General features: G+C 40.0%; 1 long non-coding RNA gene across 1 annotated transcript; it reads right to left on the reverse strand.

The window, feature by feature from the left end:
- Positions 1-23,131: 23,131 nt before the first annotated feature.
- LOC124282202 lies at positions 23,132-36,307 on the reverse strand. Its single transcript, XR_006900094.1, has 3 exons — positions 36,186-36,307; positions 35,697-35,870; positions 23,132-24,883 (listed from the first exon to the last, which is right to left on the reverse strand). It is a non-coding gene; the product is annotated as an uncharacterized LOC124282202 (long non-coding RNA).
- Between the last annotated feature and the right edge of the window lie 35,782 nt (positions 36,308-72,089).

A 72,089-nucleotide genomic window follows, 5' to 3' on the forward strand; every position in this document is an offset into this window, starting at 1 on the left:
AATTTCCAACTGTGATATAGATATGTCGTTGTCACAAACTAAACTCAATGTCTTGTTTTATTGATACCTGTGTGTCTGCCTGCCTGTCTGCTAATGACAATATTCAATACACAGCTGCTATCACCGACCACATGCAATTTGAACTTAACACCAATCAGGCTATACACCATAAACAAAACGCATTGATTTATGGCCCGAGTTCGGTCTTTGTCAGATTATGTAATTACACAGACAGGCAGGTGTGATGCTTGAACACATGACATGTTATGATGTCTGTTGATTGCAAAATGTTATACACAAAAAATGAGCATGTATTTACAAAACCCAACATTTCTATATATACACACACAATGAGCCACGAGGGCATCTGCAAATGAATCAGCCGTTGCACTTGAGTGCACACCCACCCGCTTTATTTTTTTTAAAAATTTACTTTATTGGGTTTCTATATTCGACAATATACAAGGAAATTATTTTATTCTCCATAGTATTTTTACATAAATGGTCACATGTGTAATAAACGTCTTCAATATCTTCACTCACTCACTCACGGGATATATGGTGATTACCTGGTTCTCTGTTCTGATGACAGAGGTCAGAATCTTTGATGTAAACGGAACAGTGACACAAGATGCACGCATCTAGGAACCGTTCCAGTATTCCCTTAAACCGCCCATCGTTGTTTCATGTACACAGTCAAATCATAACTAGTTATTTGCGCTCTCTCCTAGATCAATTAAGAAAGATCAATAAGTGGTTTTCTTTAAAAACCCAATTCCCTAATCACAGATTATCAACAACGGAATGGACAGTTTGAAGGAAAGGTCAAATCTTCTTGAATAAGACATAATGAATATAACCTAAAATTACCATTATGAAAACAAGTTTGAAGAATAAAATTATTCCTTAAAATTTCGAAAATAGACTATGAGGTCGATTAAAATATCTCTATATACAAGGAAATTATATGTGTTTCGGTTTTGTGACAAAAATGGATTTCGATGAAAAATATTACATATTGCGTTATTTTTAACTATTGTCTTGATTTTATATTGGGGTTGTTTTGAGTAAGAAATGGTCTGGCGTGCTGAGGAAGTGATCCTAAAGATGCTGGCGGACAGCGTGTCATTTTTGACGGTATTGAATGCTGTTAGTGACCTGATACCATACCTGCTGTCTTAACATAAATATTTGAATTTCCCTCCGTACAGTCTGGACAACTTGCAATCGTCCCACGTTCCTCTGACGTAGCATGGCAGTTGTATTAAAACAAAAATGATTTCAGGCAAGCTTGGGATCCGCTTTCATTGGTAGGGTTGTGACGACATGCACGTGCACTTGCATTTTCACGAATGTCATACGGAACCTATTACCATGCCTATCTTTTTCGGTGCGTTTGGTCGATTTGCTTTTTCATCAGAAAACACTGATGTTGGTAACAACTGTCAATTTGAGTTGAAAAACAAGAAAACGGCACAATCATAATAAAAACCACTTTGCAAGAACAAAATCTTTTGGGATTTTGAACTCTGAGAATTACGACTTAGGATGTGTAGGGCCCGAAATGATACTTCTAAGTTTTAGGCGGCCTTGTCACATGCAACGTAAAACAACTTTGCAGATTCTGATACCTTTCGGTATGGACTTCAAACTGTGATATAGATATGTTATGATGTTTGTTGATTGTAAAATGTTATACACAAAAAATGACCATGTATTTACAAAACCTAACATCTCTATATATACACACACAATGAGCCATGAAGACATCTGAACCAGGCGTTACACTTGAGTGCACACCCACCCGCTCTGACTGGGTTCGGTATCCCGGCTGCTTCGTTTCTTGGGAAATAAACCCAAGTACAAAATATTGCACTTTTGATTTGCGATTGTACGCTTATAATTTTGTTTATATGTTTATTCATAACCAGCAATGTATATTATATGGCATTGTTATGTTTGATCTTTTGGTTGCATGTGTTTTGCTTAAAACCAACAGAACTGATATTGACAACCTTATGAAATACTGTGGATATTTTCTTCCATTTTACGACGGAGGCTTCTTGAACTTACATCTTTGAATTCAATTACATACTTTCTGTCAGCTGTTCAGCTGACTAGCATCATGAGTTTCATCTGAAAAACTGGTTTCGCAAGTAGTAAAGAAATTCATATTAATAGTTATGGACCGACCCGCTGTCACAACACTCTGATCTATGCATAAAGATTAAGTGCAATGTCCAACATACTTTTAATATCTTATTTGCTTAGAACACAAGACCCAGTTCGATAATATATGGTGCAAATTGGAAAAAGAAGCCGTGATTATCTATTATTACGACTTAGGATGTGAAGGGCCCGAAATGATACTTCTAAGCTTTAGGCAGCCTTTAAGTGTTTTGCTTCACGGTATCTCTTACACAGAGAACTGAACATCCTTCTCAAAACCTTTCTACAGAGCTCCAAATAACTGTGGGAATTTAAACAAATTTATGAGCACGTTTATGTAAGTTCAGTATGCACAAACATGGTATTTCTTAAAACCTACAGAGTATTTCATGGATAACTTAAGTAATTTTTTCTGGATTCGCTTTTTTGTCAGATTTGTGAGTGGCGCTGTGCGAGTGCATGGGCACCAGGTACACTTGACTCTATTGCAAGATCTCTGCTGAACATATAACAAGATACACGCGACTCTCTGGTTTCTTGCAGACATTGCGTTTACACATATGACACATATAACATTCTGGACATACTTGTTCGCATAACGCTCAGAGCGACAAAGGAGGATTTCATCACACACCCACACAAATAGATTTACTATATTCTGAAGATCTGATGATCTAAAATTATTAACAAACTGGATTACTAAAAATTCGTACACTGAACATTAAATCTATCATTTGTATATTGACTATTGTTGCTGATGTCGTTGCTACTGAATAAGTTGATGGTTCAGGAGAATCTAAAGTCGATGACATCAGAAATGTTAATGATTAAACTTAAAACCAACAGAACTGCCAACAAATACTGTGGATATTCTGTTCCATTTTACGATGGAGGCTTCTTGAACTTACATCTTTGAATTCAAGTACATACTTTCAGCTGACTAGCATCATGAGTTTCATCTGAAAAACTGGTTTCGCAAGTAGTAAAGAAATTCATATTAATAGTTATGGACCGACCCGCTGTCACAACACTCTAAAATTCATTAACGATCATCTTCTATGCATAAAGATTAAGTACAATGTCCAACATACCTTTAATATCTTATTTGCTTAGAACACAAGACCCAGTTCGATAATATATGGTGCAAATTGGAAAAAGAAGCCGTGATTGTCTATTATTACGACTTAGGATGTGAAGGGCCCGAAATGATACTTCTAAAGCTAAAGGCAGCCTTTAAGTGTTTTGCTTCACGGTATCTCTTACACAGAGAACTGAACATCCTTGTCTCGGGGGGAAAAGTTCAAAACCTTTCTACAGAGATCCAAATAACTGTGGGAATTTAAACAAATTTATGAGCACGTTTATGTAAGTTCAGTATGCACAAACATGGTATTTCTTAAAACCTACAGAGTATTACATGGACAACTTAAGTAATTTTTTCTGGATTCGCTTTTTTGTCAGATTTGTGAGTGGCGCTGTGCGAGTGCATGGGCACCAGGTACACTTGACTCTATTGCAAGATCTCTGCTGAACATATAACAAGATACACGCGACTCTCTGGTTTCTTGCAGACATTGCGTTTACACATATGACACATATAACATTCTGGACATACTTGTTCGCATAATGCTCAGAGCGACAAAGGAGGATTTCATCACACACCCACACAAATAGATTTACTATATTCTGAAGATCTGATGATCTAAAATTATTAACAACTGGATTACTAAAAATTCGTACACTGAACATTAAATCTATCATTTATATTGTAACGGTCGACGGGGTGGCTGGAGAGGTATTTACTACGACAATGTGGGTATGTGGATCACTCTCTTCCAGCCACGGCAACACAACAGTTTTAACTAGTAAATGATTTCACAAGTCATAAAAGTTACCAACAGCAAATTTATTATAAACAATAGCAAACTTCTAACAGTAAAGACAATATGCAATCACGCCGCCCAAAGCGTTACTCTACAAGTTATAAGGTACAGTACAATTATATATAGTTACAACAGTAGAAAGATTTTACATGCGCTTCTGCGAGTATAGTGCCTCCGGCAAGCCGGGTGTAAACTTACATGTTATTCAGGGTTTTCTTCCCTACGATCGAGATGCAACCATCCAACTCTCAGTGATTCGTCTGTCTCTCTCAACCGTTAATCGAAGAAATCTCTCATCCCCGTTATTTCTATTGTGACGTAAAATCCTAGATACGAAACCTTCTAAAACACCTCGCTATGACGTCACAACATGGCGGCGCCCATGCCGAGACGTAGCTTACCTGAGGCAGCACAAGTCAACACCAAAGTCGCTACATACATTACGCCACATCAGGTAGACTGATGGAACGAGGTGAAGAGATGGCTTGGATCTGTTTTACATACTAATTCCAACGGTATGAGCTCTCGTAATCTAAAGATCACGGTAAACTATATGTTGCAGTGCACTGGCACGGAACAACACTACATGGACAGTGTAACTGATACCGCGGGAATTAGTATACCCAAAATACGTCATAAGTAGTAAAGATATCTATATGGGGTAATTATTATCGATTACCCTGTACATTACAATATCCCCTCTTTTATTCTTAAATCGTCTCGATTTACTGACATAAGAGGATATACATATATACAACGGTATGGTAATTATGATATATACAGTACATTCATACAGATAATAATACTGGCATAATGTGGAATTCATATAGCATACAATCAATAAAACTTACCTACTTACCATTCCCAAGAATTGTTCACAATCATCACAAATATACATATATCTTCCACAGTTCCAGACTAAATACAGTTCAAAATAGTAAGGTCCACACAGTTGAGCAGATCCACAGATAGTTCCAGAGAGATCCACAGATAGTTCCAGAGAGATCCAGAGATAGTTCCAGAGAGATCCAGAGATAGTTCCAGAGTTACTAAGTATAACGGCAGCTTACTTGGTCATTATTCAGATGTAGGCATCAGCTTGTCTGCGCAAAGTTAACTGCTCGTTGAACCGTCTATCCTCTGCCTCGTGAAGGACAGCCATAGCTTCTCTGCCAGACCGGATGAAATCATCCAGTGTCGGTCTGGTCAGAGGAATGTCGAAAGTGGTAGGCCAGCTCGGAACTGACCTGGCTATCTGTCTCTCCAGCTGGGAGACCTGACATTTCAGCGCCTGTATCTCAAGCTGGGCCCGATCATAGGCCAGTTCCCATTGGTTCGGAATAACCTCACCAACGGAAACTGGTCTACTCTCTTTCTCAGTCGGCTCAGGAGCGGACTGGACATCTACTGGTTCTGCTGGTAACTCCTTCTGTGTTGATTGGGAAGGTGCCAGTGTAGCTTTGGCTGCCTTCTTTGACTTCCGAGCCGGGAAGGTCCATTTCCCTGGGTCCATGAACCCCTTGTTCGTTGCCACAGTTGTCCTAGCCTTCCTGCAAGCCTGTATCATGTTCTTTGGGTTGGCCCGCTTGCTGGTGTGATGCCTCATATAGTGCCGGGTCAAGTAGGACAGGACAATGGAAGATGGTCAACTGGGGCCTATGTCTCATTGTCCAGTGGCGCTGAAATGCCGGAAAGTGTGTGAATATGCTTCTCTCCGGACATGCCGGGCAATCCATTCCAGACTGGAAATGTATATCCTGCTCTGCTTCTGCCGGAAGGTCCATGTTTGTGTCGATGGTTGTGTTCTCATCCAGGATGAGCACCTCCTCCCCTGGGGAGGGTGAGGTGACAGATTTTTCGGTGAGCGACAAAGGAGGATTTCATCACACACCCACACAAATAGATTTACTATATTCTGAAGATCTGATGATCTAAAATTATTAACAAACTGGATTACTAAAAATTCGTACACTGAACATTAAATCTATCATTTATATATTGACTATTGTTGCTGATGTCGTTGCTACTGAATAAGTTGATGGTTCAGGAGAATCTAAAGTCTCATCTGATACCTGTGGTAAATGTACAATTTGTTGTACGATGACATCAGAAATGTTAATGATTAAACTTAAAACCAACAGAACTGCCAGCAAATACTGTGGATATTCTGTTCCATTTTACGATGGAGGCTTCTTGAAAACTTACATCTTTGAATTCAAGTACATACTTTCAGCTGACTAGCATCATGAGTTTCATCTGAAAAACTGGTTTCGCAAGTAGTAAAGAAATTCATATTAATAGTTATGGACCGACCCGCTGTCACAACACTCTGATCTTCTATGCATAAAGATTAAGTACAATGTCCAACATACCTTTAATATCTGATTTGCTTAGAACACAAGGCCCAGTTCGATAATATATGGTGCAAATTGGAAAAAGAAGCCGTGATTATCTATTATTACGACTTAGGATGTGTAGGGCCCGAAATGATACTTCTAAGCTAAAGGCAGCCTTTAAGTGTTTTGCTCCACGGTATCTCTTACACAGAGAACTGAACATCCTTGTCTCGGGGGGAAAAGTTCAAAACCTTTCTACAGAGATCCAAATAACTGTGGGAATTTAAACAAATTTATGAGCACGTTTATGTAAGTTCAGTATGCACAAACATGGTATTTCTTAAAACCTACAGAGTATTACATGGACAACTTAAGTAATTTTTTCTGGATTCGCTTTTTTGTCAGATTTGTGAGTGGCGCTGTGCGAGTGCATGGGCACCAGGTACACTTGACTCTATTGCAAGATCTCTGCTGAACATATAACAAGATACACGCGACTCTCTGGTTTCTTGCAGACATTGCGTTTACACATATGACACATATAACATTCTGGACATACTTGTTCGCATAACGCTCAGAGCGACAAAGGAGGATTTCATCACACACCCACACAAATAGATTTACTATATTCTGAAGATCTGATGATCTAAAATTATTAACCAACTGGATTACTAAAAATTCGTACACTGAACATTAAATCTATCATTTATATATGACTATTGTTGCTGATGTCGTTGCTACTGAATAAGTTGATGGTTCAGAAGAATCTAAAGTCTCATCTGATACCTGTGGTAAATGTACAATTTGTTGTACGATGACATCAAAATGTTAATGATTAAACTTAAAACCAACAGAACTGCCAACAAATACTGTGGATATTCTGTTCCATTTTACGATGGAGGCTTCTTGAACTTACATCTTTGAATTCAAGTACATACTTTCAGCTAACTAGCATCATGAGTTTCATCTGAAAAACTGGTTTCGCAAGAAATTCATATTAATAGTTATGGACCGACCCGCTGTCACAACACTCTAAAATTCCTTAACGATCATCTTCTATGCATAAAGATTAAGTTACAATGTCCAACATACCTTTAATATCTTATTTGTTTAGAACACAAGACCCAGTTCGATAATATATGGTGCAAATTGGAAAAAGAAGCCGTGATTATCTATTATTACGACTTAGGATGTGAAGGGCCCGAAATGATACTTCTAAAGCTAAAGGCAGCCTTTAAGTGTTTTGCTTCACGGTATCTCTTACACAGAGAACTGAACATCCTTGTCTCTCAGGGGAAAAAGTTCAAAACCTTTCTACAGAGATCCAAATAACTGTGGGAATTTAAACAAATTTATGAGCACGTTTATGTAAGTTCAGTATGCACAAACATGGTATTTCTTAAAACCTACAGAGTATTACATGGACAACTTAAGTAATTTTTTCTGGATTCGCTTTTTTGTCAGATTTGTGAGTGGCGCTGTGCGAGTGCATGGGCACCAGGTACACTTGACTCTATTGCAAGATCTCTGCTGAACATATAACAAGATACACGCGACTCTCTGGTTTCTTGCAGACATTGCGTTTACACATATGACACATATAACATTCTGACATACTTGTTCGCATAACGCTCCAGAGCGACAAAGGAGGATTTCATCACACACCCACACAAATAGATTTTACTATATTCTGAAGATCTGATGATCTAAAATTATTAACCAACTGGATTACTAAAAATTCGTACACTGAACATTAAATCTATCATTTGTATATTGACTATTGTTGCTGATGTCGTTGCTACTGAATAAGTTGATGGTTCAGAAGAATCTAAAGTCTCATCTGATACCTGTGGTAAATGTACAATTTGTTGTACGATGACATCAAAAATGTTAATGATTAAACTTAAAACCAACAGAACTGCCAACAAATACTGTGGATATTCTGTTCCATTTTACGATGGAGGCTTCTTGAACTTACATCTTTGAATTCAAGTACATACTTTCAGCTAACTAGCATCATGAGTTTCCATCTGAAAAACTGGTTTCGCAAGAAATTCATATTAATAGTTATGGACCGACCCGCTGTCACAACACTCTAAAATTCCTTAACGATCATCTTCTATGCATAAAGATTAAATACAATGTCCAACATACCTTTAATATCTTATTTGTTTAGAACACAAGACCCAGTTCGATAATATATGGTGCAAATTGGAAAAAGAAGCCGTGATTATCTATTATTACGACTTAGGATGTGAAGGGCCCGAAATGATACTTCTAAAGCTAAAGGCAGCCTTTAAGTGTTTTGCTTCCACGGTATCTCTTACACAGAGAACTGAACATCCTTGTCTCGGGGAAAAAGTTCAAAACCTTTCTTCAGAGATCCAAATAACTGTGGAATTTAAAACAAATTTATGAGCACGTTTATGTAAGTTCAGTATGCACAAACATGGTATTTCTTAAAACCTACAGAGTATTACATGGACAACTTAAGTAATTTTTTCTGGATTCGCTTTTTTGTCAGATTTGTGAGTGGCGCTGTGCGAGTGCATGGGCACCAGGTACACTTGACTCTATTGCAAGATCTCTGCTGAACATATAACAAGATACACGCGACTCTCTGGTTTCTTGCAGACATTGCGTTTACACATATGACACATATAACATTCTGGACATACTTGTTCGCATAACGCTCAGAGCGACAAAGGAGGATTTCATCACACACCCACACAAATAGATTTACTATATTCTGAAGATCTGATGATCTAAAATTATTAACAAACTGGATTACTAAAAATTCGTACACTGAACATTAAATCTATCATTTGTATATTGACTATTGTTGTGATGTCGTTGCTACTGAATAAGTTGATGGTTCAGGAGAATCTAAAGTCTCATCTGATACCTGTGGTAAATGTACAATTTGTTGTACGATGACATCAGAAATGTTAATGATTAAACTTAAAACCAACAGAACTGCCAGCAAATACTGTGGATATTCTGTTCCATTTTACGATGGAGGCTTCTTGAACTTACATCTTTGAATTCAAGTACATACTTTCAGCTGACTAGCATCATGAGTTTCATCTGAAAAACTGGTTTCGCAAGTAGTAAAGAAATTCATATTAATAGTTATGGACCGACCCGCTGTCACAACACTCTGATCTTCTATGCATAAAGATTAAATACAATGTCCAACATACCTTTAATATCTGATTTGCTTAGAACACAAGGCCCAGTTTGATAATATATGGAGCAAATAGGAAAAAGAAGCCGTGATTACCTATTATTACGACTTAGGATGTGTAGGGCCCGAAATGATACTTCTAAGCTAAAGGCAGCCTTTAAGTGTTTTGCTCCACGGTATCTCTTACACAGAGAACTGAACATCCTTGTCTCGGGGGAAAAATTCGAAACCTTTCTACAGAGCTCCAAATAACTGGGAATCTGAACAAATTCTGGATTCGCCTTTTTGTCAGATTTGTGAGTGGCGCTGTGCACTCTGCTGAACATATAACAAGATAAGTAGAGAGGCAAATCTAAACGCGACTCTCTTGTTTCTTGCAAAATTGCGTTTACACATATGACAAGTTATAGACATTCAGGACATACTGGAGTCCCGTTCAGTAATAATGTTCAATAACCTAAGCTGAGACAATGTTTCAGAAATGTGCAGAATGTGTTATAGGTCTCTCACATTGAAGTAATTGGGATGAGTTAACTCTCATCCTTGGCACACAGCCATCACCCAAGAGTTTACATCTAACGGGATGGCATACACACATGCAGTTTTCCTAAGGAATTATCTCAATGTATTGCCAGTTTCTATTTGAAATCAAGACAAACTTCTAAGTGGGACTACAATTCAGAAGGATGTATTTGGAATAAGAAGTGGCATTCTTTGCTGGTCCTGTTTTCAAATATATGTAAATATAAATTAGTCAGAATCTCAGCTGCTCGTTCCGCTCGCTCATGCTGCCTCAAGAGATTTCTTAGATCATGTTTCACCTATGAAGCTTGGTATTTTAAGTTTCAGCCGATGTTGGGCTGTTTGACAAAACAGCATGTTTGCTACAAACACGTGAGTTTAAAGCAATTGTAATGTTTGCAAAATTATGTATTTAACGAGTGTTCATAATATTCAAAAGTATCAGATAACTAAGAAACTTTTGAGTGGGCTTACGTGAAAGCCAGAAGCTTCCACACAGGGACTTCAATTCGTGTGTAAGCCGCGGTGGTTGAGTGGTTTAGGGGGTTGTACAACCCCAATATTTAAAATCAAGACAATATGTAAAAATTAACGCAATATGTAAGAAACAACTTAACGCAAAACTTAAAATATAACGCCAAATGTAAAAAATGTCTTTAACGCAATATGTAAACATCTAACGCAAAATGTAAAAACAATTTTTTTTAACACAATTTGTAAAAGATTAACGGAATCTGTAAAATATAGCTTATTGTTTTTGGCGACTGAAATATATTTTTTTTATAAACTTTAATTTACATATATAACAATACTTGAAATCATAATCGATATTCGACGGTATCCAAGGAAATCATTTATTCTTCATAGTATTTTACATAAATGGTCATATGGGTTGAATTCATTATGTCGTGGCCTTTTTTTATCCCACAATGCGCGTGTAACGCAAAGTTGGGGACATAAAATGACCCTCCTTTCGTTCACCACCCCTTATATAACCTAGAAGTAGTACATATTGGGTAAAAAATTTTTTCATATTACGTTACATTTTGCGTTAACTTTTTGCTTTTATATATTGCGTGAATATTTTAGATATTGCGTTATTTTTTACGTTTTGCGCTAAGTTGTTACATATTGCGTTAGTTCTTACATATTGTCTTGATTTTACATATTGCGTATAGCGGTCTGGTTCGAATGCCGGATTTGACTCAACCTAAAAAATGGAAGTGCAATCCCAAATGTTCTCCATGTTCAATTGTCAAAAATATAACTTTTCCTTTCAATACATGATTCGGTCTTTGCGACGAAGTTTTAATGCTTGATAAACTATTTGAAAAGCGCGAACGAACTGAAAATAAATTGCTTAAATAAAATCCTGATTTCCAAAAGAGCTTGGTAAACAATACAGAATTTGGCACGATCAACTTGGAATTAGAGGTAATACTCAGAAAATGTATACCATGGTTAGAGAAGCTTCTTTGCTGACGAACAACTCCTTGATGGCCTACAGGTATCTCTTCATAGCAAAAGAAGGGCTATCATGTAAACGTTCACTGTAGCATTGGTCCCTTTAACAACATTAATTGGTTTAATTGGTTACCTCTCAACAAAAACTAGAAGTGAAAAGTATTGTAAGGAAAGCAATACAGAATATAAACTCCCTTTGATTAAAAAAAGAATTTATATTTACAATTTACTGTTACATTTGCCCCTAGTATGGCTAGCATTTTCGAAAATATCGTTTTTAGTGTGTTTAAGTCGGCCGGCGACGTATTTCCTATGTTGCTCCCGGGTAACATTGAGGTCGCCAAGTCATGTGTTTCATTACAATGACATTGCACAGCTAACCCGATCACTTAAGAATTTCAGTCAAATTCCGTATCGTGCCTAGTGAACGTTCATTTTTTAGTTTGCAACAACACGAATTCATATGATGTTTTCTCAACATATTACTTGTGTCATATATAGTCTATGTGACAATAATACAGTATATATTACTCGTAGTGTACATGAGCAGCAATCAAGATCAAAATGACTTCTTGAAAGCAAAATGAGAGAACCTGTTATATATATATATAGGTTTGTAGGGTAGAAAATTAATAACGCACATTCATATCCAAAGTATTTCACTCGATATCTGAGTATGCAAAAAATGCATGTTGATCAAAATTGCAAACAAACATGGACTATGACAAAAATGTAGACATGTTTTCAAATATAGCAATTTTTCCTGTTTCTTCTGTCATGTATCCAATCAGTCGACACAGATCTGGTCATGGAGAAATGCTTATTACATTCGAGTCAGTGAAACCAGTTACAAATGTATTTAATAAGCGTAAACAATACGTCCCTTCCCCAGCAAACCAGACTATGATTCCTCACATAGCCCTCGACACAAGTAAATATAGTATGCAACTTTTAAACAAGACATGAAAGTGGTGAAAACACTACTGTTATGTGTTATTTCCACGTTTTTGTTACGGGTATGACTGAGATTCAGATGATGTTTTATGCTGCTGCTTTGGTTTTCTGTCTGAATTTTTGGGCACTAAAATAATCATAAAAATATAAATAATCATTTTTATACTATCATTACTATTGCTTAAAGCCATATATGGGGAGTGTGTGTTAATTTAGACTGAAACACTTTCCGTGTATTTTGTGTGATATTTGTTTGCATTATGAAAGAGTTGAAAGGTTACGCGAGGTTTCATTCCGTGTGTATCTATAGGATATTTCAACATGAAGAGCCTCTTCAACAAATACTTCTGTAACTTACTTAGCAGGACAATATGTTTTACAGACATTGCTCAGTGTTTATCTTTACATCTGATTGGTCCAATTCTCAAAGGCATGTTTCTAAATGGAAGTTTGGCAATACATTAACATAATTTCTCAAGTAACTGAATATGTGTTTATCATCCAAGACAGCGTTCCACAGGAGATATCGCTTGTGTCAGTAGATTTTGTACAATGCCTTGACAATGCTATGACGTCATCAACTTGCTATGACATCGCTGCACTGCAAATCTATTGGTAGTACCGTTTTGAGAGATGTACATTTTTCGTTGAAAACTAATGTAGAAATGATTTTTGATGACAAATAGAATCTCACCCTAGTGCCTACTCGTTGATAAAGATAAAAATTTCCTCGTTTTGATATAATTGATATCAGTAGACAATTGGGTAAGATTCTCTATATGACAGCCCGTGTATACCACTGAAAATAAGTTAACGCAACTCCTGAAACAACTATAGCGATACCTCAATACGTGTAGTTTGGCCAAGTTTTTGTGCCACTTTGCAGGTCTCTCGTAAACCCTGAAATGGTGCAAATGCAACCTGAATGCAACCGAACGGCAACGTGTCTGTCACGGTGTGTGCCTGCTGGGTATTCACAGAAGCGCAAATAATTATTCCCCTGTCTCTATATGGATTAAGGGACCCACTTGCTGATTTTGACAGTATGTTATGAAAGTGAGCCCTTGCCAGGGAATAATGAATAATAGGCTTGATGTAGTAATACATTATCTAATTGTACCATCTCCTTAACAGATGTCTAGAAAAGAAACGAACTCTGCGCTCAAAGGCTGCGTGTGTTTGAAAACTAAACAAATACAATTAGGATTAAACTACGTACCTTTAGAATATACATGTAAAGTGTATCACACCAAGTTTAAGATTATTTTTACCTAGTGACCAAGTGATAATGTAACAACATGACTACTGCTTTAACAACCAGTATAATCTAAAATCTGTCATGATATACGTTATAAATAATATCTGAAACTTACAATCTGAATATCAGTATATTGACACATATACTGCTCTAGGTATAATTCCCTCCAAAACGTGTATGGAGAATATTTGTAAATGCTACTGTATGAAGAACAATTATGGCGATCACAGACTCTCTCTCGTTCCAACATGTCATTCTCCGCAGCAATTCACACTACACACTGTTATCATACTTTCTGGCAACTTTCACATCCTAACTTATAATCTTACTTGCAATTAAGTGTAATTTTTGTAATAAACAAACGTTTGGAATTCAATCTTTAATTGAATTTTAGAACTGGACGTTACTCGTCGTTAGCAACACGTTTTGTATCGGGGGCCCGGCCTCACTCACTACCATAGAGAAATTGCCAATGTTGAAATGGACCTCCGAAGGTGGCCCGGCCTCACTCACTACCATAGAGAAATTGCCAATGTTGAAATGGACCTCCGAAGGTGTGTGAAAATCACTAGAAAAGGCTTGTGTCTGTGTACGACATGCTTTGGAATGTAGATTTGATTTGGACTTCATGGCAGGCTGGAAGCATGGAAGTATGGCAGGCTGATTTCCGGTCTAAGAAAACAGATTGCCCACTTCCCTGTCTTGTGAAATGCGTGAATTATTCTTCACACTCGGTACAGTTTTATGTCAATTGAGTGGGAGCTACATTATTGTCCTGCAAATGTTGAATGAAATGTTTGCGGACACTATAATTAGTTGTCGCCAGTGATGTGTGCTCTATTTCTCATCTTTCTCATCGAGTTATTTTTTTCCCATGGGCTGTCGTTAATAACACACAGAAAAAAGACCTTGACCATGTTGAAATTTATATGGTAACTTCACACAAAGAAACACCTAAAATAGCGCTCTGACATTGATAACGACCTGACCCTGTCGATAGAAAACCCTATTCGGTAATAACAAACTTGGTAACAATACCTAAACACCTAAATTTGCGAAATCTATTGATTAACCTTAACCTTGACAACGACCTTCACCTTGTAGATTAAAACCCTATTCGTTAAAAACAAAATATGGTAACGATACACAGAGAAAACACTATAATGGCTATTTGCTTGACCTTGACCCTGTTGACATTTCTATTCGGTAAAAACGAAACATGGTAACGATACACTAATAGCGAAATTTATTGATTGACCTTGACCTTGACAACGACCCTGACCTTTTAGATTTGAACCCTATTCGGTAAAAACAAAATATGGTAACGATACACTCTAAGAAACACCTTAAATAGCGAAATCTACTGATTGACCTTGACCTTGACAACGACCTTGACCTTGACAACGACCTTGACCTTGACCCTGTTGACATTTCTATTCGGTAAAAACAAAATATGGTAAACATCTTAAATAGCGAAATCTATTGACTGACCTTGACCTTGACAACGACCTTGACCTTGACAACGACCTTGACCTTGACCCTGTTGACATTTCTATTCGGTAAAAACAAAATATGGTAAACATCTTAAATAGCGATATCTATTGACTGACCTTGACCTTGACAACGACCTTGACCTTGACAACGACCTTGACCTTGACCCTGTTGACATTTCTATTCGGTAAAAACAAAATATGGTAAACATCTTAAATAGCGATATCTATTGACTGACCTTGACCTTGACAACGACCTTGACCTTGACCCTGTAGATTTAAAACCTATTCGGTAAAAACAAAATATGGTAACGATACACTAAGAAACACCTTAAATAGCGAAATCTACTGATTGACCTTGACCTTGACAACGACCTTGACCTTAACAACGACCTTGACCCTGTAGATTTAAAACCTATTCGGTAAAAACAAAATATGGTAACGATACACTCTAAGAAACACCTTAAATAGCGAAATCTACTGATTGACCTTGACCTTGACAACGACCTTGACCTTGACCCTGTTGACATTTCTATTCGGTAAAAACAAAATATGGTAACGATACACTAAGAAACACCTTAAATAGCGAAATCTATTGACTGACCTTGACCTTGACAACGACCTTGACCTTGACAACGACCTTGACCCTGTAGATTTAGAACCTATTCGGTAAAAACAAAATATGGTAACGATACACTCTAAGAAACACCTTAAATAGCGAAATCTATTGATTGACCTTGACCTTGACAACGACCTTGACCTTGTTGACATTTCTATTCAGTAAAAACAAAATATGGTAACGATACACTAAGAAACACCTTAAATAGCGAAATCTATTCAACGACCTTGACCTTGACAACGACCTTGACCTTGTTGACATTTCTATTCGGTAAAAACAAAAATATGGTAAACATCTTAAATAGCGAAATCTATTGACTGACCTTGACCTTGACAACGACCTTGACCTTGACAACGACCTTGACCCTGTAGATTTAAAACCTATTCGGTAAAAACAAAATATGGTAACGATACACTCTAAGAAACACCTTAAATAGCGAAATCTACTGATTGACCTTGACCTTGACAACGACCTTGACCTTGACCCTGTTGACATTTCTATTCGGTAAAAACAAAATATGGTAACGATACACTAAGAAACACCTTAAATAGCGAAATCTATTGACTGACCTTGACCTTGACAACGACCTTGACCTTGACAACGACCTTGACCCTGTAGATTTAGAACCTATTCGGTAAAAACAAAATATGGTAACGATACACTCTAAGAAACACCTTAAATAGCGAAATCTATTGATTGACCTTGACCTTGACAACGACCTTGACCTTGTTGACATTTCTATTCAGTAAAAACAAAATATGGTAACGATACACTAAGAAACACCTTAAATAGCGAAATCTATTCAACGACCTTGACCTTGACAACGACCTTGACCTTGTTGACATTTCTATTCGGTAAAAACAAAAATATGGTAAACATCTTAAATAGCGAAATCTATTGACTGACCTTGACCTTGACAACGACCTTGACCTTGACAACGACCTTGACCCTGTAGATTTAAAACCTATTCGGTAAAAACAAAATATGGTAACGATACACTAAGAAACACCTTAAATAGCGAAATCTACTGATTGACCTTGACCTTGACAACGACCTTGACCTTAACAACGACCTTGACCCTGTAGATTTAAAACCTATTCGGTAAAAACAAAATATGGTAACGATACACTCTAAGAAACACCTTAAATAGCGAAATCTATTGATTGACCTTGACCTTGACAACGACCTTGACCTTGTTGACATTTCTATTCAGTAAAAACAAAATATGGTAACGATACACTAAGAAACACCTTAAATAGCGAAATCTATTGACTGACCTTGACCTTGACAACGACCTTGACCTTGACAACGACCTTGACCTTGTTGACATTTCTATTCGGTAAAAACAAAATATGGTAAACATCTTAAATAGCGAAATCTATTGACTGACCTTGACCTTGACAACGACCTTGACCTTGACAACGACCTTGACCCTGTAGATTTAAAACCTATTCGGTAAAAACAAAATATGGTAACGATACACAAAGAAACGCCCAAAATCAGCATGACCTTGACTTTGAGGCTGAGAAAGAGAAAATATAAACAAAGAAACACCTTAAATAGCTAGTTCTTTCGATTGACCTTTACTCTGACCTTGACCTTGACAATGTTGAAACTTCTATTCGGTGGAAGGAAAATATCATAACGATACACAAAGAAAAAACTAAAATCGCGAACTCTATTGATTGACAAACCTTGACAATGTTGAAAATCCCATTCGATAATAACAAAATATGGTAATGATACAGAGAAAACACTATAATGGCTATTTGCTTGACCTTGACCTTGACCCTGTTGAAATTTCTATTTGGTAAAGAGAAAATAGGGTAACTTTACACAAAGAAACACCTAAAATAGCGAAATCTATTGATTGACCCTTGACCTTGACAACGGCCTTGACCCTGTAAATGAAAAATCTATTCGGTAAAAAACAAAATACAGTAACGCTACACAAAGAAACATCAAAGATAGCTAACTCTATTGAATTGAACATGTTGAAAATCCTTTTCGGCTCACTAAATTCTAATATGGCTAACTCTATTGCTTGACCCTGACCCTGGTCAACATTCTTGTTGAATAAGAATACAAGAGTCATATCCCCCCGGCCCCCACATCTTTGAAAGAACAAATCATCTGACAGTTACTTAAAGTCCAGCTTGATTTTCGACTAAGTGCAAACCGTTTCAATGGAAATCATGAAAACAATAAATGACAAGAAGAAGACAAAGTCATCAATATCCCCCGCAATGGCAAAATACTCTTCATGATTATGTCTACGAGTTATGATTATGTCAAATATTTAGGTGTGTATATAGAAAAGTGGAAGGAGAGTATTGAAAGGTTTTGAAAGTTCTGCTCCAGAAAGGAGCACTGTCACCATTTCATTCTATGCCAAACTTGCTGGCATGGAAATGCCAAAAATATTTTATTCAGAATTCCAAAACTACCAAAAAGCACAAGTACACCACCAGATCTATCTATGTGCCAAGTTTGGTGAATAAATAGTGAACAGTTTTAGAGTTCAGCTCCGGAAAAGAGCACAACCACAATTTCAAGCTTAGTGAAAATTGTTGCCATGGAAACGCCAAAAATATTTTATTCAGAATACCAAAACTACCAAAAGGCACAAGTACACCACCAGATCCATCTATGTGCCAAGTTTGGTGAAGAAATATTGAACGGTTTTAGAGTTCTGCTCCGGAAAAGACAAATTTGCATGTACCACCAATTCCAGGCTAAGTGAAACTTGTTGCCATGGAAATGCAAACAAGAAGACAAAGTCATCAATATCCCCCGCAATGGCAAAATATTCTTCATGATTATGTCTACGAGTTATGATTATGTCCAATATTTAGGTGTGTATATAGAAAAGTGGAAGGGGGTATTGAAAGGTTTTTAAAGTTCTGCTCCAGAAAGCAGCACTATCACCAATTTCAGTCAAACTTGTTGCCATGGAAATGCCAAAAATATTTTATTCAGAATTCCAAAACAACCAAAAGGCACCACTACACCACTAGATCTATCTATGTGCCAAGTTTGGTGAAGAAATATTGAACGGTTTTAGAGTTCTGCTCCGGAAAAGAGCACTAACACTAATTTCAGGCTAAGTCAAACTTGTTGCCATGGAAACGCCAAAAATATTTAATTCAGAATTCCAAAACTACCAAAAGGCACCAGTACACCACCAGATCCATGTATGTGCCAAGTTTGGTGAAGAAATATTGAACGGTTTTCGAGTTCTGCTCCAGAAAAGACAAATGTGCATGGACGGACGGACGCACGCGACGCACGGATGGAGTCCATTTTAATACCCCCCGCCAAACGCGTTGCGGGGGATAAAAATCTGCAAGTAGCAAAAGGCACCACTTCAAGATCTGCCTCGCATATCTGCCAAGTTTTGCTGAAAGATATTGAGAAGTTTTCGAGTTGTGCTCCGGAAACGAAGCCCACCCCTCACTTTTGGGACTAACTCCGAATCGTTTCCATGGAAACCGGGAAAAATAAAAATGCCAAAAATCTGCAAATAGCAAAAGGCACAACTTTTGGATCTGTTTGACATATCTGCCAAGTTTTGTTGAAAAATATTATACGGTTTTTGAGTTGTGCTCCGGAAACGAAAGCAATCCTTCTTTAAGACTAAGTCCAAAACGTTTCCATGGAAACCAAGAAAAATAAAAATGCCAAAAATCTGCAAATAGCAAAAGGCACCACTTAAGGTTCTGTTTGATATATCTACCAAGTCTTGTTGAAAAATATTGAACGGTTTTTGAGTTATGCTCCGGAAACGAAGCCAACCCTTCTTTAAGACTAAGTCCAAAACGTTTCCATGGAAACCGAGAAAAATAAAAATGACAATAATCTGTAAATAGCAAAAGGCACCGCCTTAGTCTATCTTTGACATATCTACCAATTTTTGCTGAAAAATATCGAACGGTCTTGGAGTTATGCTCCGGAAACAAAATGATTACGGGCGGACAGACGGACGAGGCGACGACTATATCCCACCGCATTACATGCCGGTGGGATAATAAACCATATTAATGAAGCCTTAAAAAAATAAAACAAGAGTCATCAGAAGATGACATATCCCCCCGGCCCCCATATCTTTGAAAGAACAAATCATCTGACAGTTACTTAAAGTCCAGCTTGATTTTAGACTAAGTGCAAATCGTTTCCATGGAAATCATGAAAAAAATAAATGACAAAAATCTGCAAATAGCAAAAGGCACCACTTTGGGATCTGCCTCACATATCTGCCAAGTTTTGCTGAAAGATATTAAGAAGTTTTCGCGTTGTGCTCTGGAAACAAAACCTACCCCTCCCTTTTGAGACTAAGTCCAAATTGTTTTCATGGAAACTGAGAAAATAATAAATCACAAATATCTGCAAATAGCAAAAGGCACCACTTTGGCATCTGCCTGACATATCTGCCAAGTTTTGCTGAAAGATATTAAGAAGTTTTCCAGTTGTGTTCCGGAAACGAAACCCATCCCTTCCTTTTTGAGACTAAGTCCGAATCATTTCCATGGAAACCGAGAAAATAATAAATCACAAATATCTGCAAATAGCAAAAGGCACAACTTCAAGATCTGCCTCACATATCTGCCAAGTTTTGCTGAAAGATATAGAGAGGTTTTTGAGTTGTGCTCCGGAAACGAAGCCCACCCCTCACTTTTGGGATGAAGTCCGAATCGTTTCCATGGAAACCGGGAAAAATAAAAATGCCAAAAATCTGCAAATAGCAAAAGGCACCACTTAAGGTTCTGTTTCATACATCTACCAAGTTTTGTTGAAAAATATTGAACGGTTCTTGAGTTATGCTCCGGAAACGAAGCCCACCCCTCACTTTTGGGATTAAGTCCGAATCGTTTCCATGGAAACCGGAAAAATAAAATACCAAAATCTGCAAATAGCAAAAGGCACCACTTAAGGTTCTGTTTGATATATCTACCAAGTCTTGTTGAAAAATATTGAACGGTTCTTGAGTTATGCTCCGAAAGCGAAGCCCACCCCTCACTTTTGGGATTAAGTCCGAATCATTTCCATGGAAACCGGAAAAATAAAATGCCAAAAATCTGTAAATAGCAAAAGGCACAACTTTAGGATCTGTTTGATATATCTACCAAGTTTTGTTGAAAAATATTATACGGTTTTTGAGTTGTGCTCCGGAAACGAAAGCAATCCTTACTTTTTGAGACTAAGTCCAAAATGTTTCCATGGAAACCAAGAAAAATAAAAATGCCAAAAATCTGCAAATAGCAAAAGGCACCACTTAAGGTTCTGTTTCATACATCTACCAAGTTTTGTTGAAAAATATTGAACGGTTCTTGAGTTATGCTCCGGAAACGAAGCCCACCCCTCACTTTTGGGATTAAGTCCGAATCGTTTCCATGGAAACCGGGAAAAATAAAAATACCAAAAATCTGCAAATAGCAAAAGGCACAACTTTAGGATCTGTTTGATATATCTACCAAGTTTTGTTGAAAAATATTGAATGGTTCTTGAGTTATGCTCCGGAAACGAAAGCAATCCTTACTTTTTGAGACTAAGACCAAAATGTTTCCATAGAAACCGGGAAAAATAAAAATGACAAAAATCTGCAAATACCAAAAGGCACCCCTCATGGTTCTGTTTGATATATCTACCAACTTTTGTTGAAAAATATTGAACGGTTCTTGAGTTATGCTCCGAAACGGCCCACCCCTCACTTTTGGGACTAAGTCTGAATTGTTTCCATGGAAACCGGAAAAATAAAATGCCAAAAATCTGTAAATAGCAAAAGGCACAACTTTAGGATCTGTTTGATATATCTACCAAGTTTTGTTGAAAAATATTGAATGGTTCTTGAGTTATGCTCCGGAAACGAAGCCCACCCTTCTTTAAGACTAAGTCCAAAACGTTTCCATGGAAACCGAGAAAAATAAAAATGACAATTATCTGTAAATAGCAAAAGGCACCACCTTAGGTTATTTTTGACATATCTACCAATTTTGGTTAAAAAATATCGAACGGTCTTTGAGTTATGGTCCGGAAACAAAATGATTACGGACGGACGGACGGACGGACGGACGGACAGACGGACGAGGCGACGACTATATCCCACCGCATTATATGCCGGTGGGATAAAAATGAAATAGCTCACTTTATCACTTGAGCCTGACCCTTGACCTTGACCCTGTTGATAATTTCTGTATGGCAAAAGATGACAACATGCTAATGATACACAAAGGAAACCTTAAAATGGCTAACTCTATTGCTTGACTCTGGGCCTTAACCGTGACCCTGACATTTCGGTTTGGTAAAAAGATTAAAATATGCTATTGTTACACAAAGAAATCCTTTTAATATCCCTAACGCTGTAACCGTGACCCCTCACTAAGACCTTAGTCAAAATTCTTATTGGATATAAAGATAAAAAACATATTAATGATATCTACAAAGTAAACGAAAAAAAAAAGAATTGCTCACTCTATCACTTGACCCGGACCCTGTTGAACATTTCTGTTCTGTAAAAAGATATGCTAACCCTACACAAAGACAAAGAAAATCCTTTCAATATTCCTAACTCTGTAACTGTGACCCCTGACCACTGTATTGGGGTGAAAAGATAGAAATATGCTAACTACCATGCAATTTGAGTGGTGGTGTGTTATCCTGTGCATAACGCTCAGGTCACGAATCATTAGAAGTTAAGGAACGTCAAGGTCGGAGAGTCCTAGGATGGGTGACCGTGTTTGGCTCCACAACGAAGGTCTCACCTAAGGCAAGTGAGTTTGTTCAAAATTGCCTCTGTTCACCAAGCAGATAATGGGTACCGGTTTGGATAAAGTCATATGACTATACCCTTCTAGCGGCCAATAGCTTGGGTTATCTAGGGTAATGATAATCAGATTCTGAATACAGCGTCCAGTGAGCAACTAGTAAGATGAATACTAGGGGCTATATATATGAATTATTATTATTATCGTTACTATTACATTGTCAATTGGTCTTGTTGATAGTTGTCAAGGTGGGAATGGTGTGTGTGGCAATTATACTGACGTGGTCATGGTTACAATCAGATCAGAATTCTCTGAGTATGCACATTTTACAGATGAATTATTGAAAATGTAAAAGTTGAAATGAAGCACCATTAACCTGAAATGAAGTAAGTTCAAAAGGTGAAAAGTTAATGGTCAGATTAATGGACAATAGGCCATTACTGGTTGTGCATCCCCCCAGCCCCCCAAAAAATAAAAAAAATAACAAATGATATAGTGTTTATTAACACTTATGAAGTATTTGGATTATCCATATAAGGATTATTCGTGTCCATCCAGCTGTAAACAAAACCAAAAGGCGGCATCATTTTCATCCAATATTAACAATCAAGGTAGCAAGAAGACAGTCATTATTGTCCCCTGCAATGGTAAAATACTCTTCATGGCCCCCACAAATTTGAAAGAACAAATCATCTGACAGTTACTTTATTTTTTTTAAGACTAATTCCATGTTTAGGCTATTAAATCATAAAATAAAAATGCCCAAAATCTGCAAATAGCAAAAGGCACTACTTCAAGATCTGTTTGATATATCTGTCAAGTTTTATTGATAGTTATTGAGCATTTTTGTTTTACTCTTTTGAAACGAAATCCATCCCTTTTTCAGACTTAAGCCATGGAAATTGAGAAATCTGTAAATAGCAAAATACACAAATTTAGGCTCTGTTTGATATATCTACCAATTCTTGTTGAAAGATAGTGAAGAGTTTTTGAGTTGTGCTCCGGAAACGAAGTGATTACATATGGACAGATGGACGAGGCGCTGACTATGTGCCAGTCGATTCTCATGTCGCAGGAACTACGTCCATACTGGCTGATGCATGCTATTTTATGAACGAAACTTGTGGATCATAACAACATGGTACAGTTGTTGCCTGACATGGCATGTCTTTTACACGGACCATATACATGTTAACCAATTATTAAATACTCAAAATATATTCTAGGGAATTACATTGTATTTTAAACGATTAATGTTATTGCTGGCAGTTGGCCCATAACATTGTTTAGAATTATCTTGAATATACTTTATACCTTTGCATGATTAAGTAATACAATCCTTCCAAATTTACAACATACCTGTGGATCATAACAACACAGTTGTTGCCTGACATGATGTGTGCTGGGCCTTTGGCACATGCAGTTTTTATAGAGGGCAGTCACGTGACCTGCCTCTGCATCATTTGCAGGGACTACATGTGTCAAAGCCCAGGATGTAACTGTCAGACCACAAGTGCTGGAAAGTATGGCGCAGTGTTAGTGACAAACAAATTGTAGCCTGTGACACTCAGAAGATGATTAGAATTCAAGTTAACTGAGCAAGAAACAGGAACATATCAAGTTCCAATAGTAGCTAAACATATGAGAACAATACATTTCATTTTGAACACATGTATCTCAAATGTTCAGTTGTGCCATAAAAGCTGTTCATCAAATTAACAATTTAAAGTTCAGTTGGTTGTAAATAATGGCAGCATGATATTATCAGTGCCATAATGCATGATCAGTAAAAACAATATTTCCTCTTCAGATAGTCATTATAATCTGCAGAAGACCTGGCAAAGGAGTGAGTGAGTTTAGTTTTACGCCGCACTCAGAAATATTCCAGCTATATGGCGGCGGTCTGACTAAGAGTAGAAGACGATGACAAACTGTACAAAAAATGAATAGAGTGGATCTATTCAACCTTTCTGAGGGCTGGTACCAGACAATCCAGTGATCAACAGCATGAACATCAATCTGCGCAATTAGGAACCGGTGACATGTGTCAACCAAGTCAGCGAGCCTGACCACCCGATCCCGTTAGTCACCTCTTACAACAAGCATAGTTGCCTTTTGTGGCAAGCATGAGTTGCTGAAGACCTATTCTACCCCGGATCTTCACGGGTCCCTTGCAAAGGAAGTGCTGAGAGATGATTCTTCTGTTTGCTTGACCACAGGCATCATATCACCATGAGGAGCTGCAAGAAATAGAATTCAGAATCACATTTTCAGAGACCAATGATAACTTTCTATAAAGGCACCATGGCTAACTTTCAGGTTTATGCACAGGTATTAAATACTGAACAACAAGAAGACAAAGTCATCAATATCCCCCTCAATGGCAAAATACTCTTCATGATTATGTCTACGAGTTATGATTATGTCAAATATTTAGGTGTGTATATAGAAAAGTGGAAGGAGAGTATTGAAAGGTTTTGAAAGTTCTGCTCCAGAAAGGAGCACTATCACCAATTTCAGTCTAAGTCAAACTTCTTGCCATGGAAACGCCAAAAATATTTTATTCAGAATTCCAAAACTACCAAAAGGCACCAGTACACCACCAGATCTGTCTATGTGCCAAGTTTGGTGAAGAAATATTGAACGGTTTTAGAGTTCTGCCACGGAAAAGAGCACTATCACCAATTTCAGTCTAAGTCGAAATTGTTGCCATGGAAACGCCAAAAATATTTTATTCAGAATTCCAAAACTACCAAAAGGCACCACTACACCACCAGATCTATCTATGTGCCAAGTTTGGTGAAGAGACATTGAACGGTTTTAGAGTTCTGCTCCGGAAAAGAGCACTACCACTAATTTCAGTTTAAGTCAAACTTGTTGCCATGGAAACGCCAAAAATATTTTATTCAGAATTCCAAAACTACCAAAAGGCACAAGTACACCACCAGATCTATCTATGTGCCAAGTTTGGTGAAGAAATAGTGAACAGTTTTAGAGTTCAGCTCCGGAAAAGAGCACTACTACAATTTCAGGCTAAGTCAAACTTGTTGCCATGGAAACGCCAAAAATATTTTATTCAGAATTCCAAAACTACCAAAAGGCACAAGTACACCACCAGATCTATCTATGTGCCAAGTTTGGTAAAGAAATGGTGAACAGTTTTAGAGTTCTGCTCCGGAAAAGAGCACTACCACCAATTTCAGTCAAAGTCGAACTTGTTGCCATGGAAACGCCAAAAATATTTAATTCAGAATTCCAAAACTACCAAAAGGCACCAGTACACCACCAGATCCATGTATGTGCCAAGTTTGGTGAAGAAATATTGAATGGTTTTAGAGTTCTGCTCCGGAAAAGACAAATGTGCACGCACGGACGGACGGACGGACGCACAGACGGAGTCCATTTTAATACCCCCCCCGCAAAACGTGTTGCGGGGGATAAAAAAAGAAACTTCACATTTGGAGAATTAAATTATATTGAAATCGGGTTGTTACAAGGTTGTTTATATATGAGTCAATACCAAAATGCATAATGGCCAGGTCTAACCTGATGCATCTGTCCATTGTTTTGAATTCAGTGGTCTGCAAATATAGTCTGTGAGAAAACAGGTTGACTGTTGAGAAATATGCTGTGTGTTTCCAGACTAGGCCATGAAAAGAATCATGACTATTCCATGCTATGTCAACTTTTGCTCTGATGACCTGTCTGATATAGGAACTGATAAATGTATATGTATACAACAGCTTGTTGAGAACATCAAGATCCTTGTACCTGACTGACTCAACTAGAACACTGAACTAACGCAACAAGATTAACTATGTTGTGGCAATCCTTGTTGATACAGTCATCCCTCGCTGTAACTCATGTCTTAGGGCCCATGGATGACCACCCGCGTTATGAGGCACCAGCATTATACACATAACATAGCATTAAGGTCAAGTAAAATCATATTTTCCATGTGCATAGCATAACTGCTGTTTCGTGTATTATGCCCACTGAAAACTATGTTGCATCATCAGGGGTGAACAACACGATTAACTTGAGCAAAACAGCACATTTGGTTATATGCTATTCCCAATGACGTGAAGATGTGTATTTGCTTTTATTTCTATGGGAGCCACAGATTACCCTGCGTTTTAACCAAATTCGTGGTATTGCAAAGAGCATTATTGCTAGGGATGACTGTAGTAGGATGAAGCTGCAAAGGACAATAGTGGCTTCTTCATTTGATGAAGATACATTTTGTGAGCTGTGGATGCTCTTAGTGACTGATCAGTTTGTTTTTTACACACCTGTGTGTGAGGAAATCTGGTATCAAATATATTTGTGAGATACATTTTCAGGTTCCTGATTGGCTGCTCCATGATGATGCCTCCATAGTAAGGTCAGATTATTAGTACTTTCTTGATTGTAATAATTTATTTGGGCTTAAATCAAATGCAGACCTGTTACGCATGTCAAACATATTGATAACTATTTGTTATCTACCTGATATTTTTGTTATTGCGTCGCAAGCCAGTATTTATGCAACAAAATGAACTTAGACTAAATAGTAACATATACTAGGGGTCATTAATAAAGGGTCAAATGATATATAGCAAATGTAAAGAAAAGTTTCTCAGAAATAATAGAACTAAGAATGTCATCGTAATGTTTAATGTGTTTACAAATGTGACACATCTTGACATACAGACAAAAAGTTCAAACAGCGCGCTAGCAAACATCAGTTGTACAGACTAACCACCCAAAATGAAAATGACAAACATGAAGCACTCAGTCATTCAATTTCTTGTGTACCCTCCTAGCGCGTCCAAGACACAGGTGCACCTTGTTCTCATGCCCCTTATCAAGTTCATAAAGAAAGCTTGCTCAATCACATTCTATTCCTCTACAAGATCTCTGCGAGTTCTGGGAGATCCACTGGTGCTGGGTGATGTGTGTATACACGTTGACCAAGTTCATTCCAGGCATGATCAATTGGCCACTCCATACGCTCTACACCCTGCTGCCTAAGGAATTCCATGACCATCCTGGCCCATTGAGGCCTAGCGTTATTGTCTTATAGTAAAGAGGGTCAACCATAAAGCCATGCATAGCTTCTCAGAAATGGTACTGCTATAGGAGCCAGAATCTCATTCCGATAACACTGTCCGGTAAGATTACCGTTGACCATATGCAGTGAAGTACGTCCGGTAGGAGTTATCCCTGTCCAAACAATGACCGACCATCCTCCAAATTGGTCATGCGTGACCACATTTGTGATTCGCAGTCCATTGCGATGATAAATCCTCTACCGACCATGATGGAAGGACAAATTGAATCGGTTTTCATCTGTGATGAGCACACGAGACTTTTGAACATAACAACGTATGGAATGGATTTACAACTTCTTTAATATTTACAACACAACGTTTCTGGGCTACTTCTTGACCCTTCATCAGGTGAATGACAGAAAATGGTACGAGCAAAATATATAGTATGTACAGGAAGCCAGTGAGATAGTATTACCGATTGAGATGTACAGAGAAAGTGATGTGTTTCGATTGAGATTTGCAGAGTTCAAAGAGATTAAGTGGTATGTTTATGCAATGGATGTACAGAATGTTTATACAGTCAGCTCTCGTTAATCCGACACTTGTGGTTGCAGAGAAATATGTCGGATTAACGGAAATGTCGGATTAATGAAAATGTCGGATTAATGTATTTGTGTGAAAATATCAATGTTTACTAAATGTCATGATCGTCATACTGTTGCATGCATATCAGAAATGGTAGATCTAGTTATTTTCATCGTACGTAAAAAGATTCACAGAAATAAAAAATACTAACAATACACACTTGTTATCATTTATTAACATTCGTAGATGGCATAACATACATATATAATCACATAAGCGAACCGTTTCATATCTATTTCATGACCACATTGGCACAAAACTCACGTTTGTTTTTACCGCATAACAGCTGCCATTATGACCCGGATGTTGAATATGTTACAGTTTCCATACAACTAATTCCATAATAGCATGTGGACGTCTAATGTACAATCAGGCGTGTATCATAACATATATAATTTATAACTTGAAAAAGTCTTTGATGGTCATTAACATCAAACACGTCTAAGTAGTGTGTCAGAAATGTTTGCAAAGAGTTCAACGATGTTTTGGCCTCAGATAGCTTGAAGCATTGGAATCAGTCGTAGAGACGCTCAACCACTAATCAGACTGCTTCAGGAGGTCAGATACGGTTAATCGTCCAATCTTCACACCAAACTTCTGCTCCGCAAAAGTGATGACTTCTTGTTGTGTTGTCCGGGGTTTGACTTTCTTCCAAAGGAGATTTATTTCTTGATCAATGGGCATAACTTCTACAAACATCTTGTGATGAAAACTCATGTCGGTTGTAAACATTTTATACAGCTCGCTCTACTGTTATTTCTTGATTAAATCGTCTCAATTAATTAACCTGTGTTCCTAATTAACAAGTGTGATGTTCACCGACGTCAGTGTCAAGTAGCCAGTAAGGCACCCGCACACGCTAATTACCACTCACGTGTGATTGTTTGTATACGGTCGGATCATCCGACCGGCTGTGTTGATTGTCGGATTAACGAATGTTTTTACAATGTATTTACAATAATCAGTTGCTAGATTGGTGTGTCGGAGTCGGAATGCGAAAAAAACGGATTAACGAGAGTAATTATCACTGTTTTAAATGGTGCCCTAATTTTTTGTCGGATTAACGTGATTGTCGGATTAATGAGTGTCGGATTAACGAGAGCTGACTGTACAATGAAAAGGATAAGCATGATAGGATGATTGGAAGCCACTTATGAAAACAATGATAGGAAAACACATATATGAAAACACACATTAAAGCTTGTACAGTGATTTATACGCGTACGGACACACGCACAGATGAAATAATTAAAAAGCACTCAATACATACATCATGGAGAAAATTTATTACAGCCCACGCGGGTACTGGAAAGCGCGGACGCCATGCCGAAACTCGCCAAAGCCGCTCGAGTCTCGGAAGACGTCGCCAAAGCTTGGCTTAAAAAACAAGCCATCTGGCAAGTCTACCTACCGACGCCTCGGTACATCCAGGGAAGAAAATTTGACATTTCAACGCCGAATCGCGTCCACCAAGCCGACCTCCTGTTTCTCCCTCACGACAGGGTGAGACGCAAAACCTACAAGTACGCCCTGACCGTCGTCGACGTCGACAGTCGCTACAAGGAAGCCGAACCGTTGACAAAGAAAGATTCGAACGAAGTTGCCAAAGCCTTTGAACGCATATACAAACGCAGTCGCTTGACATGACCTACCGTATTGCAAGTCGATCCCAGACGTGAGTTCATGGGAGCCGTGTCGCAGCTGCTGGCCAAGCACAAAGTCCAGGTGAGACGAGGTGTGGCGGGGAGCTCACTGTAGCCAAGCCATAGTCAAGAGATTCAATCGCACCTTAGCCAAACGTCTGTTCTCACACCAATACTCGCAGGATTTAATGGATCCCGGAAACAGAAACACAGAATGGGTCGTACGCTTACCTCAAGTGGTGGCTGCCATCAACAACGAAGTCACCAGACTCGTGGGCAGGAGACCCGTCGAAGCCATCAAAATGAAATCTGTCGAATCGTCATCGTCAGCAGCGCGTCTCGATAATACAGAGAAAAACTTACCGGACCGGGTCAGCGTTAGGTACTTGTACCAGCCGGGAGAATACGAGGGAGACAGCAGAAAACGTGCCACGGATCCGATATAGTCCATGAAAACGTACAATGTAGACCTGGTTGACCATGTGCTTGTTAATTAAGAGTTGACAGATGAAAATGTGAGGCAAGATGTTTGTCTGGCCAGCCATGGCAGGTAGATATGTTTACTTTGTAACCTGACCCCTAAAGTGAGTTAGTTTTCTTGCAGATCTATGATAACAGATACACCTATACCTGAGGGAATCTAGACTTGCTAGAGCTTTAGCACTTCACAAGGCAGTTGTGAAAATAATGTGGTTCAGGGACACTCAGGGTTTGTAAGGGCCTCAAAAAACCCATTTTAACCATGCGTAGTTGCATGCACAGAGGATAGGGTTTTCTAAAAGAAAATTAGATATATGTGGAAAGGATGTCTTTTGAAGAGGTCCAATTCAAAGGAATTGGAAATTTTAACTATAAATTGTATTTTAATATACTTATCCTATCTCACGTCTTGTACTCTCTCTCTTTAATTCGACCAACTAAGTGGAAACGAACTGCAAACAAAATCCAAGGCCTGTCTTGTGCAATCGCCCTTGCACTCCATCTGCTCCCCTTATTGGACAGTCTCTGTATCTCCTGAGAAGCATGCAGCTCACTCCACTACTGTTTAACAGCCAGAGACAGCGATGCACAAGGGATTGTTACAAATCCTAAGATTACATAACTCCTATACTTGTGGTGGGTTCTCTGGAAGCCCTTGGCTTGCAAAGCACAAAACTCCCAGGGAGATGGGCACTCCAAGAGTAATGCGGTTTTCCTGCCACAACCATTGTGCGAAGACAAAATGACGTAGCCCTATCAAACGAGGTGTACTTACTAAACCTCGCCTCACTGCGAATTACAGAAAGCCCTAGTAAAAGTCTCTTACCTTGATCTGGCCAGCCTCTGCTTCGAGACTGCCCCCACAGAGACCACTGATTAGAAGGTGAAAGGGGAACCGACTCGGAAAGCTCACTATTTTAACGTTCAGTTCCAAACAACATCGAATGACCCTTGTTCCTTTGCCTAAGCTTAGTCAAAGATGTGTCCAGCAACTTAGGAGCAGAACGCATCGAAATTCACTGGAATTCGGTAATTCACACTTCACTGACGTAATTGCTCCGGAAGAGTAGAGGACAGTAAGCATGAGTGGCGATCACTTCTGCATCATAATACAATATATGCCTCAAGGTGTATGAGGAAGCCACGCCTGGTGGCTGTATCCAATGCCCTAGTGTGTGACAAAGGAGAACAAAGAGTGAAGTAAGTTTCAGACTGTATTCAGTATGTACAAGGACTGGCTGACTGACTGACTGAGTTTGGTTTTACGCCGCTTTAAGCAATATTCCAGCAACATCACGGCGGGGGACACCAGAAATGGGCTTCACACATTGTGCCCATGTGGGGATTCAAACCCGGGTCTTCGGCGTGGTAGTATGACCAGAAATTATTGAGAATTTTAAGAATATGTTTAATTGGATTTCTAGTATAAACAACCTTGACCAGCTATCATGTGCTTGGTTTCATTCAAGTGAGACAACTCCGTTAATCCTTTTTCATTAGTTTGTGAAGAGTTATCCCCCCTTTGTTTACTTGCTAGCAGACGACATTTTCAGTGATCCTCAGTATGGATGATTTAGAAGAGGAAGTTGATTTTAGAGTATTATAACAAGGACATCAGATCAGCTAAAGTGATTTCAAGTAGAACAGGCATCCCTTTGTCCACTGTTTATCGTGTTTTGAAAAATATTGCAAATGGATATGGCATTGAGCACCAGGTAGGCCCAGAAAATTGACTGTCGGTGACAGGAGGCGGCTTGGTATTCTTGTTTCTAAAAACAAATGAAGGAGTTTAGAAAACTTAAAGCTGGATATGATTGATAGAGGAACTGTGGCTGTCTGTAAGGAGACAATTAGAACTGAGCTGCATGCAATGGGTTGGCAGAAAAGTCAAGGAATTCCAGCACCGATCATGAAACCTGAACAAAAGGAGCGAAGGTTGAACTGGTGCTTACAGCATAGAAATTTTAACTGGGACAATGTGATTTTCTCAGATGAAAGTTCTGTGCGGCTGTTTACTAATACACTGAAATTCTGGACCAAACAAACTGAAAAACCTTTGTATCAGCGCCCAAAGTACAGTCCGAAATTTAACTTGTGGGGTGGCATATCTGTGTTAGGGGCAACGCCCCTCTGTGTATTTGAAGGGAATATGAACAGTGAGCGGTACACAGATATTCTCGAGGGACATTTACTTCCATCTGCTCATGTGTTCTATGGAAATTTTTTGATTTTCCAGCAGGACAACGAACCAAAACATCGTTCAAAGCATTCACAGGCCTGGTTTCGGACCCAAAATATGACATTATTAGATTGGCCAAGCTATAGCCCTTTGGCTAACTCCAATAGAAAATGTTTGGGGACTTATGAAGGAAAGTGTCAATAAGAAAAATCTGACAAATATTGCTGAAATGAAAGACTGACTGACTGAGTTTAGTTTTACGCCGCTTTTAGCAATATTCCAGCAATATCACGGCGGGGGACACCAGAATGAAATGAAAGAAGAGGTGGTCCGATATTGGGACAGCATGGACCACGACTTTCTAACTTCTTTGATCAGTAGTATGCCCCGCCGCATTGAAGCCTGCAGTGCTGCCCATGGTTACTTGACAAAATACTAACTGTTCACCTGTCTTTGAATCTGGAGTTATGTTCTGCTACGTTCATCATGTATTCACATTTAATACGTGAGTAATGAGTGAAAAAAAATAAAAAATTACAATCTTTAAATTCTCAATAATTTCTGGCTGTACTGTATATATATATACATATGATAGACATCAGGCCAAAACCTGAGCTATCGGCACCGGGGGATCTGGTTCAGTGAGTCCGAATCCCGGTCCCGAGACACATGGGAGTAGCCTGACTATGCAGGGTTCCCCTGGTACTTGGGTAGACCTCGGAGTTTCGAGGTGACTGGCAGCTCCATCACCTTCAACAGCCAGCGCCGGGGATCTGCGCTGTACCGGACCGAAGCAAGGATCGTTGCGAGTCCCTAGGTTCAGAGAGTCCCCGGAACCGGAGGTCGGACCCTTCCACGAGCCAGAGCTTGGGTCTGGACCTCCCCCAACAGATGCGCCGGTGCCATCTGTACCCATAAACCGGGCACCAAGCTCCTTGCAGAGCCTGGACACCATGTCTGAGAAATCAATCGTTAGCGTTGCAGCAACATTGTTTGTGGGGGAGATGTAGGTTGGGGAAGAGGAAAGAGTTTCCTTAGAAACCTAGCCTTTTTTACCTCTTAAGAGATTGTGGCTTAAACATTTTGGATGGGATCCTGACCCAAATATTATCCCTGCCTGAAGCAGATCAGTGAAAAACATAAAATCTGTGTGCCTGAATGTGCATAAACCCAGGCAGAAACACAACCTTGGTCGCCATGAGCCTTGTTGTGTGTATCTACGTATGTGAGTGAGTGAGTTTAGTTTTATGCCGCTCTCAGCAATATTCCAGCTATATGGCAGCAGTCTGTAAATAATCAAGTCTGGACCAGACAATCCAGTGATCAATAGCATGAGCATTGATCTGCGCAATTGGGAACCGATGACATGTGTCAACCAAGTCAGCGAGCCTGAACACCCGATCCCGTTAGTTGCCTCTTACGACAAGCATGGGTTACTGAAGATCAATATTCTAATCTGGACCTTCATGGGTCGTACACGTATGTAATGTATATATGTGTAATATACCAGAACATAATGTAACAGTAAAAAATTAAAACAAGGACGATGTAATGCAAAGCAAAACATAAAAGCCATGCAGCAACATTGGAAAATATAAATAACACAAATTGCAACACATTGTTATTAGTACTGCAAAGCGATCGTACAGAAGAAATCACTAGTCGCGTGACATCGTCAACAACAAAAAGCACCAGATAGACGCGATGACGTGTCACAAATAATTATGACAACCATGTCCAGAACCAATGGGCTGAATTGAAGGTTCTTGTGAACATCAGTTATGTGTTGAAAAACCTACATCCAAATGCTCTATGGCAAAGAATATTTCACACAGCCCCGGACAGGAATGACTACAACGCCATCATCAAGGTGATATTTCTTGTTGAACTTTAGCCTTTCAACTGCTTGCTGTGAAAGGGAGTTTTCTGCTATGAAGAAAATCAAAACAGACTTGGTATGTAGATTGCAGACAGATACCCTTGATGACTTGATGAGAATCAAACTTGCAGGCCCACAGACTTTCAGAGAATTTGATCCTAGACCACTAGTGAACAGGTGGTTGTTGAGTCGAGAGAGGGCCAGGAGACCTAATACAGTTCCATATGGCCAAAGACAGTAATGTGACTGGAAGGGGACTGGGAGTGTGGTATTAACAGCAATACGGAAGAATGCTGCTATCAGGTAAGGGATTTTGCAACCTACTTTTAAACCAGGTAGCAAGTACTTGCTACTTGCCAAAAAAAGTTAATTTGAACACTGAAAAACAAACTGTTGGCGTTTAATTGACTTGAATGAGTCAATAACGCAGGTCTAGGGGCCCATGGATGACGAGCCGGTAATCAGTTTAAATGTGATTGCTGTGAATAATGTGAAATTGGTGCTACCGCAGTAGGCTCAAAAAGCGGACCCTCATGAACATGGTAAGCGGAAGTGGTACACGTATAGAATGAGGTGATGCCATTTCACACACGTTTTCTCTGATGTTACTGTAAACAGTTTTAATGGAGGAAAATGGCATTAACTGTAATCAAATAAATTGAAATCAAGGACGATCGTTCTATTATGTGTTTTCTGTCATCATACGTTTTTGGATGGCAGTGTTTACCGCGTTATAAGGTGATGTGTTGCATCACAGCAAACATGGTAAGTACATGACTGTATTTATGATAAAATTGTCTTTTATACATTGTTCCGCTGTTCTGTTGTTTGTCTGGTTTGAAATAACTGATAAAGAAATGGAACCCAGCAACTTATCTGTTATCTGCAGTTGCTGTCTTGCTGACTGGATGGTCTCTGCTTGTAAGTAGACGACTTGAGGCGAACTCGAACTTACTTCCGGGAAAATGGCGGCATAGATTTTGACAAAATGACTCGATTTCTAGGCATTTTAGAAAAGGTTTAACAAGGGTAACAAAAGGACGGTACGAAAACACCAAATTTTGGGATTGCATTGCGGTATACCGAACTGAAGGCAAAATACCATGGTTCTACTAATACCGATGTACTGTTTTACCCTAGTCTCCAGCATCTCTCATACAGTTAAGGGAAAAAAAATGTTTAAGGGATTCCTACCTGCTTTTAAGTGTTTTGCTATGCCGAGGTCAAGGTCAGCATGTAATTTGTTTACTGAGAGGATCCTCTGTTGCGGCATTCAGATGATGGCTTTCTGGAGATATGACATTACTGTTGGCTGACATACTGAGGTTGTTGAAGGACGTCACAAACTTGTTACGATGTCTTTCAGATCTGGAAGGAAATTGACTGCATTACAAACCATTCAACCTATTTGATGTGGCATTCTAAGATGCCTAGCGGTTAGAACAATCGAAAAACAAAACATTATCAGACAAAAAAGGTATAGTTTTTGGATGACGTAACAACTGAATGACGTTATCCCGTCACTGCACCATTCTAGTGTGCCCCTCGTAATCGAACCATTTTACATTACATCACAATGTAAGCGACGTCACGATGCATGTCAGTTGCCATCGCCTCGTACAGCCTCCTACAGTAAACTACTGCGTTGCATCCCGTTTCTTGGTTTGCAGTTGCTTCACTCACCTAACATCACTGGTGGAAACAATACGGTTACGTTTTCTGACATTTTAAATGTCTCAATTCGACAGTTCGCAATGTTTACATTCCCACAATGCAATCGTGGAATGTCGCTTGACTACTCAGCTTCGTCTGGATGTACTGATCTAAACATACGTTGCTAGTAGAAATGCGACGTTCACATGGTTTACGTTAATCACAGATGTAATTAAAATAATTTAGAGAAGATACTTAATCCGAACGTAAACCGTCATGAAACTGTTTATCATTTGTTTTTCTGGTAACGTTCGTCTTAACGTAGGGGGGCAGACATCAACAGAACAGCGCGCCAGTTAGCCCTGTGCGAGGATTCTTAATTTAGGTCACCGACACCGTCGTTTGTTTTCTGCCTTAAATTAATCGTAATTATCCTTAGAAAGTATTAAATTTGGCATCTTTGAAAAGAAATACAGTTCGCTTTACCACCATGAGCGAGCGTCCTCGTGCTTTAACTATAATAGTTCAGGGCAAAAGTGTGTTTTATTACACTATACATGGTGGTAGAGCGAACTGTATTTCCTAATTCATACTATGGCCTTTGAAAGCATTGGAGCACAACTAACTTTCTGTATTTACTGATTTAAACAAAATCCTATTAATAGTTACAATCATTTTGTATGATACAAAATATGTCAATATATGAAGAAACCAAAGACCTTTTGCACACTTTTTTCCTGCAATCAGAGAAATCATACATAGACAGAAGGGCAAACAAAACATACAACAAATCCCTCAGACATCCTCACAAGTTTTTTAATTACATCAACAAATTACTACTGAAACACATTCCCTACTTACCTGTGGGATAACTGGTATTATATGAATGCAAGTGTGATGTCGCATTCCATGTCTGTGATTGGTTACTCCATGGTGATGACATAATGACTGACTACTTTCCTATTGTAATTTATGGAAATTTTATTGTTTCAGAGTTAAGAAATCTAACGTGGTCTTATCTTACATTTCATTATCATCCCCTGTCAGATAGGACATATATCTCAATGAAATAAAGGTAACTTTACTTTTTAGATACATTTTGCAACAACTCATAGGTTAAATGGCATCTACAGTAACTGAATGTGTAGTATTTCATTGAGATTGGTACCAATAAGGAGGATTCTACGATGCTTCGCTAAAAGATCATAGGAGTCGACAGTACTTTCTCAGACGATAAAGTACACTTTTTGCATTACGTCACACTGTATTGATGTCAATATGCCATTCTCGTCTGACAACTTACCGATAACCGATGTTACAATGCATGTCAGTTGTCATTGTCAAGTACAGTCTCCTACAGTGCAACTAACTCCGTAGCACCCTGTTTCTTGCACATGCTTGTCAACCAGAGACCATATATGTGGTCTCTGTTGTCAACTAACATCACATTATATTTAATTTTTTCAATGGAAAAATGTCTCAGTTAGACTTACAATTAGCGCCCTGGGGTAACATTGAACTTTAAAAATACGTCATAATACCCTTTTACGTAATGTATTGTGATTTTGTAAGAAAGCACGTTCTCGAAAAAATGCCCTATGATGCCTGCATGGCAACACGGTGGTCTAGCTCAGCGAGCGCTCACTGGTGTTTCATCTCTACTAGCTATGTCATTGCATAAGCCCAACGATGTTGAGAGTGTCCAGTGCAATTTTTTGCAAGCAATAGTTTGAAATATTTTTCTTTTTTCACTAATACGCTCATATTTATTTGTATTACGGGGTGCTGAGGTGTTATGTTTTGTGTATTATTGAATTTTGGGATTTAGCGTCCCATGTTTTCGGGGTATGTCTTTTCCCCGTAATTTCTCGCGTACAGGGAGATGTCAGCGCCACCTGTAAACACCGTCTCGAGTGCAGAAGCTTCCGTGGCAACCGGGACACAAAATGTTTGAAATATCCAGCTTTCAGGTAAGTTGTGACCTGAATGTCTGTCAAAATACTAAAATTCTACCCAAGAACGTAATGCACTTTCAGACCCTTCATAAATGTGATGATAACTTTTGAAATAAAGCTCGTAACTTGTCAAGCGGACCATCGTCTGCTAGAGTGAAAAGCCAAGCATAAACATCACGTGACTCTAATGGAATGTTGCTGACGAAATAAAAAAACTATGGAAAACCGAATTGGTCATCTCTTACATATTTTTTCCCCCGTGTTGCAGAAGTCTTCTCGGCGACAATACAGGCGCTATAGCCAAAACTATCTAAAACTAACGCATTTGAAGCTGTAATTGAAGATAAAATAAGTGTTTATAAAGCATCAAAAATGTTTGCTGTACCAGAGCAGACCATAAGGGATCGCATATCAGCAAAAGTTGACATTGACTCCACCACTTCCGGGCCATCCCCACTGCTTAGTCAAATTGAGGAATCACGTTTGGCAAAGCACATAAGTTACATGGCTTCAGTGGGTTATGGTTACACAAGATCAGAAGTCAATTCACTTGCAACTGACTTCGCTTGGGGAAGAAAAGCAAGGACTCTGCTGCATTCTCAATGCAATGGTTTTATGGTTTTCTCAGACGGTGGCCAGAGTTAAAGTTACCAAGCCACAATCTCTCACTGAACTCACGGCTTATGCCACTTCTGAAGAAAAAGTCGGTAATTATTTCTGTAAACTGGAGAAAGTTTTGACGAATTATGATTTGAAATCGCGCCCAGAAAACATCTAAAACGTCGATGAGAAAGGCATGTATCAAGTCCATTCACCACCCTATGTTGTTGGATCGATTTCAAGTTCATCTATTGACATTTCTTCTGAGTGTTCCTCTGTTGACACTCTGATAGGATGTGGAAACGCCCTTGGCCACCAGATACCACCTTTCTTCATATTCACAGGTGCCCGTATGAGGGAGGAGTTACTTCATCATGCCACATCGGGAGCTGATGCAACTGTATCTGACAGTGGATGGTGGAACTCTGCAATATTTAAGAAGTACTTGGAAACACAATTTCTTCGATACGCTCAGGGAAGAAATAATCATAAAATTGTACTCATGTACGATGGTCACAGATCACACATTTCTCCTGATCTTATTGACTGGGCGAATGAAAACAACATCATTCTGTTTGTGCTTCCACCCCACACCAGCCATATGCTTCAACCGATGGATGTTGGTTGTTTTGGACCATTTTCCAAAATATTTCAAAGTGAATGTCACAAATTGTTTACGCAGTGGAATTACTAAATTAATTTGTGAACGTGAAACGTGAAAAAACGTGCTTAACTAAATGGTAAATAAACAACCTTCTTGCCACTCCGACCACCAAACTAAATATGATACTTTTGCCACTCCGACCACCAAACTAAATATGATACTTTTTCTAAACTACATGAACTAAATAAGCTATCTGATAAGATACACAACTATAATTCTAAATTGTTTAGTATCTATACTATGTCGAATATGGCAAACTATTTGTGTAATCTAACGACCAGAGTCTCACTGATCAAAATTGTCGACCATTCACTTAGCCGTCAGAAACCTATGTGCTCGATCCTGCACATGCAGAGAGTGACTGCACGAGGCGTTACGGTTGCGTTTTGATGCAACGTTCATGGTTCTTGTAAAGATGTGTTTTGGCTATCAGATAACAAAAAACCAAAGAAACTAGCTTTCTCTCCAGAACATATCCCCCTTTGCTGACAAGACCCTGGTCTTTCAGAGAGACATCTATTTACATCTAATTACACTAAATGTTGTGTAGACTTGTACTGAACTTGAAATGTACACGATAATCGTCATGACAAATGGCAACGTGAGAATCCCGGAACTGTCAATAAGTACAATATATGCGAAATCGCTTGCAAGGCATACGGGGCAGCGTTATCAGCAAACAACTTGCAAAGTTCCTTTTGAAAATGTGGGATATTTCCATTCAATCCATCCGCTGTTGACATGTCATACCTGCAGCTGTCAAAGTTTGCTGAACAACACAAAGCATCAAACTCACCTGATAATGACAAGCGACATTGGAGGGAGTTTCCATCTGCACATGCTATGGAAAAAGAGTCTGTCGGAATTGAGGTGAGGTGAAATTGGGTTTAACATCGCGCTGGAGAATATTTCGCTCATATGACGACGTGCATGCGTGTGTATGTGTAGGTGCAGCTGCTTGTACTAGCCCAGACTGAAGCTGGTTTTATTGTGCTAGCCCACTGTGATATCATGCCGCAGTAAAGCATGAATACCCCACTCAGACACAGTCCTTGCTGTACCCATTAATGCCGAGCGCCAGGCAGGGACCAACAAGTACCATATTTTAACGTCTTTTGGTATGACGCGGTCGGGGATCGAACCCGCGACCTTCCGCTCTTCGGGCGGATGCTCTAACCACTACACCACGGAGGCGGTCCCTGTCGGAATTGAAAATGAAGAACCAAAGTCTGATTTCTTCATTCCGTGTCCAAAGCGAAAGCCCAGGAGGTCTTTAAGTAAAGTTATTGCAGGGAAGGCAATTACCGAGACAGTTGTCACCGCCGACATAAACAACTATATTGTCAAGACAAAACAGAAGAAAACAACAAAAAAGCCATCTTCAGCTACACCTCAGTTATCAGCTGATTCAACGCAGAAAAATCGACCAAAACAAAAAAAGTCAAGTTAAGAAAAACCAGCTACTAATGCGGACGATTCCGAAAGACCAGGACCATCAGGGTTGGATAGGCTTTTGATCAGCGATGACGAGCCAATCAGCGACGATGAAATATTAGACGAAGAAAAATGTTGCGTGTGTTAACTTTTCCAGCCAGTGGAATTACAGTCATGTGTGTCAGTGGTATTTACAACATTGGGTCAGTGCATGTACCCGGCTTGTGAGCACTGGGTTCACTTAAAATACTGCTGCGATGTCACTGTACTGCGCAGACATGACATGTTTTATTGTCCCTGCCATGGAGTGCCATGCAGACAAGAAGAATAAATGTGCACATGATTGAATAACTTACCTGTAAATATGTTTTTTCACTAAAAACACTCAAATAATCAAGAAAAAAATCACCAGCTGGCTTGACTTTTTATTAAAATGCCACGTTGTATTTGTTGTCTTCTTGGGAGAAGAATGCATCACCTGGGCTTCCATACAAGGTCGTGACCCTACGCTATGACGAGTAACCCGCAAACATGGTACGTCACTTCTCCCACTCGCGCTGGCGGACAGACACGATAAGTTCGCTGCATTGGAAACCAGCGGACAACAGAACATTCTGACAATAAATTTATGAAAGGTGAGATGATATTTTATTACGGAATTACAGTTTTGATAATCTACTGATACGCAATAATTTACATGATCATCTTGTGTGTTATTACCCAAACTATTGTACTTTTTTAGTTCTGTCAAGCATGTTCATTCCTGTATTGCTCAACTATCTAATGTTGCACAACAACATATTACATATTCCCAGAATCCCACATGAATGATCTTGCACATGCACTATAGATGTAAATATTAACACCGCCGGTATAGCCGGTGTACAGATTCATCTAAATTCCGCCAATCTATATCACGTCCCATATATTTTGCAGTTCGCACATTAATACTTATATAGCTCCACCACTGAATGTGCAACATGTGCGTATTATACATTGTCTAAAACACGCCTTAATAGGCTTTCAAACGGGCTATAGAAATGTATATTCTGAGGTGATGTGTAAGAATAGTAGCCGCTATATCATGACTGTGCGATGTTGGCTAAAATTGCTATATCAGAGAAGAATTGAACTTCAGTAAAATTACACAAAAACATCACGCCGGAGTTTCAATCTGGACTGGTTACCAGGGCAGCAATATTTTACGCTTGCATATTTTGAGAGAGCGTTTCCTCAGGTTTCCAACAATAACATGCATAGATATGACAAAGTAGAAGGCTTGCAAAATGCTATGGCGCAGGCAACTTCCACCGGAGGCTGGGTGGAACAAATTTCTTCCACCGGGACCTATGTGGAAGAAAAACACACAGCGTAAAATCACAGAAACCTTAATTGCTCGGCTATAAAGTTGCATAAAAACAAACAGGAACATTCTCCGTGTAGCTCCAGGACACAGCTATCCAACGACGCGCGGCATGCGCGTGTAAGGCGATTTATGCAGCTCCCAAGGGAGCCGTGCTGAAATAGGTGATACAAACTGTTTGGAATCTAACCATAAGAGCAATACCTGTAGTGTTAATATTTATACTTTTAGTGTATCGGAAAGCCCTTGAAAATGCGGTTCTGCCAAGGTATAATGTGCATTCGAGTCACATCTGATAGTCGGGCTATACGCGCCATTATATTCTGCTGATACCAGATCAAATCTATGATCTGGCGTGCATGCTCCGTCGGCCCGTCGGCGTTATGACAGCTATAATTTATCACAAAAGACGCCTCTATTGTCACTTAATTAGCTGTATATCACACTCTATATATCACATCTACGTATCATCATTGTTTTTATAACGTCTGTTTGATCTGTCCTCATGGATTGGTTGTATATACATGCACATCTCTAGCTTCCTGTAAATCTAATTATCACTTCATTAGCTGTATATCACTCTGCTGTGTTCACTGTTTAGTCTGAGGCGTGGCAGGTATTTGCCGGAGATGTACCACTAATCAGCAATTTAATTTCGTCACTGTGGAGATTTGCTCACGTTTTGTTAATATCACTTTGCCTGGGCCACCTCCTTTTGATAAGCAGCTTTGTGATTGTATAATCTTGTCGCCCGACTGATTTCAACCTTGTGCATAGAATGCTTGGTTTTCTTTGGCATGGGCAATTCACACCTTTTGGCATGCCCTTGCCCCTCCAAATGGATGTCATGCATAGAATGGAGATGGGCAATTCACAATTTCCTCCTCGCCCTTAAAAACATCCGACTTGGTCACATGACAGTGAGCTTCATCTAAACCATTCCATTGGCTATCTGGTTGGGACGTGGTAATATAAGTGAATGCTCACAATATCATCATCACAGACCGAAAGTGTCTTAGTGGACGATTACCAGTCGGCGCTGACGATCCCTATTGGCAAGTGAACTTTACTTTTATTACCTTTTGCTTGTTTTTAATAAGTCATCTACGCTGCTCAATATATCAAACTGATACATAGCATAAATACGGTTCTTAAAATATCCAAGTACAAAACTGTGACATCCAGGCCCTTTTCTGTAGCTCCCAGAAACATAGTACAGTGAATTTGTGCCAATATGCCTTCCACAAATGTATCAGTGGTTTGTCAAAAGTGCAAAACATATTACAAAGGCGCTATGCATTTAAAAAACTGTTATCCTAACAGTTCTATTGCTGCTATAAACGCCATTCATGCCCAAAATCGCCGCGAAAGTGAGTCTTATACCGCTACTCAACTTGTATCCATGTCGGCTCTATTGGCATTTTGTGGCACATTCACCATCAACAAAACCCAAATCCCTGAGTACATCAGGGTACTAAAACACTTTGGTCACACAATACAAGGAGAGGACGCACCTGTAGCCTCTCCTTCAAATAATAATCCAATGCCGAGTACCAGTACTGGTTTAACTGGGTCGACCAGAAGTGGTACTTGGTATAATTACCAACACAACTCAGTCAGGGCTAATCTAACTAACTCTGGCTTATATGATAGGTTCCCTGAAAGTGAACCCACACTTTCAGGGTTTAAGCATTATTTAACCAATATTCTTAAAAAAGCAGGGCGTAATGCTGGTGACACATGTCGCCGCGTTTCTAAGTTTTTCTATTATATCCAAAAACATGTATTCCCAAATAGTAATATGGCTTGTATCAATTTTGATATATTTGAGCACGAGATGAAATACATCATTTCAACTTGGTATTTTCGCAAAACGGGTTTCTGCAGGTGCCATTAAAAATTACATGTCAGCAGTCAAATCCTTTCTCACCAACTGTCAAACATATGTTAAAATGTCACCCAGGGTTTTCGATAATTTCATGAGGGTTTACAAGTGCTACACATTGTTCATATACAGGTGTAAGTAAACAATATAAACGCGAAGAAGCCCATAAATCTGTTGCAGAATTCAGAGATGAAACCAGACAACCGCCGCCCAGTTCTGTTGCTCAAAAGGGGTACACGGATCCTGCAACCAGACAGGAGGTGAGGGACATCCTGGATCGGGCCAAGGCAGATCGACAACCGATGATGATCAGCCTGGTGATGTGGTACCTGTCTTGTGGGATAATTCAACTTGGTCATGCCCAAAGACCTTCAGTGGCATCCTGTATGAAGTTGGCTGACTTTGATAAGGCACGATCTGTTGCCAGCAGGTACCAGATTTCTTTCATGGACCACAAGACGTCCACGAGCTTCCTGGTCAGCATAACCTTGTGCAAAGAGGAGTACAACATGTTTGGGATTACCGCCGGGTTTGTAATGCAGACATGCCTGAAGATGTCCAGCCGAAAAGTCACCTTCTTCAGAAAAGTGGGGGTACCGGTGGAAAACATGTCCCTCGAAGTTGGCCCTCTTCCAGAGCTCAAGAGGTTTCTTTAAAACCAACGAGGGAAACAAACGTGAGGACATTTACAGCCACGGATGTTCCAAAAGCTTTTGAGACTGAGTGGCAAGGCAGCATCCCAATGATGCTGCAAACGTAAGATGGCCAGTGACTATCTTGCACATGGCCAAAACAGTAAGTAAATACTATGCTAAAAACACCCTTACAGGCTGCTAGTGAGTGTGCATTTGTAGAGGGTGTCATCAAGCAAGCAGCTAGTACATCAAACGTTGAGGAACCTGTCTCGGCGTCCATTCCAACAGCCACCCAGCCCAAGCCCCAGCCCCAGCCCCAGCCCCAGCCCCAGCCCAAGCCCAAGCCCCCAAACCCTGAAGGTAGGGGGAAAGGGAAAGGCAAAAGTAAAGGCAAACTCATCAAGCCCAAAAGGTAATAAATTAGGTTGATAGTGGAAGGTAGGGGGAAGGGAAAGGTAAAAGTAACAGGGAAACATGATCAAACCATAATCAACTATAGGATAGAAGTAATAGGATATAACCTGTAATTTCATAACCTAATGTCAGTTTTGACCCATTAGGTTTATACAACAGTAGTAAAGGGGTTCGCTGTTCGAACTTGCTGTTGTGGGAATGGTGCAGGAAAATGAAAATGGCACTCTTAAAAGAGCAACCTCCACGTGGTGAGTGCTGGTTAATACGAATAGCTCTTAAATGTTTCTTTGGGGAATTTCCGACGAGCTATAAATCACCATTGTGCAACTTATTTGATATATAGACGTACATGTATTTCGTAATATTTATCATTCATTTATATGACTATTTATGTATATATATTATATTTTTAAAAGGTCTCTTTTTTTCAGCTATAATGTCTATATCCATGGTTCGACTTAAATATATATAATGCATATGAAAGCCCTTTCAAATTCGTTTCTAACGATGTATTACCTTGCTTGTTTTTTCCCCGTGTCACCCCCACTATCAGCGGGGGTAATAAGTCCTATATCCGTTGTGCGATCCTTAATATCTATAATGCATATGGAAGCCCTTTCAAATTTGTTTCTAACAACGTATAACACATACATGTGCGACATTTCGCATCTGGTGTGCGTAGCTGACGCTATCAGCGCATGTTTCGTTTGGTAATTATTTCTATATCTGATGTTGGATCCTTGACATCTATAATATATTTGAAAGGCCTTTCCAGTGCGCTTCTAACGATGTATAACATGCACATTTGTGACGTTGTGCAAAGGTACTAGACTTGTCCGTGTATAATGGTAATTTCCGTGTCCCCTGCGCTATCGGCAGAAGATGATTTCTGTTCTAAATTCATTATGCATGGTTCGATTCTTAATATCTATAACGCATTTGAAAGGCCTTTCCAGTGCGCTTCTAACGATGTATAACATGCACATTTGTGACGTTGTGCAAAGGTACTAGACATGTCCGTGTATAATGGTAATTTCCGTGTCCCCTGCGCTATCGGCGGAAGATGATTTCTGTTCTAAATTCATGACGATGCAAAGGGCACGGCGATGTGAAAATTGCGAGTCTCAGCAGTGGCTCAGAGGCGACTTGGCAGTGGTTTTCTGGTGGAAACAGGACGAAATGCTGGTGTTGCATAGGAGTGAAGGGGCGACCCTTAGAGGAGAGGCGATGGTGTCGAAACGTTGGCTGGCGCAGGCAAACCAGTTCGAGTCTCGGTAGTGGCTCAGAGGCGACTTGGCAGTAAGCAAGCGCAAACGGTGGTGGTTTTCTGCTGGAAGCAGGACTAAAAGGGTCGCCTCTTAGAGGAGTGGCGAAACGTTGGCTGGCGCAGGCAAACCAGTTCGAGTCTCCGTAGTGGCTCAGAGGCGACTTGGCAGTAAGCAAGCGCAAACGGTGGTGATTTCTGCTGGAAGCAGGACAAAATACTGGTGTTGCATGGGAGTTGAGGGTCGCCCCTTAGAGGAGAGAGGATGGCGGCGAAACTGTAGCTGGCGCAGGCAAACCAGTTCGAGTCTCGGCAGTGGCTCAGAGGCGACTTGGCAGTAAGCAAGCGCAAACGGTGGTGGTTTTCTGCTGGAAGCAGGACGAAATGCTGGTGTTGCATAGGAGTGAAGGGGCGCCCCTTAGAGGAGAGGCGATGGCGGTGAAACGGTAGCTGGCGCAGGCAAACCAGTTTGAGTCTCGGCATGGGCTCAGAGGCGACTTGGCAGTAAGCAAGCGCAAACGGTGGTGGTTTTCTGCTGGAAGCAGGACGAAATGCTTGTGTTGCATAGGAGTGAAGGGGCGACCCTTAGAGGAGAGGCGATGGCGGCAAAACGGTAGCTGGCGCAGGCAAACCAGTTCGAGTCTCGGCAGTGGCTCAGAGCAACTTGGCAGTAAGCAAGCGCAAACGGTGGTGGTTTTCTGCTTGAGGCAGGACGAAATACTGGTGTTGCATGGGAGTTGAGGGGCGACCCTTAGAGGAGAGAGGATGGCAGCGAAACGGTAGCTGGCGCAGGCAAACCAGTTTGAGTCTCGGCAGTGGCTCAGAGGCGACTTGGCAGTAAGCAAGCGCAAATGGTGGTGGTTTTCTGCTGGAAGCAGGACGAAATGCTTGTGTTGCATAGGAGTGAAGGGGCGACCCTTAGAGGAGAGGCGATGGCGGCAAAATGGTAGCTGGCGCAGGCAAACCAGTTCGAGTCTCGGCAGTGGCTCAGAGGCGACTTGGCAGTAAGCAAGCGCAAACGGTGGTGGTTTTCTGCTGGAGGCAGGACGAAATACTGGTGTTGCATAGGAGTGAAGGGGCGACCCTTACAGGAGCGGCGAAATGGTAGCTGGCGCAGGCAAATCAGTTCGAGTCTCGGTAGTGGCTCAGAGGCAACTTGGCAGTAAGCAAGCGCAAACGGTGGTGGTTTTCTGCTGGAAGCAGGACGAAAAGGGTCGCCCCTTAGAGGAGAGGCGATGGTGGCAAAACGTTGGCTGGCGCAGGCAAACCAGTTCCAGTCTCGGCAGTGGCTCAGAGGCGACTTGGCAGTAAGCAAGCGCAAACGGTGGTGGTTTTCTGCTGGAAGCAGGACGAAATGCTGGTGTTGCATAGGAGTGAAGGGGCGACCCTTAGAGGAGAGGCGATGGCGGCGAAACGGTAGCTGGCGTAGGCAAACCAGTTCGAGTCTCGGCAGTGGCTCAGAGGCGACTTGGCAGTAAGCAATCGCAAACGGTGGTGGTTTTCTGCTGGAAGCAGGATGAAATTCTGGTGTTGCATAGGAGTGAAGGGGCGACCCTTAGAGGAGAGGCGAGTGTGGGAAAACGGTAGCTGGCGCAGGCAAACCAGTTTGAGTCTCGGCAGTGGCTCAGAGGCGACTTGGCGGTAACTGTGCATGATTTGCCGTGTCAAATCTTTGCAATTCCCTAAGGTGTGGCACATGGGAAAGGAGATGTCTATTGCTGTAGTGTCTACAGCTATGTATGTGAGGCACCGAATTGATGGGTAGACGTGAGGGCATGACATGCCAGTCAGACATCGACGTTTTCTGACGTTTGTTATGCATGTTGATGTAAAGTGTAGTATGTGTTGTTCATCACGTGTAGCAGCTCCACTGCCATTATCAACAGTACCTGAAGATATCACAGAGATCTGATCTACCACGACGACCTTCCTACGTAGACTCAACTGCGCCTTCACAGCAATCGGACTTTGAAATCAAAGTTGTATCCTTCCAGGTTTTATGTTTCGTATTATTTATTTGTGCTGACATGTTTGAATTATCTGTCCATTATGCAATTGTTTGGGTATAGAATTCGTGAGCTATGGTTATGCATGTGGGTATATGACTGTGATGCACAAATGCTTTGTCATTATCATGTTCGTCATACAAATGGGGAATGCAAAAATAAAAGTACAAGTTAACACTGTCTCTCTCTAAACTAACAGTAACCACAAACCGATATAACATAAAACTAGCGTGAAAAGGCAATAAGTCCTTCTCTCTCTAATCTAAAACGCTAACCCCAAACCAAAAAAAACATAAATTAAAACTAAAAGCCTACGGCCTTCTCTTTAAGCTAAATCACTAACCCAAACCGCAAAAACATAAACTTTAAAGCTAAAAAGCATTAATACAAAGAAGGTTAAAACGTAAAATAAACAATAACAACACGAAACAAAGAACTAATAATACCAGTATAATAAAGGGGAAAAAACATCGAGGTAAAGTCGGGCATGTGAAACTGAAATATAATCCTTGGCTCAAGTGATTTTCTACACTTGGATCAAGTTCTATGAATTGAGTCGGTCGGCCGAGGCATTGATAGTATTGTTTCCAGGTGAGGGGCACATGCTTTCAATGTCTACGAACTAGCCCGGATATTTGTCTTTAATTCCACCTGGTGTGATGGCGAACTCAATTTTGCTATGTTTGCACTTCGTTTGATGTTGTCTGGAAGGATGAATAAAACGTTTCATTGCTGCGCTTAGCCGTGGTATTGTCTTTAATTCCACCTGGTGTGATGGCGAACTCAATTTTGCTATGTTTGCACTTCGTTTGATGTTGTCTGGAAGGATGAATAAAATGTTTTCATTGCTGCGCTTAGCCGTGGTATTGTCTTTAATTGCCCCTGGTGTGATGGCGAACTCAATTTTGCTATGTTTGCACTTCGTTTGATGTTGTCTGGAAGGATGAATAAAACGTTTTCATTGCTGCGTTTAGCCTTGGTATTGTCTTTATTTCCATGTGGAGAGAAAACGGAGACACGGTTTTTGTGATATTTAATTCTTATTGTTTGTTACTAAAGGTCACCTTCACACAATTACATTCCTAAAGTAGCTTCATAGTGAGTTCTTACTCACAACATTGTCTTCAAATGAGCCTTGATGGGTTCGACGTTTGCAGAGGCACTTGTTTGGGTGGGACACACAAGCTTTGCTCTGATGTTTTGATTGTAATGCCTAATCCGAGAGTTTCTGAGTGAGGCATGGAAGCCAACCAAGTGGCGGGAATTACGACTGAAAGCACCAATCGTTGATCGGTTGTTTAATCGCATAAGTGAATGAGATGAGTGAGTCGTGTCAGGTTTAAGCTACCAACCGGCCTTAATCCATGAATGATTGACTCTGTGACCTCAATGCAGAGCTTAATACAAACACTTTTCAATGGCCCGGGCTATATATACCTAGCAGTCAGATACAAGCATCACGGCACTTGTGCTAACATTGTTTGACACAACTCATTGTTGAAGACTTCATTCAAGCCATGGCCTACACACTTTTTAAAGGTCCTGTTTCAAAGCCAGTCCACTTTGCCATCCTGGCACATAGCTTCGTGCGGCGACTTGATCAAGTCTGTCCCCCTCCACGTGGCATCATCACTTGCGTGCTTGGGATCGGAGGGGCGTCTGTCGCTCGGATGAAAGCAGTGGTGGATGCCCTTGATGCAGGTTTTCAGGGCATTGTTTTCTTTCAAGTTGGAGAGAACGACGTGTCGGCGTCAACTGATCCTCAGAACCTGGTTGAGGACTTGCTGGATCTTCTGGACTACCTTTGGTGGAAACGGCCGGGCTCCAGAGGAGTGATAGGAAGTCTGTTCCCGAGGGTAAAACCAAGGAACATGACGGTCTCTGCTTGAAGAGGATGTTGCGACGCCGTCTGGATGCCACCTTTTGGGACCACAGCCAGCACATGAGGATGGGACCTGCACTGTTAGGCAAGGATGGCGTCCACTTGACGTCAAAAGCCAATGCCCAGTTCTGGCTTTCCATTCGTAAGTGTATGTGTAGGTACGTTTAAACGCCCATGCCCTGTCCGGTAGATCATCATTTAATCATAATTCCAAAACTCAATAATTGTCGTTTCGGCCCATTGTGTTTATATACAGCAGTGGCAAAAGGGTTCCGTGTGTGAGACAATCAGTGCAAACGGGACGCACAGATCAGACCTGGGTGTTATCAAAGCTGAGCAGTTTTGACTCCTGTTACATGCACGGGGCTTAGCTTGGGGTGGCTTTAAGGGTGGGAAAACGTGACGACATCCGCACATGTCGCACATGACGTGAAAGCTAAGACACAGGGCTTTCGATCCATAGTAACAACAAAAACCTGTGGTCGATGTACGAAACATAACAAGCACCTGCAACGTGAAATACTGCCGTAAATCGGGTCAAATCGGGCTTAAAAGCGCCCTGGCTTCGAACCCGTTAAAGACAGGTCACTTCTGATGATATTACCAGTTGGCGCTGGGAACCAGCTTCACGTCGATGTGCAACATGTCAATGGGTTGTGTATATTTATCATCCACGCGACGTTTAAAAGATGCTCGCCGAGCAAGGCTCTTTTCTTGGTAAAAAGACATGTCTATATCAGATGGCCAAATGGACGTGGACGTCCAACCAGGTGCCCCACGTCGACCCCGTGACGATCCCAGGTGCTTCATGCACGTGGCAACATTTTCATATATGATATGCGTGCGCATATGTTTCTTTCTCCGGGGGCGAGACGATTAGTGCAAGCGGGATGCAGAGATCAAACCCCTTTTGATATGAAATCTGAGCTGTTTTGGCTCCCGTCACACGCATGGGGCTTAGCTTCGGGGGGCTTTAAGGGTGGGAAAACGTGACAACACCCGCACATGTCGCACATGAGGTGAAAGCTAAGACACGGGGCTTTCGATCCATAGTAACAACAAAAACCTGTGGTCGATGTACGAAACATAACAAGCACCTGCAACGTGAAATACTGCCGTAAATCGGGTCAAATCGGGCTTAAAAGCGCCCTGGCTTCGAACCCGTTAAAGACAGGTCACTTCTGATGATATTACCAGTTGGCGCTGGGAACCAGCTTCACGTCGATGTGCAACATGTCAATGGGTTGTGTATATTTATCATCCACGCGACGTTTAAAAGATGCTCGCCGAGCAAGGCTCTTTTCTTGGTAAAAAGACATGTCTATATCAGATGGCCAAATGGACGTGGACGTCCAACCAGGTGCCCCACGTCGACCCCGTGACGATCCCAGGTGCTTCATGCACGTGGCAACATTTTCATATATGATATGCGTGCGCATATGTTTCTTTCTCCGGGGGCGAGACGATTAGTGCAAGCGGGATGCAGAGATCAAACCCCTTTTGATATGAAATCTGAGCTGTTTTGGCTCCCGTCACACGCATGGGGCTTAGCTTCGGGGGGCTTTAAGGGTGGGAAAACGTGACAACACCGCACATGTCGCATTATGAGGTGAAAGCTAAGACACGGGGCTTTCGATCCATAGTAACAACAAAACCTGTGGTCGATGTACGTAAAACATAACGAGCACCTGCAACGTGAAATACTGCCGTAAATCGGGTCAAATCAGGCTTAAAAGCGCCCTGGCTTCGAACCCGTTAAAGACAGGTCACTTCTGATGATACTACCAGTTGGCGCTGGGAACCAGCTTCACGTCGATGTGCAACATGTCAATGGGTTGTGTATATTTATCATCCACGCGACGTTTAAAAGATGCTCGCCGAGCAAGGCTCTTTTCTTGGTAAAAAGACATGTCTATATCAGATGGCCAAATGGACGTGGACGTCCAACCAGGTGCCCCACGTCGACCCCGTGACGATCCCAGGTGCTTCATGCACGTGGCAACATTTTCATATATGATATGCGTGCGCATATGTTTCTTTCTCCGGGTGCGAGATGATTAGTGCAAGCGGGATGCAGAGATCAAACCCCTTTTGATATGAAATCTGAGCTGTTTTGGCTCCCGTCACATGCATGGGGCTTAGCTTCGGGAGGCTTTAAGGGTGGGAAAACGTGACAACACCCGCACGTGTCGCACATGAGGTGAAAGCTAAGACACGGGGCTTTCGATCCATAGTAACAACAAAACCCTGTGGTCGATGTACGAAACATAACAAGCACCTGCAGCGTGAAATACTGCCGTAAATCGGGTCAAATCGGGCTTAAAAGCGCCCCGGCTTCGAACCCGTTAAAGACAGGTCACTTCTGATGATACCACCAGTTGGCCCTGGGTACCAGCTTCACGTCGATGTGCAACATGTCAATGGGTTGTGTATAGTCGTCGTCCACGCGACGTTTAAACACCAACACCCACCGTTTCTGGCCCCTGATATAGGGCCGAAAACACGTTACACCATGGTATTTAAATTATGTAAATATATTTTATATTTCGGTTTCTAAGTAACTATTAAGTCTAAATTATTTACCAATGTGGACTGACATACATATATATTTTTATCATTCAGTAATGTGCACCATTACATAGAAAAGTTTTTTTATCAGTATTTGATTTTTCGAAGCGGTAATTAATAATGCATTACACTGGACACGTCAGTCATGTTTGTGCCTGTTCGGTCAATGCATTTATTAGAATTATTTCAAGGGGTTAGGTACGTTAGGGTTAGGCTTAGGGCTTAGGGTTTAGGGTTAGGGACCTAATCCAATATAGTAGGTACTTGTCCGGTGTAATACGGGAGTACCATTTGTTGTTTTTCCTTTTTGCATTTTAATACTGCCGGTTCGGTCAATGCATTCTATTTATTAGGATTATTTCAAGGGGTTAGGGTTATGGCTGAGGATTTAGGGTTAGGGTTAGGGACCTAATCCAATATAGTAGGTACATGTCCGGTGCGAGTACCATTTGTTGTTTTTCCATTTTGCATTTTAATACTTTTTTTTTCACACAAAAACGGGAAACCAAAAACGTCAAAAGTACGCATGATACGGTTTAATGTAGAAATTTTGGGCTAATGGAAATTGGCCTGGAATTTGCACTCAAGCCTCTTTCACACGCAACATATATTTTGTTGAGTAATGATTCAAAGGCTAACTCATCCTCGTGCTGTCACTAGACATGCTCATGTCTCTGTCGTTCCTTAGTGCGATCCACATTATCCTTACTGTGTTCCCTACATCACTTTTCTGTCACAAAATCACCGATTTATATAAAAGTGCCTCATTCATGCATGCACCGTGAAATCTACGTCTGACGCCTGACGTCAACAACCCTTTTCAGTTTGAGGCATATCGGCTCATTCCACGCCACACGTTATCTTGTAGATTACGGAATGGGACGAGTGTGCCAAATGGCATCGGATCCATTCGGCAATTGTCCATAGATTAAAATCACGAGACACCAAGTCTACCCGTAACCTTCGTAATTGTCCGTGACCTATTCGACGCTTTCCGTGACGTCACAGGAATGACTCGATAAATTTGCACATTGTGCAACAGTGTGGACGTAGCTCAGTCGGTTAGCTGTCGAGCTAACATTCCGAAGGTCGCGGGTTCGCGTCCGACGGGTTCTCACAAACTGGTTGCTTTTCTTAATAACACGTGACCTACGGCAGAGATCGTCCTCACGAGAAGTTGTGGTGCTGTGGTCTAAAGGTGCTCCATCACAGATGTAATTCAAATTAACATTGTTATCATTCAGAAGATATTTAACCCGAACGTAAACGGTCTTCAAACTGTTTATCCTTTGTTTTCCTGGTAACGCATGTCTTAACCCTTTGCATGCCAGAGGGACATATATGTCCTTCCTCTTCAACCCTCACTTTGAAGTAAAATAAAATTCCAGTTTTGAAATCTGTTTCTTGATTCCATTCACTATCATTTAGACAAAACAAAAGTGCTGAAAATGATGTATTACGAAATTGCAATACCCAGCGTTATTTGGTGTATGTTTTGAAATTTAAAACTCAGATAATTAATCTAGGGATTGCAAGTTAAAAAAACACATTAGTGCTCAATGATATCTGTTTTTCATCAAATCACCAATGGCAATTCTGAAACTTTGCCTTTAAACCTAGAATCGGTTAGGATGTTTTGGAAAATACGCAAACACGAACACTGAAGTGAGCTTTCTGCCATATTGGATAGTGTTTACAAAATCATGTTTTGTGCAAACACAAAACAACACATGGATAAACACAGTATTTTTAATATACTGAACCGCAAAAGAAACGCAAGTTGATGTAAAAATGTCAATATTTCTGAATCTATGGAACAAACAATCTTAACACTACGAAAAAACAACAGACAAGTGATTGTTGAAGAAATGAGTCGTGATCTCTGGTGAAAACAACACTCAAGTTTACAGTAAAAGCATATGTTATCACTTCACCCTCACACACCAAAAATGTCACGAAACAGTGTGTCAATCAGTAGCGCGTGTGACCACCATTGGCTGCAATGCAGGCAGCACAACGACGTCTCATCGAGTCAACAAGTGTCTGAAAGAAGGCTTGGGGAATTTGATTCCATTCCCTGACCAATCTGGCTTCCAAATCTCTAAGGTTTTGAGGTTGAGCAGCTGTCTGTATCCGTCTACCAATTTCATCCAACACATGCTCGATTGGTGCCATATCCGGGGACAGAGAGAGCCAGGGCAGTACAGCAATGTTGTTCCCTCTAAGGAAGTCCACAGAGACCCATGCAGTGTGAGGACGAGCATTGTCCTGCTGGAACGTCTGGAGCTTAGGTTGGGCCTGGAATAGCGGTACAACGTGGTTTTAACGTGGACCTGGTCTCTGTAGACTACAGCAGTCACACGTTGACGAAACACGTGTAAACGTGTTCTGTGGTGGTAGCTGAAGCCACCCCATACCATGAGACTCCCACCTCCCCAGCGGTCAGCTTCCACAACACAACAGTTGGCGTAACGCGTTCATTACGCCGTCTCCATACACGTAATCGGCCATCGGCGCGGGGACAAGTTGAATCTGGACTCATCAGAAAACAACACTTGTTGCCATTGTTGACGCCGCCAACGCTGGTGTTGTCACGCCCACTGTAAACGATTTTGGCAGTGGCGTTGCGTCAGAATCGGTCCGGCGTAAGGACGGCGACACATCTGATCCCTGCTGCCCTCAGACGACGAACGAACAGTGTCTGCAGAGATGTGACGTTGTGGCCCTTGAATGGTTGCAGCCGTCTGTGTTGCTTCGTTGCTGTTGCTGTCGGTTACGCAGATGAGTAACCCGGATGTGACGATCTTGCGCTGGCGTTGCTATCCTGGGACGCCCTGAACGTGGTCGGTCTCAACATTACCGGGTTTGACGATACCTTGTGGATAGTCTTGTGATTGTTGTCACGTGACATCTGAAGTGCCTGGCCACTGCAGTTGGTGTGGATCCGGTCTGCAACATTCCAACGGCGATTCCTCGTTGCTGTTCAGTTAGACGTGGCATGTTTTCTCCGCGTTGTCACAGTCAATTTTGTGTTCTATGGTGTTTTTTGATTGACCTGCCTTATAAAGCTTCAAATTGGAGTGAAATGCACGCATTTTTGTGTGAAACACAAAAACTTCATGCAAAAAACACGAAAAACATGAAAATGATTGCGTTTGGGCGATATGGTCAAGAATAAGCGGCAACAATGGCAAAACCATCTTCGAATGCTTGGTTCTATAATGGTATACTTTGTTGTCCTAAAAGGAATGCATTTGGAACGTATGTTTTGAAAATAGTTACTTGCGTTTCTTTTGCAGTTCAGTATATGTAAACATTAGGTTTAATATATATACATTTGGCACAACTTGGGAGCTGATTGATATGATAAGGGCATGACCGAGAGCTAGGTTGTGTCCTGGGGCTGCTGCAGACAGTGCGAGGTATTTTTTGTCGAGTCTGTGGATATTAAGAAGTTTTCGAGTTGTGCTCCGGAAACGAAACCCACCCCTTCCCTTTTGAGAATAAGTCTGAATCGTTTCCATGGAAACCGAGAAAATAATAATCACAAAAATCTGCAAATAGCAAAAGGCACAACTTTGGGATCTGCCTCACATATCTGCCAAGTTTTGCTGAAAGATATCAAGAAGTTTTCCAGTTGTGCTCCGGAAACGAAGCCCACCCCCCTTTAAGACTAAGACCAAAATGTTTCCATGGAAACCGAGAAAAATAAAAATGACAAAAATCTGTAAATAGCAAAAGGCACCACCTTAGGTTCTGTTTAATATATCTACCAATTTTTGTTGAAAAATATTGAATGGTTTTTGAGTTATGCTCTAGAAACAAAATGATTACGGACGGACAGATGGACGAGGCGTCGACTATATCCCCCTGCATTACATGCCGGGGGGATAAAAAAGAACAAAAGAAAGAAATACATATGTGAATGAATGAAAGAATAAATGATACACCACGCCTCCCCAAACATTTTATAGAACACAAAACTATCACTAGAACACACATCAGAGTTGTGTTTGTCGCGCTTAATTTGTACACTTCACATCAAGAATTATTGTATGCAATAATTACTACATAATACACATTCTACTGTGTTTCTCCACATACTGTAGACGGAAACTAGCCCCGATGTGACATGACAGGTTCCAGAAGTTTTTGTGTAATGAGGTGACATATCTATGTGATGAGGTCAGTACAAGATCACACACACCTACATAATGAGGTCATACTTCTAGATGATTCCTTACTTCTGCACAATGAGGTCATTGAGGTTTTTAATTAGGTCACCCAGTTGCATCCTTATAAAAACAAAATGGCTGTCTTTTTTCCCCGCTCAATGCCCCCCAAAACAACACTCATATGCCCATGCACTCCATTTATAAGGACGTCTGAGGTGACTCAGGGGAGCATGCAGCACACACCACTACCTGCTCACGTGACCATCTCTCCTAAGTCATCCTAGTTCTTGGAGCAACGTAAATAATCTGAGTAGTGGGGAGGCCTGGTGGGCATCTATTGTGTGAGATAGGATAAGTATTTAAATATACAATTTATTAGTTACAATTTCCAAATTTTGAAACTTATCCTATCTCACGTCTTGTTCTTATCTCACGGTCGGACGGCGGGCACAGATTACCCTAGTCAAGACAGTGCGAACAGCTGACGCTGTGTAGCCTGAAGTCAACCATAGATAGTGTTACACAAAGAGGGGGGCTTTCCAGAAACTCACAACTCCTATGCTTGTGATGGGCTCTCCAGAACCCCATAGTCTACTGAGCACAACGATTCCCAAGGAGATGGGCGCTCCCGAGCAAAGTGGTGTTCGACCGCAACCTTTGAGATGACAGGACACAACTTTGTAGAGCAAAGCTCAGCTAGTCACGATTTACAGAAGGCCCCAGTGAAGTAAAGCCTTTTAACCTTAATCTGGCCCACCCATGCTTCGAGACCGTCCCCACAGACACCATCTCTAAGAGATGAAGGGAAAACAACAAAGCTCACTATTTAAATGTTCAGTTCTGAACGACATCGAATGACCCTCACTTTTAACAACAGCGTAGTCGAAGATGTGTCCAGCAACCTAGGAGCAGAACACAACAAAATCAGTTGGAATTTAGGAAGGACCCACTTCACTGACGTAATTGCTCTGAAGAGGAGAGGTCAGTAAGTGGGAATGGTGATCCCCTCTGCGTCGGGATACATGACTGTGCCTTGAAGTCTATGATGAAGCCATGCTCTGTGGCTGTACCCCAAAACCCATGAGTAAAAGAGAACAAAAGACACAGACTTTTATTCAATAATTACAAGGAAGCAATTAACCATACCTGGTAAAATTCCCTTCATCTGCATTGACAAGCAGATGATAGCGCCAAGGGTCCAAACTGCTGAAGTCCTTTAGCTATGAGAGTCTTCTGAAGATGTGCCAAACATGCAGATTTAGAGTCTATGGAGATCCATGGCAACGATCCGAGTGAGGATGAAGCTGATTGGGTAGAGGTACTGGGTTTGGCTCCACAAACCAACTTCTCACTGGCCAATAAGGTGCAACCAAAACCAGAGATATCTTCCTGGTGGTCGACAGTTTCTGGATTACCCTTGGACTGACTGACTGAGTTTAGTTTTACGCCGCTTTTAGCAATATTCCAGCAATATCACGGCGAGGGACACCAGAAATGGGCTTAACACATTGTGCCCATGTGGGGAATCGAACCCGGGCCTTTGGCGTGATGAGCCAACGCTTTAACCACTAGGCTACCCCACCGCCCCTATTACCCTTGGAAGAAGGAAACGAGTAAATATTGAGGCCTTCCCATGATATTGTTAGTGCATCTAGATCCCACACTAGGTCGTCCGGGATGGGGACACAAACCTTGGAAGTTTGTGATTGAACCTGGTCATGAACAAATCCACCTGTGGTCTGGTGATCAGGTAAATCATCGACCGGAATACCTGGGGAAGTAACTTCCACTTCGGAGACGGACGCTAGGTTGGGACAGGGTGTCGGCGATGACGTTCTTGACTCCGGGAACATGTCTGGCTCGTGCTACGTGTCCTCTGTAAGTCCAGGGAGACTATATAATGTTGTAGATTATCCCTGGTAAGTCAGAGCCTGTGCCGAGGTGAGGAGACACAACAGCTCCTGCCAATGACAACGCCATTGGAATCCAATGCTGTATTTTGAGCCAACTGTCTTGGGGCACAAAAATCATCCCCAGACGGGTGTTGAACACCACACTGATGAACTGTTGCCTCTAGGTCAGTGTTAACTCCGATTTCCTTCCTTAACTGCCAAAGCAGTAGGGCTGTGCAAAATAACCGGTTTACCGTTATTTACCGGTTCAGACATGAAATCGATACGTATTGTTGATATGGTGATCGAAAACCGGTATTTCGACATGCATTCGGAAAACTTCATAACACTCGGAAATATTCGGATATTTCCGTTTTTCATACCAGAAGTCAAGTTAAGTTCGGTTTGAAGTTGTGTTCTTAATTTTTGTTCAAGTGTTTTGCAATGTTTTGGATCTGAATGTTTTAAATATTTACTCATCATTGACCAGTGATCTCTCATATGTCCTGATCACGTCAAGTAGCTGTCTAAAATCTCAGTTCAAACTAGTAACCACTGTGTTGATATTATATTGTTCTTTTCCTTGTTTCATTTGTGCCAAATATTATCTATTTTGTTATGATTGAAAGTTTTTTTATTAAAGCTTAATCAAACATAGTGATATTGTTGTGTTTTTGCTTTATAAAATAAAACATTAACTCAATTATAAGTAGTCTTTTGTTAAAAACAATTCTTGCAATATAAGTGGAGCGGCTTGGTAACAATTATTTGCAAAATTAATACTTGGTGGCAGGAAAGTTCATATTTTGTGCATTGGTGGCCTATAGTATTTTAAACATAAAATGATCAGGAGGCAGGCCATATTTACTCCAGTTTTAATTTTATTGACTAATGAAATTGCTAAAATTGAAACGCTAGTGATCAAAGCATCATAAAATCACTATTTTTTCATACTCACCTCCCTTACATGAAAATTTACCTCCCTTTATGAACTTGAATAGTAATAGCATGAGAGTGATCTCCCTTGTCTGTTTCTGAATGGAATTTCAGTGAAGATTTCTGATGTTTTTGGGTGCAATTTTGAGTGAGAAAGGTTGATTATGTTGTGAAATATTTTAAGTTTATCACATACTGAAGTCATGGCCTGTAATAAAGGCTTACCAACTGTTGGTTCGTCAGATACTAGCAAGTTACAAACAAATTGGTCTATTTGTGCATTATGTCAGATAGAAGATGACAGCAAATTAGTTGATCCATCCAATGTCACAAGACAAAACATGAAAGGTGCTGGCTTTAGAAAACTGGAAATTAATTTGATCAAACTTTTAGAGTTGCATTCATTACCACTGAATATTGAACTGTCAAGATTAGATGATGGGAATGGAATCCAGAATACTCTGGAAGAAAATCAAGCTAAATGGCACAAGCACTGTTTTGACAAGTGTGGGGTTAGAGCAGTTGAGAGAGCTATGAAAAGGGCACATAAATTAGTGGAAAATGAACATCTACCAACAACACCCGTGAAAAAGAGACTGAGAATAAGTTTCCATAATTCTGAAAATGAAAATGAATTATCCACTGACACAATCCACAGTACATCTGTGTGTTTCTTTTGTGACTTACCAACAGATAGAAATGACCTTGTGGCTCAAACAATGACATTTGATTCTAACATTCGCTTAATGGCTCATGAACTTCAGGATAGAAAACTGATAGGCAAGTTATCTGCAGGTGATGTAATTGCACTTGATCTTGTGTATAATAAACATTGCTTTACAGATCTATATACAAAATACAGATCATCCCTGAGAGCAAAAAACAACTAACGACAGAATGAAATTGGACCATATTCAATAGCTTTTGCAGAATTAATTTCATATGTAGAGTATCACGGACATGAGGCAAATTCAGTTTTGAAGTTGGCAGACATTGTGAAATTGTTTACTAGAAGACTTCAGCAACTTGGTCACAACAGAACTGTTAATACCTCCAGACTGAAAGAAGCTTTGCTTGCTGAAATACCTGGCTTAGAAGCACTCGCATCAAAAAAAAGGTATAGTCTTATCCTTTAACATTGGTGATACCTTGTTATCAGATGAAAGTTCAGATAGCGATGCTGTTACTCTCATGCGGGCAGCTAAAATTATTAGAAGAGACATTTTCACAATGGATTCAGAGTCAAATAAATCAGAAAACCCATTAAAAACAAACCAGGAACCACTGACACTACTGACTCTCATACAAATGATACTTGCTTGTACTTGCTTCACAAGTGAAATGGATAATACAACAGGTATCTCAGAAGCCGCATCTTCCATTTCCCAACTGCTGATATTCAACTGCCTGTGAAGAGAGAGAAAGGAGAAGATGTCTCATGGCACACATCGTCATGATCCAGACAGAGAAACTGCACTGCCATTATACTTAGGACTTCTCATTCACAGTAAAACTCGGAAACGAGACTTGGTGGATATTCTCTTTGAAAGAGGACTGTGTGTATCCTATGACAGAGTTCTACAAGTGTCAACGAACCTTGCAAACCAGATGATTGCAAGATATGAGCAGCAAGGAGTTGTTGGCCCATCACACCTTAAAGCCCATGTGTTTACAACTGGCAATTTTGACAACATAGATCACAACCTATCATCAACTTTTGCCAAGTCAGCTTTTCATGGCAGTGCCTTGTCTCTTACAAATCACATCACTCACGAGAACCCTGGATTGGATAGAGAGTTTCAACATCTACCAGAAGTCGATATGAAATCAAGGAAGATTGCACCACGGCCTGAATCATCCACTAATGTAGCACCAGTCACCTTTCCAAGCAACAAACCATTACCATCCAAACCTCGTGGAGCAACACTGTTTACTTCAACAGGTGACATTGATTTGGAACAGAAATAATGGCTTGAAGAAGTTTCTTTGCTATTGAACAATGGACAAATACATATGAAAGTCAACATTTCCTGGTCGGCTTACTTTGCAGAGAAGATGCCATCATCTCCACGTCCACCAGCTGTCACTGGTATGCTGCCTTTATTCAGAAACACTGCTCATTCTCCAGCTATGGTACTGCATGCCATAAATGTAATTAAAAGTGCAATTCAGTATTTGAATCTTGGGCAAATACCTTTCTTTACTGTTGATCAACCACTTTATTCATTAGCCAAGACGATTCAGTGGACATGGCCAGAGGTATATGGAGAAGACAAGTTTGTAGTCTTCATGAGCGGACTCCACATAGAGATGACATTTCTGGCTGTCTTAGGAGATTGGTTACAAGGAAAATGGGTGGACATCAGTTCTCGCCAGCTCCAATGTTACAACAGAAGGAAGGGCCTCTGCACTTGAAAAAGGATCACATGTATCCAGTTGTCAGTGGGCTCTTCAAGTTACAGTAGCTGCACTCTGGCATTTGCAACAGAAAGCCTTCTCTGACTTCCTTGCTGAAACTGAAGACACACTCTCATTTGATGATTGGTGTAAGGAACGTTTGAACATATCTCCACAGTTTTACTTCTGGGACACTGCAATAAAGCTTGAAATTATTGAATTGAAAGGATTATCGACTTGACTAGTCGAAATTGCAGTGGTGAACACATTTTAAATGTTCAATGTTTTGGGTGAAAAGTGAATTTTGTCACGTTTAGTTTAAGTATGTGTCATCGTAAGCTTATATATAGTGAGTGAGAGTTAATTTCGTACAAGGGCCACCGACCCGTTATACAATTATAAAGATGACAATACAATCCAGCGCCATGTATAATATTAAGCTGTATGCAAACATGTACAATGTCTCATTTAATCTTATACTCTATATTAAAAAACGTTGCTCTTTTTGTCAATGCAAGAAATATAAACTTAGCAAGATTGTTAACAGTTGTAGAATTGCAAGACAATAATAAGTTGATAAATTTAGTTTCACATGGATTATTTATGTAGTATTGTGGGAGCAGGCTGTTTCTCAGATCACAGTAAAATGAACATTCAATAAAGAATTGGTACTCTGATTCAATGGTAAGTACAATACACAGAGGGCAGAATTGCTCATGTTGTTTCATATTTACTTTTCACCCATATTCCAACATTAAAGGATGGTCTGAACAACGAAACTTACTCAAAGCAAAACGAATCGTTGCGTTGCCGTCAATCGTTGCGTTGCCCTCCTAGGGGGTCGAGTGATGGTGTCACCATGCACTAATTTCCACCAGACCCCGTAGTTTGTGCTAAATGGGTTATGTTTGTGAGTGCGAAGCGAGCGTTGTGGAAACTTGGAACGGTATCTTAAATGTGTTCAGATCGCTTCGCGGAAGTTAAAGAATCAAATCTACTTACTAGTTGTAGTACAATATATATATGATTGATGACCAAAATTTTTTCCATGACACAACTTGAAGCATAACGATTTCTTTCTCGGAAGCGAGGTTGTGGTGGAAGTGACAATAATATTGTAAGTAGCGTTATATTGACACCCACCTCGCTTCCACGAGAGAAATTGTTATGTTATAAGATATGTCCTGCAAAATCCTATTGGACATCAATCAAATACATATTTTACTACCAGTAGAAAGTAGTTTTGATTTTGTAACTCGGTGAAAACAAACCTAAATAGCATTTATTCTCAGAGTGGCGGATGTTCGCGACATGGCGCTGCCATTTTTAATAATCGTAACATCACAGGCTAAAGTCTGTTAAAGAATTAATAAGATTATGGTTTGTTTTCATTAAGTTAGAAAATCAAAACTACTTTCTACTCGTAGTTAAATATGTATTTGAATCATGGCCAACAGGATTTGGCATGACACAACTTGTAACATAACGATTTCTTCCTCGGAAGCGAGGTGGGGGTCGAAGTGACAATACTGCGCAATAAATTTCTTGCTACATTCACGTGGTTAATGTCCACTCACCTGTATCAGGGAGACTATATAAGGGGGAGTGGTCACTCCTCGGAAAGCCCCTTAGCGTATGCCTCGGCTTGTCACGTGACCAGTGTAGCCAATATGGCGGCAGCGTAGTTTTTAAGATTGAGCCCGGTTTATTTTCAACAGCTGATTACATACGCTGAGTGTTGTGACAACTGAAAACCTACATGAAGAAGATAAATTACCTATTCTGTCACTTCATTTTAAGTCAAATAACTGTTATTAGTGTCAGTATTAGTACAGTAGATTTGTAGTAAAGTTTCAAGTCGGCATGTTGTAGCTCACTGGCTTCAATTCTTAGTACACAGCGAAGAAAGACTAAATTCTATCGCTAAAAACTTCTTTCACATATTCGTTTAATTTTTAGAAGGGAAATATACCTTTAGTTGAAAGGTGTTTGCAAGTAATAGTGATAGTTTTATAACTAAAAAATTTTTGTTAGGGTGTATTTGAGGTGTGTGAAAAATATGACATATCGCCGATCTGTTCTGATGCGCAATTGATGCTTGTGATGCTTGAGTCTTCTAGTTCTAAAACTTCTTTCTTTCTTGTTGATTTTAATATTTGACAAAACTGGAAAGGTGTTTACAACGCTTTGTGATAGTTCTAAACTTTCTGTTTTTGAGGGGTCTGTGACAGTGTCAGTTAACATTCTGTCAATGCGCTGGGAACGTGTGCGTTGGAGCATGATGAGGCACACGCTAATTAGTACAAATGGTAAAGAAAGCAAGCGAGTGACCTATCCCTGTTGTAGAGTATCCCTGCCTGTATGTAGATACTAGTCAACGTGCGTCTTTATATTTGGTCTTCTAATCCTAATTAGTTTATTATCATACTTGTATGCATTTTGAAACTAAATAAAAATCAGGCGATCTGCCTATACTTATAACTTGAATATCTAGACATTTTATAGTTTGCCAATGTAAATCATAATTCGCACACATGTTGTAGTGCTAGTGTATGTTGTCTGTCTCATTACTTCACAACGAAAACAATGATTCTGTGGAATGCTACGACAAATGAATAAAAACAAAATGCAATTATTAAAATTAAAACAGATTAGAGTTATAAGAACAATGTCAGGCTATTACTTTCTACGAGGAATGTATCTATCAATATCCACAAAAACGAGTGATATGCCATTCACCTGCAGCTGTTCCAAATGATGTGTCTTTTAACAGTCTAATACATGTTTACGAAAAGTGATATATCGTTTCCGGTATTTCACATTGGTATATAGTCTCATTGGTCACCCAAGATAGCATACCTGGGAACTAATTGCATAATGTCCGCCATTCTTTACAAAAAATTAATTTAGTTAGCCAATAATGAGCAATCAATCAATGTCTTGGCAGTTAATCCTTTGAAAGAAGGAAGTTGATTTACGCAGTCACAGACACGACAGAGTGTATTCAGTATAGATTAGTAAATCTACATACATAAACACTACCTTTTGACAAATCCGCTGTGTAAGATAAAAGTAATTAATCAATCAGCGTGTTATCGGTTAATCCTTTGATCGATGTTTATAATGTTGAGTATTTACTCCAGACACAAGAAATGCAAAAAGGGAACCTTTGTCGGGTTATCTAAGTGGTATTACCACTAATTATACCTGTTTTAAATTAATTAACTGACCATCAAGTGAATGATGACAAATAACATGTGTAGGTTTATACCACCTAACACGGGTTACAACAAGGGAGTATGAATTGCTGTATTGCATGCAATTTTAATTGCATGTGAAAACCTATGGGCCGACACTATTTTGAGAATACGGACAGAACTTCATTGTTGCATAAGAAATACATATAAGCATTTGCTGTGTGCTAAAACTGTATGTACCTATTTACCTAAGTAAATTTTCAGATTCTTCTAGCAATGGCAAAGTGGGGTTGTTTAGTTTACGGATTCAAATATATCAAATGTCAATTTTTAATATTATACGTCATATTTTTACATGACATGAATAAATATCGAGGTAAAAAAACCACAGAAATGGGATCAATTATGATCAGTCATTATACCATCCAGGCATTAGAAAACCTGCAAAAGCCCACACTGCTTTGATACTTTTAATACAATCAGACAAGAACTACCGGGGAAATTTTCAAATAACGGCATCTGATGGGCATCCACCCTTCCTAATGTCGCACTGTTTAGGTTGAAGAAATTAATTGTAACTGAGATGAGCGAGGCTGATCATAGTTTTCACTATCACTAGCGGCTGGCTCGAACAAATACGGCCCAGCGACACCAGGCAATTACGACAGAATCGTCTATGAAAACAAGTTGTAACTCGGAAGGGGAGCAGGACAAAAGCCACCCGGACAAATGCCATCCAGTTATTTACCATTACAGAGAAGACAATTACCACCCATATTGATTTTAATGTTGATTTTGTTGTACAATTATGTAGACTTTGATGAATAATTTGGTTTCTTAAAAAAATATATTCACTTTGATAAAAAAGTTGATTTTCATGTAAAAAATTTATTTCATAGTAATGTTGACTTTTTAAAAACGTTATGGTGTTGGTGGTTTTTATTATAATTTGGGTGGCATTTGTCCGGGTGGCATTTGTCCTAGGCCCACTCGGAGGCTAGGCAAAGCAGGTGACAAAATTAAATGACAGCAGATTGTGAGAACATATAGCTTTCATTTTTCACAACAATTGTCACGATTTCTGTTCCTGCTGAGCTGTAGGCTCGTTCGATATCTCGCGATGTCATTATCGTGATAATGCACCGAGGAAATCATCAAAGGAGTGGATTGCTTAAAGGTCACATGCAACCAAAAAATCAAACATAATTAAAACACAGTTATCGCTTATTTATGACATAACATACATTGCTGATTATGAAAAAACATATAAACAAAATTAAAAGCGTACAATCGCAAATAAAAAGTGCAATATTTTGTACTTGGGTTTACTTCCCTAGAAACGAAGCAGCCGGGATACCGAACCCAGTCAGAGCGGGTGGGTGTGCACTCAAGTATAACGGCTGGTTCATTTGCAGATGCCCTCACGGCTCATTGTGTGTATATATAGAGATGTTAGGTTTTGTAAATACGGTGTCGTACCGGAAAGGCTAAAATTTATTTTTCAGATGTCCCGGGAAGGCTAAAATGTATATTTCGGATTTCCGAGAGCTAATTAGGGAGTACCGCCAAAGCTAAAGATACGGTGCCGGGAAGCATAATCCATGCCGGGAGTAGATACATTTCTTTTGAAAACATTGTTATAATAGAGTATTTATCAGAACAGAATAGAACATAGACTTTATTAAGACTTGAACCAATCTTCTATTCGATTAAGCTTTAAAGATAAACAATGGACACATATTATTTCTTCCCTAGGTACATTATGGTATCTTCCAACTTCAATATGTAGCAGGCATCTTTATCTTCTTCGCTTGTTTAGGCCTGTATTTAAGTGGCGTTTTTATTTCAGATGTATTTAATTCGAAAAACTTTGCTATAATATTTAAGTTGCAAACTGACACCGAACTATCACACATATTCGTGATGGCAGGTGCGCAGGTTAGAGTTAACTTAATCCTGAAGGGCCTTGTGAACAACATCATCGGGGACATCGCCTACACAGACCACGTGTCTGAACTTCTCAAATTGTCTTAAGCTCGACGTAGATTGACAGAAATGTGATTTACTATGGATAATGACAATTTAATGTCAAATTCAAGAAAATTTATACTGAAAATGAAAACGTATAGCTGTATTAATATTTTTGTATGTGCCCAAATTAAAGAGCGTCCACGTTAATCCTGTTTTCTTTGTAATTTGTCAGAGCCTCCAAGTGAGGTGCCCCGTGTTCATTTAACCATAACATTGCATTGCAAGTACCGCGAAGGCTACGCTCATTGAACCGAGAAGCGTCACGATTTTAGCCTTTCCGGTAACGAACCGTAAATACATGCTCATTTTCTTGTGTATAACAATTTGCAATCAACAGACATCATAACATGTCATGTGTACAAGTATCACACCTGCCTGTCTGTGTAATTACATAATGTGACAGAGACCGAACTCAGGCCATAAATCAATGCGTTTTGTTTATGGTGTATAGCCTGATAGGTGTTAAGTTCAAATTGCATGTGGTCAGTGATCGAAGTTGTGTACTGAATATTGTCATTAGCAGACAGGCAGGCAGACACATAGGTGTCAATAAAACAGACACTGAGTTTTGTCTGTGACAACAACATATCTGTGTCACAGTTAGATATTCTGTCAACGCTAAATAATGACATTGCTTTTAAGTATCGAACTGAGAAAGTGACTCGGTAAGAAAAATGTGTGGTGAAATAGACCAATGAAATTATATAAACAGTTAAATCGGTAATCTACTGGTATAACATAAAAAAGCTCGCGCCTGTGAAATATCAACAAAACATTAAAAAAAATTAGCTCACACCAAAGCCTTCACCGAGTATTCACCGGACAACCCGCTGCGCGAACCTATTTCACTGCGCATGTGCTATGAGCGCAGCCCAGCGCAGCCAAGCTGTTGAAACCGCTTTTCCCCCAAGCGCTGTGGGAAAATTAGTGAATCGTTTGAACTCCGATTTCGCGCGGTTTATAAGTTGAATTTGCATTTTTGATGATTTGTTTCGGTAAGTCCATACCGAAAGGTATCAGAATCTGCAAAGTTGTGTTTTACGTTGCATGTGACCTTTAACATAACGTTAGGAATACTTCTTACCTTTTTTTTAAAAAATATTCGTTATTTTTGTTACAATCTATTTGAGATTTGATTTTCCTTGACTTCGTTGTGTACTGGTCCGTGGTTGTGGTCTCCAGGAATTTTAGACATTATGTCGTTCAATGATGAGACTGTTGCTCTGCAGTCTTTCTGACTGTATCTCCATGAGATCCATTCTCTCCTTCTCTCTTGTTCAGAATGAACATATACCGGTAACCATTTACACATAGATATCTTCAACCACGAAAAGTAGGCAGAAACTTCTAGTCTTACTGTGCATTTACCATAACTGAATTTGTGGAAATAATGGTGAAAACTGTCATTTCCAAAATTCTTATAGCAAGTTTCTGCAAGAAAATTAATAATTCACAACTTATGAATTGAGTGAACTAATTTATAAATCAAAGTGACTGTGTGAACTCACTAACATGGATTCAATCTCATACTGGTAGCTTGGTATACATGTCTTATTTCTTTCCTTGAGTGAACACGTTTTTTCATCTTGTAGAATCCCTTAAAACAACACCGTTGTCAAAACATCAAACATCAAACGATTTTTACCTTGACCCAAATGTCTAACCTACCCTTTATCTCGATAATGAAACAAGAATGAATATGGGAACCCTTCTCTATGCATCGACAAGAATACCTATCAAACAAGCATGGAGTTGCTATTGGCGTGGCGTTGTGTTCTCATTGCAGGTTTTAACATTTTCAAACGTATATAATTGTCACCACAGCGACAAACCTATTTTACAGTTTAGTAGAAAACATAACAGAAGCATCCAACCTGACCTTACAATGAGAGGTGTGATAATTCAAGACATAGATAATCACAAGCATCTAGACTTGACCCTTCAAAATAACTGTAACTGGGATATTAACATAAAGTCTATTGGCTGGCTTATTAGGAAATTAATGTCTTGTCTAAACTGGAATCTTTCAAATGTATATTTGTCTCTGGAATCATCTGTGAGCTTGTGGGCTGATTTCTCTTGATCTATAATGAATGTTTTATTAAAACATTCTGTAACGTACTTCTTGTAAATGATCAAATTAATCTAGATACACTTATGATTCAGTAAAAAGGGAATTCATTTGAGTATTTGCTTCAATCCGCACGTTTGGACAACACAACCAATTTTCTATTGACAAGTTCATGAGATTTTCGTGAACACGCCAATGACATAACACCGTTATTGAGCACCTACTCAAATGGCCTCTCCCTTGTGACAGGTTAATTGGAGAATGTATTCTACTACGGTTAGTTCCCATGAAGCAGAATTGTAAAAACATAGGGTGATTACCTCCAAGACCTGGTGATCTCGAACAAAGGCCAGTTAATGTTTTAACAGGCACATGGTTGATACGAAAAGTTGAAGGGGTAAAGAAATGAAATAAGCCTAAACTGATATTTGACATTTTCATGACATAATATATTTGGTGTTGCCACAATTAATCATCACAAGATGAAACATATCATGTGAAATATATTTCAACTATCATTTGGAGGGCCTTTTCAACGATCTTCTTAAATCTGCCATGCCAACACCCCAAGTAATAATAAGATACATAATTTTCAAATCATGTATGACCTATTTCAACTTATTACTGACCCTACGAAGGTCACCCAAAACTCTAGCACTTTGTTAGATATTAGTAGATTAATCAATAACTTTGGCGAGACGTAGAACGTATCATCCCCGTAGACGTTGAGTGAACACATGAATCAGTATCATTATAATCTCAATGAGCTAAACTCAGTAAATTAACTCAGTAAATTCGAACATATTTCAAAACAAGTTCAGAATTTTATAGCACCCAGTGTCTTAATCCCGTATAACAACACCGGCGCAACATGAACGAGATTATACTGTAATAACAAAATCCTACTTCACGGGAATACCCCATTACGCCATGGCACGGGTTCACTTTTATGGCATGTAATACACTCAGTCAGTCAGTATATCTGGTACACTGTTATATAGTCCATATAGCGTAGGTGTATGGAATTTGTATTCATACGAACATTGAGAGGGGAAAAAATTAAACATATTTGCGCTTTTGTGGATAACAACTAAAACATACACTTGAAACTGACTTTTGAAAATGCTCGCCATACTAGCGGTAAATAGAACAGTCAATATCAATTTTCGACACATAGAACAAGAAGAATGCAGATGAGTGAAGTTAAACTAATATATAGAATTGGTTCCTAGTTGGTCGCATAGGACGGCGAATAGTAAACACTTCCTCTAAACATAATCCCAACTTTAAAAAATGTATCACTTCACGCGTAAGACGCAGTTGCATTGATATCAAGCACAAAGGGATAATATGAAAATATGGCTTATTCCTGCAGTTTTCATGAATAAATATGTCACATGCAAGATACATTATGTATATCAACAATAAGAACTCTAACAGATCAAAAGATTCGTGAAATAGTTCAGTCTATACACTGATGGGCCGGGGATCCTTGGGAAAAAGGAGAAATTGAAAGAAGTAGTGGTAAAATCCTTCCTAAATGTCCAAAAATGTCCAAGCCTTGGAAACATCATCTTTCCAATTTTGGAAATGTTTGGAAATATGATATTTCCAAATTGGAAATTTTTGGAAATCACCATTTTTTTTCTTGTGAATGCTGTGTTGAAAGGAGATGGTGGCATGATTGGAGTCACAGAAAGTGAGACAGGATTGACAAGACAGATGGTAAGTAGTCCAAACATCACACACTTGTTAAAGGAGTATGAGACCAGTCGCAGAACACAGAAGCCAAGTACAGTGTGCCATCACGAGCAAACACCAAGTATACAGAGACAATTTGCAAAGAATGTCCAAGATGTTGTTACAGCCATTTCAGATCAAGGCAACCCATTCTCAGATGACACAAATGAAATTCTGACTCTGGATACAAGGGTGATCATGAGTGAGGATGTTGCTGACAATGTTCGCAAAGCAGAAGCAGCCGGAAGGAAGCAACATCAAGAATTTGTAGATGAACGCCTGACAGAATCTTCCTCAAAGTTTTATGACAACATCTCTAAGAACAATTTCACATTTCTTGGCAGTGGCAGTAGGAAGTCTGCTTCTAAGAAAAACAGAACAAAAGTGTCAAACATGAGGAGAGATGTTCAGCTCTTCCCCAGATTGTACGTTTCTTGTCAGAACAGGGATGGTGATATGGAAACGTTCTTTCAGCATGAGAATCATGCATGGCCACCTTCACTTGCAGAAAACAATGACATGAGAATAACTCACAGTAAAGCTGAAATTCTCAAAACCTTGGAGCCATTATCCACAACTCAGTATGTTGAACCACCTGATGTACAAGTCAAGATTCCTGATGGTGCTGCTATAGTTCAAACTCTGGATCCTGTGAGAATCAAACAGGAAAGAAACATTGTACTTCACACATTCGATGATTTCTCCAAGAAGGTCTTCATTCCATATGTGCTGAATCAGCTGAGTACTGTTGAAAGAATAGACATTGTATGGGATCATTATCTTCAAGACAGTTTGAAATCACACACCAGACTAATCCGTGGGGAA

The sequence above is a fragment of the Haliotis rubra genome, unplaced genomic scaffold, assembly GCF_003918875.1.
Source record: "Haliotis rubra isolate DU_JTF1 unplaced genomic scaffold, ASM391887v1 Scf295, whole genome shotgun sequence".
In the NCBI taxonomy this organism is placed as follows: Eukaryota; Metazoa; Mollusca; class Gastropoda; order Lepetellida; family Haliotidae; genus Haliotis; species Haliotis rubra.